This window comes from Cibotium barometz, chromosome 55 (genome assembly GCF_041138505.1).
Source record: "Cibotium barometz isolate CiBa-2024 chromosome 55, ASM4113850v1, whole genome shotgun sequence".
Classification (NCBI taxonomy): Eukaryota; Viridiplantae; Streptophyta; class Polypodiopsida; order Cyatheales; family Cibotiaceae; genus Cibotium; species Cibotium barometz.
In genome coordinates, this window is record NC_141100.1 from 34,842,547 (window position 1) to 34,914,635 (window position 72,089).

Below are 72,089 nucleotides of genomic sequence, written 5' to 3' on the forward strand. Positions count from 1 at the left end.
TGTCACTATCGTATGAAACAAGGGCACTATATAAATGAGTGCAAAAAAAGGCTAGAGAAGGAGAAAAAGAAAGATTGAGCATGGTTGTTGGCTGATGCATCTACACCAAGTGCAGAGAAGAAGGAATCTACAAGTTTTTCTCAAGATGTAGCTTGGGCATGAACTGTACATTTTTGTAGTTATGACCCTTCTTTTCATGATGTATGCACTTGGGGGATTCTCTAGATGTAAATCCTCTATATCACGTGCGTTTAAGGCCTAATTGAAAAACCCCTTATCTGTAAGTTTTGCATGAATAAAACACACCCTTTATCTATTCAATCTATAAATACCCTCTTTAAATATTACCCTTCTATATGTAAAAAAAGTGTAAAAACGGATATTTAAAAACTCCTTATGTTGAACCCACGGGCTATGCTTACATATTTATGAGTGACCCCGTAGAGTATATGCATGTGAGGTGGCAGAATCAGATGCTTGGTACTTTGACATTGGTGCTAGTATAAGCACATTACTTCACAAAAAAAAGTGTTCTCATCTATGGAATCTATCCAAGTGCAGGAACTGTCACATGTGCAAATGGTGCCTCAGATCCTCTCAAAGGAGTTGGTAGATTTGTGCTCGCTGCTACAAATGGGGGCGCATTTACTCTTTCTAAAGTTTTATATGTGCCAGGTATTAAGATGGTGAAATTTGTGGATGATAGATGTACAGTTCAGGATAAAAATGATGTTTTTTCTATCATTTTCTTAGGTACCTTGTTTCATGGCCTATACAAGATGGATGTATTTGAGAAGTTGCAGTATGATGCTTGCTTAGTCTCTACAACTTGTGCTATGAGTCATGCAGAATTATGGCATGCATGATTTGGCCATCTGAATTATGGCAGTTTGTTATGCCTTCAAAGGCATGATATCGTGTCATCTGAGTTGCCAACTCTTGAGACTCCTACTAGACATGTATGTGAGGAGTGTATTCTTGGTTATATACATCGGGCATCATTTCCAAAGGATGGATCTTTGAGAGCTATTAAGAAATTACAGCTTATACATAGTGATGTATGTGGTCCTATGAGGACAGTATCTATTGGGGGAAATTTCTATTTCGTCACTTTTATTGATGATTACTCGAGAGATAGCTGGGTGTATCTATTAAAGCAGAAGTCAGAGGTTTTTATGTGCTTTAGGCACTTTGTACACATGGCTAAAAATGCATGTGAATGTAAGGTTGGCACCCTTCGTTCAGATCGAGGGGGGAGTATATGTCCAAGGAATTTCATGCATATATGGTTGAAAAAGGCATAAGGCATTAATGTACAATGCCATACACACCTCAGCAAAATGGTGTGGCTGAGAGGTTGGCACCCTTCGTTCAGATCGAGGGGGGAGTATATGTCCAAGGAATTTCATGCATATATGGTTGAAAAAGGCATAAGGCATTAATGTACAATGCATGTGAATGTAAGGTTGGCACCCTTCGTTCAGATCGAGGGGGGAGTATATGTCCAAGGAATTTCATGCATATATGGTTGAAAAAGACATAAGGCATTAATGTACAATGCCATACACACCTCAGCAAAATGGTGTGGCTGAGAGGAAGTATAGGTCCCTCACAGAGATGGCACGATGTATGGTGAAATCCCAAGATTTACCTCATGGTTTTTGGTTAGAGGCAACTATGTGCATAAACTGTGTTAACAAATGCCCTACCAAGGCCTTGCAGTCTAAAACTCTTTATGAAGCTTGGCATGGCAGGAAGCCTTATGTGGCTCATTTGCATATTTTTGGTTGTCTTGCTTATGCTCTTGTGCCTGAGCAACAACATAGTAAGCTTGATAAGGCCGTTGTTATGGGCTACCACACCTCCAAGAGGGAACTCAACACATTCACCTAAAGGATGAGCAATAGATCACAAATGTCATAGGGCACTTACCAATGCTTCAAACTTGAGTCCCTTGAGGCCTCCAAGCTTTCTTGTTAAGCTCCAACCTCCAACCTCCACCTCCACGCTATCACCGTAGAGTTGCACGCTTTCCTCTACTAATGCATGTAAGGATTGTTTTGGATGCTTTAAGAGCCAATGTTAGGATCTTTTGATGATTGGTGGTTTCAAAGACACGTCTACAACAATTATTAGTGAAAATTAAAGGAGAGCATTTAGTGAGTATTTGTGAAATTGAATGACAATTTAAAGACTCTAAATCATAGTAAACATGTTACACATCCCAATCATAATCCAAATTAATGATTCAAAATACCAAGCCTCTAATTCATATGGCATAAATAATATAGCTTTAATGGGCCAAATAGCTTTCTCTCTCTCTCTCTCTCTCTCATTCTATTTCATTATCTCGAAAACCTCTCGAGAAATTACAAAACATGATAAATCCTCAAACTTTGACATGATAAAGCAAGGGGGTGTGAGCAAAAGAGCGGGTGGGGTGAGTAGAGAGTGAGAGAGCGGGTGGGGTGAGTAGAGAGTGAGAGAGATGAGTGATGAGTGAGGGGACAAGGGAGTGGCATTGCATGCAAAACTAGGTGGTTTTGTGTATAATACCACCCCCCCAAGCCTAGTTTTGCATGGAATAGCACTCCACAAAACCCCAAAAAACTTGGAAAAACTTCAAAAAAACCTGCTTCTGACATGTGGGAGTCACATTCCTTCTCCTTCAGTATAGATATAGATATAGCAAGACTAACACATTTAAAGTAAGGATCTTTTGATGATTGGTGGTTTTAACGATGCATCTTAAACAATTATTGGTAAAAATTAAAGAAGATGGAGCATTTGTAAAATTAAATGACAATTTAAAGACTCGAAATCATAGTAAACATGTTACACATCTCAATCATAATCTGGTTAATAGAGAGGGTTAAATTTCCATTGATGACCCTCCTCTAAAGCACATATAATTGCTTAGGGTAATGGTGAGATGTGCTATTTATAAATTAGGAAAACATATTTTGAAGGAAAAAACCTCACTTTTAGAAGCAAAATGTAGCTAAGGATTTATTAGAAAGCTGTGACACCATATGAGAAGACTTCTTTATTAATCACTATGGCTCCTAACGGCTCCCCAACATGGAAAAAAATAATAGCTTGTGATCCACAAAGGCTCTTGAAAATTCGTCTCATGATAGGAATTTTTTTCTCGATGCATAGAAAATTTCTATGGTGTCAGAATCTCAATATCTGGCAGCACTGATCGAGAGATGAAAATATCTCCATCTCCATCTTCACAAAAGAGAGAGAGAGAGAGAGAGAGAGAGAGAGAGAGAGAGAGAGAGAGAGAGAATTGCATTTAACGACATCTAAGTGCTGGCGACGTCCGTCAAGTTCTTTGCCACCGGTCGAACTTTTTGGAATCATGTGTGAGATACCACTCCGTCTAGTGTGGTCCGATCGATCACTCTTTTGATGGTCAGAGACATGTGCGTAGGCGAGAGCGCGAGAGAGAGAGAGAGAGAGAGAGAGAGAGAGAGAGAGAGAGCTTTCGGTCATAGAGAGGAGAAATTCTCTCGATCCCAGTCAACTGCGAGAGAGAGAGAGAGAGAGAGAGAGAGAGAGAGAGAGAGCTTTGTGCATCTTCTGTAAACAATTTTATTTTAAAATGCTAATAAGCTTAGCTTTTGTGATGTTGGCCATTTTTCATTTTTTTGCGCCCCTATTACTATGAGTTTTACAAAGGACCTCCACATTATTTAGTAAAGGGCATGCATGCATAACACAAGTGGCATGGAGCTCATGAGGCGCACATGTAGACGTCGTAGTCGGTGCCCGTGGCGCAGGCCTTGGTCTCGTCGGGGCCTCCGGTGTAGTAGCAGGCGCCGGAGTTGGCGTCAGTGCACTCGACGGTGGGGCAGTTGCCGTTGGTGGGAACTGCACTCATGGCGCCGTTATAGCCGGCGATTTTGGAAATGTCGTAGTAGTCGTTGCCGCCGCTGCTGTCGACCGTAATCTCGAATTGCGTGACGCCGGAGGGAGGCCCTGTGTTGCAAGCCTGCCCGCCGCACCCCGTGTTTGTAATCGCCCACATGGTGGCCCCCACCCAGCTCCCCGAGGCGTCCACCGACCATGTGCCGCCTGAGCCTTGCTCCGAGCATGCTCCGCCCACGTTGGGCACCCAATACTTGAAGCACACCGTGGAGCTGCACTGGTTGTGCATGCGTATTGTCGTTGCTTCCGCTCTCATCATCTCTGCAATATGCAAGTAACGACAGCAGACGACGTCATTCACGTCAAACCAAGCGCGCATAGTACACACACACACACACAGATCAATATAGGTGCCTTACCGAAGCTAATGAAGCAGCAAGTCACCATTACACACAGTATCGCCTGCACTCTAGCCATGGCTGCTGCTGCTGCTGCCTCCGCCAAATTCAGCTAAAATTGGTGTGTTTTGTGGAATCACCTTGTCGCGCAGCTCTGTTTATATAGGCAATCTATGCGTGCATTTTAGGCTTCTATTTTCTTGCAGGGGCGGGTCATTTGCCTGGTTTCATGAAGTGCGCCTCCTTTTTCAACACGTTCTCAACTTTCCGTTTCACGATTGAAGAGAGAGGAGTTACGACACAGCTGCTATTGACAATATGTCCCCCAATTTTGGTTTTCTCCATGAAGACAACCAGATCAAATGGGACTCTGCAGACCCAATCGCTACCACGCCGCGCACACACAGCATACCTACCCAAGTATATGATGATAGCCTCAGTCAAGAATGGAACTCTCTAGGAGGCTACCATGTTTTATTAAAAACTTTCCTTTCTTTTGAAGCGCAACTTCTTTTTCCCATTCTTCTTCTTGTGGTGGAGATGTTGACCCCCTGGGAAGGAAACTCCAATCTTCAAATTCTAGCCATGCCTCTAAATTCAAAAGGAACTTGTGACACAAGGCTAGATTCAAGAAAAAAAAAAAAAGAAGACTTTGCTAGTCTTTGCTACAAAAATGTATATATCAAACTTCCTAGTTGTTAATGTATATATCAAACTTCCTAGTTGTTAATGTAGCAAAAAATTCTTATATAGACGTCAAAGTCAACGGTTTGAATAGCTATATAGATTAAGTACACCTTTGGTAGATAAGAAGAAACACGATCAATTGACTTGGAACCCCGTAGGAATGAATGTAGAAAAATTATACTAGATAAGAGATAGGATTGCTTTTTATAAAATGCTCTCAAGCAAAATACAATATATACAAATCTACCTAGCTAGCATTTCATCAATTTATATTAATTAGATAAAATAGCATAAAAAGTTACTGTTGAATATGTCAACATTGAACTAATTCTTGGATAGCCACTACCTTCAACTAATTCTTGAATAATAGTTATAGTTCGTTTTTCTAATAATAAAAGATCATTGATATCTTTCTGAGGAGTAATTTGTTTATGCGTAGTCTCTAAAAATCTTTCTTTTAACACTAGTCTCTAAAAATCTTTCTTTTAACACTAGTCTTTTAGCAAGAAACCTTAATGTCCCTTTACTACTAGCATTGTTTGAAGAATTTGATAATTCAAAGCATAACTTATTTTATTATACTATTTTCAAAGACTTGAAACTTCATGGAGAGATTCAAGTTTAGCCATTATGAATCCCCAAATAGAGAAAATAAGTATTTTTTATCACCATTTTTACAGCCACAGTTGAGTGTATGCGGCTCAGACGTCTTGTGGCTGATTTGGGTGTTGGACAGTCATCTAGCACTATGATTTTCACTGGACATCCAGAGTGCATTAGCAGCAAGGAACCCAGTGTTTCATGCTCGCACGAACCCAATGTTTCATGCTCACACTAAGCACATTGAGGTACATTACCACTATGTCAGGGAAAGACTCTCTATAGCAGAGATCAGCTTGGTCTATGTGCCTACACATGACGACATGGCATATTTATTCACGAAGGCTCTTCCTCATGAAAAGTTTGAAGCTTTTTGTAAATCTTTGGGCTTACTGCCTTTTCAGGATTGATCGCCCATACTTTGTACATGTTCACATCATCATTCGAGGGGAGGTTTGTAGCATTATATGGTAGTGATCAGGGATTTCACTGACGTAAATGAGAACATGTGAACAAGTTAATAACATATGTTAATAACACAAAAAACCTTGTGATCACATGTTATATTCACAAAGCTTTCACAAGGGCCTAAAAAAATTATCTTTGTCGGGCATTAAAAATCTTCTTAGGTGGCCACTGACTTGCTATTATGTGAAGATGGTAACATGAAAACATGTGAATAGCTTATTCCCATGTGTAGCCAAGCTTTTAAGGGGTTCCCAAATGGCAAGTGACCTGTTATTTTGTGAACGGTAACATGAGAACATGTGAATAACTTGTTCACATGTGTTATTATCACAAAAAATCTTGTGATCACGTGAATATTAAATCCCTGGTAGTGATGTGTGTGAACACACTTAGCACTTCCGAAATACTTTTTTCCTCAGTAGGAGGTTTTTTCTCCTGTGCGTATGTAAACCCTCTTATCTACTCATTTTGGGGTGTATACTTATCTTTTGTATCTGGACTGAGTACAAGACCCTCTGATGGTGCCACCTAGAGCATGCAACTAGGCCTCAGCTCTAGATTTAGTGATATCATGAGTAGTGAGTGGTGGTTCGGTGCATCATGGTAAACTACCTCGTGAGGAAACTAGGGTAGGAGATCGCCCCTTGGTGTAATTTTGGAACACTTTGATTCCTATGCCCATGCTACTATATGTAGGGTTTGATAATGCTAGCTGGGTAGTGTAGACATGTGCTTCTCCACCAATCTAGCCTAACCCCAATCGACCATGGTTAGCCAACCGCCCAACCACTGTATTGGTGGGATTCCTTTATATAAAAATTTGGTTGAGTTTTGTCCCGGGTACCAGGGAAAAGAGTTCCCAGGCCCCCTAGATAGTGCTCATGCAAAATACAATTTAGACACACCACTTACACACCCAATATGAAATTGCCTTTTACAGATTCAGCAGTCTTTAAAGAAGACTTGAAATGAAACCATAGTATTTCGAATCATAATCCTCCAAAATATCCAGTCCATTGTTTTACCCATATCTTCCTTGACATACGCATGCATGGGTATCCTAGCCACCCGCGAGCCCGTGCATCGCCTGGTGAGACCCTCTAGGATCCTCCTTGGGTGTCCTAGCACTTCACTCAGGGATCACTTCGTCGGTACTACTCGCCCATCGTACTGAAAGCACACCATTTTAACCATATGGAGGCTGGTCAAGACCTTGGCAGGCTTTGCCATTGCGAGTGACATCATTTGATAACTCCCTGCCAAAACTGTTACAAACGAAACTCTCCTTAGTTTCAACCATAGGCCAAATGCTTCCTCCAGCATTCTGGTGTAAGAGAGTTCTTTTCAAAAAACAGAGTTTCGATGCAAGTGATAATTTCCCGTTGAATTTGATTCCACAAGACCCTTTTTCTCGAGTACAGACTTTCTTAGTAAAAATCATGAATCTCTTAACAGGGTAATCCACCCATCAATTTCAATGAATTTCTGACAATGATTTTGGATCTAAGGAGAATTTTGTAAATCGGCTGGTAGTCCATTCTTCTTTACTGAAGAAATGGGAATGGTCACAAGGTTTTACTTAATTTTTGGTTCGAGAGATGGGCAAGTATCTTACTGGCCCACCATTCTCACGTGGTCATGGTCTTACTATAAATTACTCGGATTTGATTCTTAAGGATTTTTCTTCTATTTATCTGATAAATTAACGACGATGATTTCCAATTGTAAGAGAAAAATCCAAAATTATGAAAATTTATTCTTTCCTGGTCACAATAGAATTATAAATAGTTCTATTCAAGAATAATGGAATTTTATAAAGATAACTCTCCTTCCAATAATCCATTTATGAATATGCATACATCATTTTATTGATTTATTCACATAAAAATATCTTAAAATACTCTTTTCTTCATTTTGATCCTTACTATTAATATACCATAATTTTCTACATGAAATTATGGTGAAAACTTCTTTTTTTATACCGAATTTAATTCATGCATTTTTCTACTTACAGTACGATGAAAAATCCTCTTTTAAATAAATAAAAATATCCATATTTTAAAATATGCCAGAATTTCTTATTTTAATCTTTAAAATATTTATATCTTGAATATCATGGGAATTCCTCTTTTTGCATCTAAATTTATGCATGAAAAAATAAATATAACAAAAATTCATCTTTCTCTATTTAAATAATTATGCATAAATATCATAAAAAAATATTTTTTCATAAATGTGATAAAAATCATTCTTTTTGCATAAAAATATATAGGCCTAGAATATGATGGGAATTTCTCTTTTGTATTATTAATTTTATGCATAAAAATAAAAATTTTCTTTTTTTTCATGAAAAGTTTGCCATAGCCTCGCTCTGCAATTACTGAGAATGTTCAATTTTCTAACTTAAATGAATACACATAATTGTAGGAACTCCTCTTTTAAGCTAAAATTTTATTTATGCATTCATAACATAATTATAAACATAATTATAATCATAATTATGATTAATTCTCTTGATTTAAAACATCCATTCATCATTTCTATAGGAGAATTCATATAAAATGTTAGCATAACACTCTTTCAACTTTAAAATGAGTTTATAGAATTTTTCTAAATCATAAACAAGCTCAAAGAATTAATCATCATTTTTACTAGATTAAAATCATAAAAATACCTAATCTTTTTCTCTAGCTTATCAAGCTTAGAGTTTTAATTAAGATACTGAGTTTATCATTAAGAACCATCCTTCTAACAAGGATCTAATCATAAAGATGATTAATCTTTCCAAGAAAAAGAGGTTTACTAAAAAATCTATAATTAATGTAAGATTCCTCCCTCCAGCTTTTGAGGTGTATAGGTGTAAGAACCTTCCCTTATAATCTTATAATTATTTTCCTCTTTGAAATACAAGAAAGATCCTGTTTTGCCCTATTTTGGCTTGGAGAGAAAATATCTAGAGAGAGGTAATCCAAAATTGAGATATTTTTGGATATAAAAATCCTCCTAGTGTCTAAAATGGTTTCCCTTGAAACATAAATTCAAAAAGAACTTTCCAATGTGCAATTGGAATTAATTAAAAATATGTATAAAGGACATTAGCCTAAGGGTTTAGATTTTCAAAATTTTTTGGATTATGGTCCAATTAAGGTTCCTATGGGAGCCAATAGGATCAATCCAAATGTGGAGAGGAGATAAATCCACTTTAAAAAAGAAAAATACCCAAAAATGAGTAAATGCCCACATAAGATGAAGAGTTGACTAAGTACAAGGTTTATTAGTAAAAAACTATGAATATTACTAAAAAATGATATATTTTGGGTATAATGACACATTTTTGACACCTTGGTAAGGAGAAGGGGGCTCTTCAAGGAGGCACCTATTTGATATGTGTGGAGGAAATTTAAACTCAAAAATATCGTGATATTTTTATCTCTCCTCTCTCCTGGATCAAACCAAATCCAAAGGGAGCCAAACTAGGTCCAAAGTCCAAATTCAGCCAAACTGAACTTGGAAAATCTAGAAACTAGTTGGACTTGGTTAGAGGCCTCTCTCACCTATAAATAGATCTTTAGCCCTTTGTTAAAAAATATGAGAACTATACCATGCCAGTATTATACTGAAATAATGATATTTTTTATTATCCTCTATAATTTGGAGAGAATGGAGTTTCTCTCTCTCTTCAACCTTCTTTGGAGCCTTCCTCAACATACTAACCAATTGATTGGGTGGGGGCCTCTCTAATGACTAAAGAATCAAGCAAAACAAGAGGTAAATTGTGAGTTTATGGTCTTTTTCTTAATCTCAAAATGTTTCTCACTTCTCAACCCCTCTCAATCTTGAGAAGTATTCAATTGAATGGCTCTTTAATGCAATTGAAACTCTGTAAAGAATTTTAGTGATAAATTTTATAAAGTTTCCATTTATGCCTAAATTAAATGTTTTTTTTAAAGCATATCTCTCTCTCCTCCAAAGAATGGCCATTCCTATGACCTATTCTATATTCAAATGATGCTTCTCATGAAGCAATTCTCAAATCTAAAAGTAAATTCTATGCTTGTCAGATTTGAGGCGACCAAAAAGAAGTGGCTTTTTAATACTTTTATGCTATTTAATTTATGGAAAACTTGAAAATCAAACCCATAATTGGGTATTGATCCAAATAATAGTTATTCTATTATATGGTATTACTAAACTTTATGCTTTCAAAAATATTAAAAATTATCAGTAATAGCAGCGGAGCTATGGCCAAATTTTTGAAAAATTAACACATAAATCATTTTCATTCATAATATGAAAAGAGGACTTCCTACCATATTCTAGGATTAATCATCCTAGGTCAATTGAATAATTCTCATCATAATCATGAAAAAATGATTTTAATGTTTATGCATAAATAGGTAATTAGCAAAAAGAGGAATTTCTAGTACCTCATTTTTATGATGAAAGAGGAATTCCCACCATATTTAGAATTACATCATTTAGATGGAAAAAGAGAAATTCCTAGCATATTGAAATTAATGGATATTTTATTTAAATTGAAAGATAAAATTTAGATTAATTTATTTTATCTATGAAAAATATTTTAATGGTAAAAGAGAAATTCCTATGACATTTGGAATTCCATCATTTAGATGGGAAAAGAGAAATTCCTAGCATATTGAAATTAATGGATATTTTATTTAAATTCAAAGATGAATTTTAGATAAATTTATTTTATTTATGAGAAATATTTAAATGGTAAAAGAGGAATTCCTATGATATTTTGAATTCCATCATTTAGATGGGAAAAGAGAAATTCCTAGCATATTGGAATTAATGGATATTTTATTTAAATTCAAAGATGAATTTTAGATAAATTTATTTGATCTATGAGAAATATTTAAATGGTAAAAGAGGAATTCCTATAACATTTGGAATTCCATCATTTAGATGGGAAAAGAGAAATTCCTAGCATATTGAAATAAGGGATATTTTATTTTAGATGAATTTATTTTATGAGAAATATTTGATGATAAAAGAGGAATTTCGATGACATTGGAATGCAAATAATCAAATGCAAAAAGAGGAATTCCCATGGTAATTGAGATCCAAGAAATTAAATGGGAAGAAGAGAAATTTTTAGTATAATTCAATTTAATTTTATGATTATTTATCAAAAGTTGAAATATGGGTAGAGTTGATTTCTATAAATCCCATGAATTCTTTTATTCAAAAGAGGAATATTGAATATAATTCAATTGACAAATTCAGAAGGAATATGGAAATAGTCGTCGAGAAAAAGAACCTTTAATTAGGCTAAGCAATTGGTAAAAATTTAGAGAAAGTTCCATTATCGGTATCAAACTAGAAAAAGCTTTTAAATGGGAATAGCATGTGAATGGATGTGATAAGATAAAAATAGGATGCGATAAGATGTAAATGAAATGCGATAGGATGTGAATAGATGTGATAAGATGTAAATGGGATGCGATAAGATGTGTATCGGATGTGATAGGATGTCAATGGATGTAATAAGATGTAAATGGGATGCGATAGGATGTGAATGGATGTGATAAGATGAAAATAGGATGTGATAAGATGTGATGTAATGGAAATGGATGTGGATGTGGATGATGAGATGAGAATGAGGTGAGAGGATATGTGAAAGGGTGAGATGGGGAGTACATGGATGTGGATGTGGATGTGTATGTGAAAGAAGGGATATGTATGTGTATGTGAAAGAATGGATGTGGATGTGTATGTGAAAGAATGTGATGTGATGTAAATGGATGTGTATGTGAAAGAATGTGATGTGATGTAAATGAATGTGGATGTGTATGTGGAAGAATGTGATGTGATGTAAATGAATGTGGATGTGGATGTGAAAGAATGGATGTGGATGTGTATGTGAAAGAATGGATGTGGATGTGTTGTGAAAGAATGGATGTGGATGAGAATGAGATGTGATGTGATGTAAGGGGATGTGGATTTGTTTGTGAAAGAATGCATGTGGATGAATGGATGTGGATCAGAATGAGATGTGATGTGATGTAAGGGGATGTGGATGTGAATGTGATGTAGATGCGGATAAGATGTGGTGTGATGTAAAGGAGATGTGGATATAAATGTGATGTAGATGCGGATAAGATGTGGTGTGATGTAAAGAGATGTGATGTAATGTGAAATATATGTGGATGTGAAGTGATAGATGTGAATGTATGGATAGATGTGGGTAGTCGTACATGTGAATGGTTGGATGGATGTGGATGAATGAGATGAGATGTGTATGAATGAGATATGATGTGGATGTGATGTAATGTGGATAGAATGAATGAAATATGATGTGGATAGATGTGATGTGATGTAATGGGATAGAATGTATGTGATGGGATGGTAATGAGAATGAATGTGATGGATATGAATGAATGTGATGTAAATAAATATGATGGACGTGAATGGATGTGATGTGATGTAATGGATGTGAATGGATGGATGGGATGTGATGTAATGAGATGTGATAAGATGTGATGTGAATCAGATAGATGTGAATGAATGGATGAGATGTAATGTGATGTGAATCGAGATGTGATGCCATGTGAATCAGATAGATGTGAGTGAATGGATGAGATGTGAATGAATGAGATGTGATGCCATGTGAGATAGATGTGAGTGAATGAATTAAGTAATGTGGACGGATGTGGAACAATGTGAAAGACGAGAGTTCATTATAGAAACTGTATTTATGACCTCTTTTTAAACGACTGTTTTATGTCAATAATGCTGGGGAAGCATTATTGACCATCTTGTGATTGAGGTCGTGGAGACCTAATTGATAAAGTTGCAACAGCCGACGGAGAGTCAACGGAGGACGTCTCGTGTTAGCAAGGTCGGTCGAGGTCTTGACCAACCTTGGTTCGATTTAAATGGTGAGCTTCCAGTACACTGGATGAGGGACCAAGGAAGCGGCCTATGAGTGAAGCGCTAGGTGACCTACGAAGGATCCTAGAGGGTGCTCACCATATGGTGCTCGGGCTTTAGGTCATCGAAGATACCCACACGTTTATCGTGGAAGATATTAGAGATCTGTTGGTTGATCTTGTGATCTTCAACAACGGAGATTCCATCTTGATTTTTATAAGTGAATATATTGCCGAGTACTATGAGCATCATTTTTATAAGCGAATATATTGCCGAGTACTATGAGCTAGGAACTATCGAGAAGGCCCCTAAGTGGACAGGTGGTGTTCTGGTTGCCAATGATGCCATAGGTACTCCCATGAAGGAATGATTGGAAATTAGGATTCAACCAGATATTTTTGGAGGATTATGATCATTGATACTATGGTTTCATTAAAAGACTGTTTTAAAGACATCTGAATCTGCGAAAAAAGGCAATTTCATATTGGCTGTGTAATTGGTGTGACTAGCTTTAAGTTTGCATGAATATCTGGCTAGGGGGCCTGGGAACCATTTTCCATGGTACCCAGGACAAAACCTAACCAAATTTCTAACTGGATCCCATCACTACAGTGGTTGGATGGTTGGCTAAGCCATGGGACTGATGGGGTTAGGCTGGACTAATGGATCCATAAAATGAGACTCAATTCTGTTATAGTACAATAGATGAAGGAAATCCCGGCGGATAGTAATTGTTCTATGGAAAAGAATCAACGGTTGTGCCTCTCGATGGGAAAAAAAGCGTTGGTCTCGATGATCCAAGTGCAAGTTTCTTCCTTGATCTGACCAAGTGACTTACGAGTTCAGTCGGATCAGTTTGGTCAGTAATGACCTTGACTACGTTAGAGTAAAAATATCCTGGAGGAATCGCCTGTGCTTTCCGGGTGAGGGAGGTTTTTCCGGGTTTGGTTTTTGGAAGAACCGAGGGATTAGTCTCTCCGCAGATCCTCGGTGGGCAAGCCCCCGAGTGAGGGACCCTGCCCCGCGCAAGGAGTGCAACTTTCGCTGCTGCTAGCATCCCCGAATCCGTTGTGCAGAGGGGGCAGGGATCTTTCAACTAATCATAAAGATTAGTATTAAACCATTTAAGCATTATGAATCATTAAGAAAACTTGATTTCAAGAAAAAACCATTTAATTGAAAGCTTCCCAAGCATTAGAGGGGTTGGAAAGAAGAAAATCATTGAGAAAGATAGAAAAACCATTGAATTAAGGCTTACCTTTGATTTTGGCTTGATTCTTTTGGAGAGAAGTGAAGCCCACAAAGCAAGGTTTGGCCACCAAGAATTAAGAAGCTCCAAAGCTCCCAAAAGTAGAGGCAAAATAGAGGGATAATAGAATTACACTAAAATGAAGATAATACTAGCATGTAATTTCTCAAAGATGAAAATACAAAGGAATGAGGGTCTATTTACAGGTGAGGGAGGCCACTAACCAAGTCAAATTGAGGTCTAGAGGCTTCCAGCTCCAGTTTGATCTAGTTTGAATAAAATTTATTCAGTTTGGCTCCCTTTTTTTATCTAGTTTGCATAAGGAGAGAGGAGAGATAAAAATGTCTCATTTTTTGAATTAAAAATTCCAAGTAATGATGAGAAAAAGGTGCCTACTTCATGGGGCGTCTTTTTCCTTACTGAGGTGTCAAATTTTGATTTGTTTGGTAATAAACCTTCATTTTTAATAATAAACCCAGTACTCAGTCAACTCTTCATCGTATGTGAGCATTTACTCATTTTTGGGATATATTTCTTATATTCTTTGCATTTTTGTTATCCCCACACTTGGATTAATCCTGTTGGCCCTTTAGAACCTTATTTGGACCTTAATCAAAAATTTCTGAAAAGGTGGACCCTTAGGCTAAGGCCTTTAATACACATATTCAACTAATTTCTAATGCACATTGGAAAATTCTTTTTGAACTTCTATTTTAGGGGAGTTCATCTTAGATATTAGGAGAAACTTTGTAACCAAAAATATCTCAGTTTTGAATTACCTCTCTCTCTAGGCTAAAACAAGGGAAAACAATATTTTCTTGCATTCTGAAATAGGGGATGATTACAGGGGACTGAGATGAGGGCTTATAAATCTTTTAGGCTGAGGAGGAACCTTACAGATCATCATACATCAGTAACACTCTATTCTCTACTCTATGCTATTTTTCATACACTTTACAGGTGATTCAGTCTAGTTGGCAGCCATCCGGGGTTGCATTTAGTGAATACAACAGTACTTGCAGTGTGTTGAAAGCTTTTGCATTTGGTAGATAGTCATGGCTGGCAGTACTGATGTATTCAACATGTTGTCTACTGAGGACAAACTTGACAGGACTAACGACCCATTATGGTCCTATATGATGAGGCATGTACTGGTTGCTAAAGGCCTTTGGAATGTGGTCAGTGGTAGTGAAACTCGTCCTATTTCACAACTACCAGTGCAACTAGGTGCTGCAGGCACATGTAAAGTAGAATCTGATACAAATGTGGATTCTCCACATGCACCACCAGCACCTCCCACTGCTACTCAAATGAGATGGGATTGAAGAGATGCACAAGCACATGCATTGCTTACACTTTCTGTGAAGCGAAGCATTATTCCTCATATTCAGTCATGTAAGACTTCAAAATAGGCATGGGATGCACTTGTTGCATTATACTAGGTGCACAATGAAGCACGTGTTACATATCTACGCAAACAATTGGATTCTGATCACATGAATGAGGGAGACTCAATGGACAGCTTCTTGACCAAGATTAAAGATTCTAAGGAGTACCTCGCTAGTGTGGATGAGATATATCCTAATAGTACATTGGTGCCCAAAGTTCTCAATGCATTGCTGGATTCTTATTAGAGTTTTGCCTCTACCCCTAGACTCATGATGAAGGGAAATCCAAATTCCCTTACATTTGATGAGCTGGTTTCAATACTCTTGCAAGAAGAGCAGTCTAGGCAAAACAAATTTGTTATGCGAGTTGGTGACCAAGCTTTTGTTGCTAGTCTTAGAAAGGCAAAAGTAAAGCTTCTTCGCATGGTGGCTATAAGCCAAAATTAGAATCCTCAGGTAAGGATGTAGAGAAAGAAGGTTTTAAGCCTAAAAAGAAGGCCAAGTGTCACTATCGTATGAAACAAGGACACTATATAAATGAGTGCAAAAAAAGGCTAGAGAAGGAGAAAAAGAAAGCATTGAGCATGGTTGTTGGCTGATGCATCTACACCAAGTGCAGAGAAGAAGGAATCTACAAGTTTTTCTCAAGATGTAGATTGGGCATGAACTGTACATTTTTTGTAGTTATGACCCTTCTGTTCATGATGTATGCACTTGGGGGATTCACTAAATGTAAATCCTCTATATCACGTGCGTTTAAGGCCTAATTGAAAAACCCCTTATCTGTAAGTTTTGCATGAATAAAACACACCCTTTATCTATTCAATCTATAAATACCCTCTTTAAATGTTACCCTTCTATATGTAAAAAATGTGTAAAAACGGATATTTAAAAACTCCTTATGTTGAACCCACGGGCTATGCTTACATATTTATGAGTGACCCCGTAGAGTATATGCATGTGAGGTGGCCGAATCAGATGCTTGGTACTTTGACATTGGTGCTAGTATAAGCAGATTACTTCACAAAAAAAAGTGTTCTCATCTATGGAATCTATCCCAAGTGCAGGAACTGTCACATGTGCAAATGGTGCCTCTCAGATCCTCTCAAAGGAGTTAGTAGAGTTGTGCTCACTGCTACAAATGGGGGCGCATTTACTCTTTCTAAAGTTTTATATGTGCCAAGTATTAAGATGGTGAAATTTGTGGATGATAGATGTACAGTTCAGGATAAAAATGATGTTTATTCTTTCATTTTCTTAGGTACCTTGTTTCATGGCCTATACAAGATGGATGTATTTGAGAAGTTGCAGTATGATGCTTGCTTAGTCTCTACAACTCGTGCTATGAGTCATGCAGAATTATGGCATACATGATTTGGCCATCTGAATTATGGCAGTTTGTTATGCCTTCAAAGGCATGATATCGTGTCATCTGAGTTGCCAACTCTTGAGACTCCTGCTAGACATGTATGTGAGGAGTGTATTCTTGGTTATATACATCGGACATCATTTCCAAAGGATGGATCTTTGAGAGCTATTAAGAAATTATAGCTTATACATAGTGATGTATGTGGTCCTATGAGGACACTATCTATTGGGGGAAATTTCTATTTCGTCACTTTTATTGATGATTACTCGAGAGATAGCTGGGTGTATCCATTAAAGCAGAAGTCAGAGGTTTTTATGTGCTTTAGGCACTTTGTACACATGGCTAAAAATGCATGTGAATGTAAGGTTGGCACCTTTCATTCAGATCGAGGGGGGGAGTATATGTCCAAGGAATTTCATGCATATATGGTTGAAAAAGACATAAGGCATTAATGTACAATGCAGGGATTTTATATTCCCGTGATCACAAAAAATTTTTTGTTAATAACATGTGTGAACATGTTATTAACATGTTCACATGTTAACATGTTCACAAAAAAGCCGGTGGCAAGCGACCTGGTAACCGGGAAAAATCCCGCCGGGCTTTTGCTGTAGCCCGGCGGGCCTGGCGGGCTTTTCTGTTCCCCGACGGGTCCCGGAGGGGTCGTCACATATCCCAGCGGGGTACATTTTTCTATATATATGGGCCCGGGGGGCCCTTTGGGATTTCATTGCTGACAGCATACACAGGTAATAAAAACTTGTGTGTGTGTGTGTGTGTGTGTGTATGTGGGTGTGTTCGTGCGGGCAACCGCCCACTGTCGCAATGCGCGGCAGGATGTGGGTGGTCCGCCACACGAGGGATGTGTGTGTGGGTGAGTTTGTGCGGGCAGCCGCCCATTGTCGCAATGCGCGGCAGGATTTGGGTGGCCCGCCACACGACTGGTGTGTGTGTGTAAGGCCATTCTTCGGAATGGTGCTTACCCTGGGGCACTTAGTCGGTAACGCGGCTAGTGTGTGTCCTATGGTAAGTATGGCACGCAGTAGCGGTACTAGTCGGTAACGCGGCAAGCATAGTATCGTTATGGCGATGTCACCTTCCCTTCCCTTCCCTTTGTCAAATGCGGACATATGGTCGGTAACGTGGCCAGTGTATGTTCGTATCTTATTGAAATTCCCATAGAATCGAGCGGCATTTTGTCGTTAACACGGCAAGTTGGTGTCGTCCGCTAGTGCATAAAATGTTTTTTGCATATTGCGGCATTTGATCGTTAACGCGGTCGAAAAAGTGTCATAAATTTGCTTGCGTGTTTTGGCATATGATCGTTAACGCGGTCGAATAAATGTCGTAAATTTGTTTGATTTGACTTGTATTGTTTTTATTGTGTTTGATCCATGCGATACTTGGTTGCTAACGCGGCATTAGTATTTCAAGGATCAAAGTTTACATCATATTGTCTAAACGTTTTATTTTGTAATATCGTGATTCGTAACTCGAAAAATATGAATCTGTCTCTTCTTACCCCCCTCTCTCTCTCATGATACACTTCACAACTCTTTCTCTATCTCTCTCATGATTCACTTCACAACACGATAGATGTGTAGATAATGATTTTTTTTTATTTTTCTTAAAATACACATAATTTTTAATAATTTCTTTTTTCTCCCTCTATTTACTTAAAAATTAAAACAATACATTATTTTTCTCTTTAGGAACTCACAAAAACATTAAAAATGACATTTAATGTTACTTTTCTCTATCTGTCACAACTCTCTCTTCCTCTCCTCTCTCTCTCTCTCTCTCATGATACACTTCACAATTCTCTCTCTCTCTCTCTCTCGCAATGATACACTTCACAACTCTTTCTCTCTCTCTCTCTCATGATACACTTCACATCTCTCTCTATCACGATAGGTATTTAGATGAGGAGTGCTTTAGGATTACAAAACATTATTTTTCTCTCTTTAGGAACTCACAAAACTATAAAAAATGTCATTTAATTTTTCCTCTCTCTATCTGTCACACCTCTCTCTTCCTTCCCCCCTCTCTCTCTCTCTCATTCGATAATGTATACACTTCGTAAGTAATAATGCGCTTGTTGCGGTTGTCCCACGTTCGATAATGTATTGCATGATGTTGAGTTCAGTAATATTGTTTGATATATTCTGTTTTTGATTGATCATTGATAAGTAATGATACACTTATTGCTGTTTTCTCATGTTTGATGATGTATTGGATGATGTTGAGTTCATTAAAATTATTTGATATTCCGTTTTTGTATGAACATTGACGATATTGATATACTTGTTGCTGTTCTCTCACGTTTGCTTGATGTTTATTTCAGTAATGTTTGATATTCTTTTTTTTGTGTTTAGTGACATTTGCTAGATTTACGAAGACGATCAACATGCTTTCTCCCGAAGAGCGCAAAATTGTTCTGCAAGCAATTCGCGTTGAAGCGGTCATCACGGTATCACAATGTACTGATGATGTCGTCAAAAAGATCAACGAGTCTGAGATACTCATGCGAGATCTCATAGACCAAATATGGGAAAATGCACAGCGTCGGCTTCGAAGCGGAGGCAACGCTGAGCTGCTAGATAGACAGAAGATAGCAGATTTCAACCATCAGCACATAACACGAACCATTTTGGGGAGCATGCGAGTAGCGTGCAGTGATCTTAGAGATGCTGCCCCGCCTGAAGCCAACATGCAACGTCTACAGTTATGGGACGTTGTATGGAGCGAGCAAAGGGCCAAGAGCAAGCGCATGAAGGCGTTGGATGCAGAGTCCCTCCCCAAAAGAGTGCGAATTGCCCAGGACGTTGCTGCAACGTCCAGTCAGGCAGATGCAAGTGGTACATGTGTCATTAATCGTACCATCTACAATTCTATATGCACACATCTTATTGGCATCCCGCACGAAGCTCTTCACGAAGGACGAACAATTGGCTCCGGTGTGTTTGGAATAGTAAAAGAGTATGCAATTAAAGGTATATCATTTTTACCGGAGCACATCACTTTTTGCGGAAAGCACTACAAAGGAGAAGGCAGCGCGAAGTTCGAGAGCTTCCAAGCAGAGCAGGGTATGCAAGTGCTACATCCATCGATTGTCCGATGCATTGCCTTTACAAAAGAGGCTCCTTGGATCACAATTTTCCCGTACTATAATGGCAGCGCTCTTGGTGATACTCTTCTGAAGGTTCCCTTCAGATTCAGTGAGTTCACCAGAGCCATTTTTTGTTTGGATCGAGGATGGAGACAACCCCCGCCTGATAATATCCCTTTAGGTCATCTAGAACTTTCAAAAATAAAAGAGGTAGTAATAAATATGCCACATATTATGCATGCCCTGGTGGAAGGGATAGCGGCAGCACATATGGCAGGTATTGTACATACCGACCTACATCCTTTTAATGTAGTGTTGGATTATACAAAAAAGCTAAAGCCACGCATAGGTATTATCGATTGGGGGTTGCTGCTAAGAGCGCCCAAAAAATGGGTGTCTCTCAATTTTGTTTTTGAAGCAGACAAGAACCCGGAGAAGGTGGCACAGGCAGTCTCCTACGCAGACAGAGAGCGAAATAAACGGCCGTGGATAGCCCCACAGCTTTATGACCTATTTTTGGCAGATGCATACACTCCTGCATCTGACGTTTTTGCCTTGGGATATTTATTACAAACTTTATATGACTTCTGGAAGAAAGTGCAAGAGTTGTGGATGGATAATAGTTCCCATGACAAAGTTACCATGGATACTATTATTCATAGAGTCAAAAATTGGATGTTCCTGCCTAATCGCGATGAGCGAAAATCAATTTTGCAAGTAGTTGAATTTTTTAGATCACTAAATACTGACCCTACGAGGGCACAACGTCCTCTTGTAGAGCTATCGGTGGCATTCACCCCAACTTTGTAATAATACAGTACCAAGGGATTAAGTTTCAGGAATGGCATTTTGTTTCTCTCTTCAAAATTTGATGTGTCCAATGTTTCAAAATTTTGTTTCTCTCTTCATTGAGTCTTTGCAACATCTCTCTCCTCCTGTGGTGTTTAAGTTTATGTTTCCTCTTCAAAATTCGATGTGCGAGCATTGTTTGAAGTGTTTTTGGAGTCAAGTGGATACACTTCATCGAGTCTTTGCAATACATATCTCCTCTCGTAGTGTTTGACTTTAAGATTTTGAGATTATGGTCAATTTATCTTACGTTGATCTTTACAGTTCATTAAAATCCTAAAGTCATTTACGTTCATGCAGATATGGAGCAGGCGCAAGCGAACGAGCATCAGGAGTTAGCCAAGAAGGCTTACGAGCGAATGAAGGCCCTATCACATGGCCTGACAGCCCGCGAAGCGACATGAACAGCATGCAGGTTATCGAAATGGACAAATCCAACTTATGCCCAGTGGAAAGACATAAACAAACGCGTGACTACAGAGATGATAAAGGAAATATGGCCATGTCCAGATGGCGAAATTAAGAAGGGAAGATGGAAGATTTCTCGGTGCACCCACAACGATATCAAAACTAATGCCGAGCGCATTTTCTTGGAGGTGTACGGACGTCCTCTCCATAACGCCGACGCTCCACTGTATTTTGCTAAAATGTTATATGCTCAATTTATCTTACAAACTCCAGTGGACTTCGCCTCCAGAGAGGCCACTGTCAACACCCACGACATTCGTGAAGAGACAGTGACATTTACACGAGAAGAACTTGCACTCATGGTGGAGGGCGCTGGATTGGAGTTAAACCAGGTTAAAGAAAGCTTAGGGGCCCAGTTAGCAGAGAAGGAGAAAGAAGCTGACCGATTAACTCAAGCGTCAACTCCTCCCCCGGCCAATAGAGGGATTCAAGAGCAGCTAACAAAGATCAGCCAAGATGTACAGAGCATCTCTTCACGTATTGCTCCTGTGCGCCAAGGAAACCACATCTCTCATTTTTTGATACATCCTGATCTTGTGGGAGTTTCTGCTGAGGCTACAAGTTCCTGCACCCTCCAATGTCCTGTATGTTACAAAGTATTCGATGGGTGGAGCGGCCAGTATATACTACCATGTGGACACTACTACCACTTAATATGTTTAGTGAGACAAATGCAAAATACTTCTACATGTGCATTGTGCAGTGTCCCAATAAATCAAGGTATTTATACAGTGTTCGGCATGGCTAGCGAATATAAACCACCAGGACCTTTAGATGCAACTCCGAGTGCAATTCGTAATTTATTTCAAGATGAGAGTTAAGAAAAACAAATCCTACTTTTGTATTGATAATTTCTTCAAATATGATCATTTGTACAAGTACTTTTTATTAAATTAATGAAGTGACTTCTTCCTCTATGTCAATATCTTGCTCCAAAATTCTTTCACCGTTTACTCTCTCGTCTGCTAAATTAAGCTCATCTAAGTCAATGTCTAAATTGTCTTCTATCTCAAGGGTGGTGCACAACGTACGTCCAACATCAAAGTTCTCGTCTACTACATCATCACAATTGTACATCCATCTGGGCATATCTTCTTCATACTCTTCGCTTTCAATGTCTCGCAAGATCTTTTCATTGCAGTACATGTAAACAAGTTTATCTGCTCGATCTGCAAGAAGTCGATTGCGAATAGTACTATGAATATATTTATACATGCTCCAGTTCCTTTCTGAGCCTGAGTTTGAAGAGCACTGACTTAGAACCTTCATCGCAAGGTTGCGCAATAAAGCATAATGCTCACCACCATTCATCATCCACCACTTCCATGCAGGTTGCTCTTTGGCCATTTGTTGAACAAGGGAGTTGGAAAATAAACCTTCTTTCAACTGAAATGAGGTCATCTCCTTTATGCACTGTACACGATCATCATCATTATTATAGAAAGTGTTTACCACTTTATAAAAATCTTGCACCACCTCAACGTTGGACATCAAATCCATATTCCAATATTCAGGATCTAGCATGTAAGCAGCACTGTGCAGTGGCGAGTGCGCTCCAATCCATCTAGCATGAAAGTACTTCAACAGAACTTTTCTTTGTCTACTAGAGAATGGTACACGCCATTGCTTTTCCACCACTGAATGCTCTAATTTCTCAGGACACTCCAAACTCCGCTGGACAGTCCACCATTGCATCCATGCTTTTTTGAGATTAGGCGCTCTTTGATCAAGACTTCGTACAGCATACATAACAGGCATCATTACATGGTATGCATCCATCACACTGTTCCACCAACTTCTTCTCGTAAGCGCTCCCTTCAAGACTTTGATTTTCTCTTTCACTTTTTCAAGTTGAGTGTTCTCCCAGTCATGAAATGCCATGCATGTAAATGTTTCACAAACTGCATCTTTATTTCTAAGAAGAGACTGAAAAGTGTAAAAGTGAGTGCAAAACCTAGTCTCCGCTGGAAGCTTTAACATAACTGACATGCGAGGTCGAAACATATCTAAAACTCTCTGTCTCTTGAGCATGAATTTCACAAGCTGGCGAGCAGTGTCGACGATCGAGGCAAACCATTTGGTATCATCAGATTTATACCAATCTTTTAATACAAGATTCAAACTATGAGTATTACATCCTACCGGAAAAATATGTGGATATTGTCGCTGTAGGATTCTGGATGCATTTTTACAATTTTTTGCATTGTCCATGACGACTTGGACTACATTCTTGGCACCCACTTCCTCTATCACAGAGCTAATGACTTGAGCAATGTAAGCCCCAGTTTTGATTGAACCAGCTGAATCCACGGCACGGATGAAAGTCTCACCTCTAGGTGAAATAACCATTACATTAATTAATGGTTTTCTTTGCACATTAGACCATCCATCACTTACTATACTACATCCAGAAAGCTCTATATTGCTAAGAATTATTCTTTGTACACGTTCTTTTACTGACGCATAACATTTCTCTAATAGATCATTTCGCATAGCATGGTACGTAGGTGGTGAAAACCCTGGTCCAAACTCACCAATTTTCTTCCATGCTCTCTTCCAATGGTCACTGTCCACCATCATCATAGCACTCCCAGAAAAGTAAATCGCTTCAGCGAGGACGAGTTGTGCATCATCGAGTCGACCTTGACGTAGGCTTTCTTGCAATGAAGTTTGACGCATGGGTATATTTCCTACGTCAAAGTGTCGCTTGCAAGAAGATGCACTGGGTAGATTACTTTCTGGTTGCACATTGCCGTTCGGGGTACAAGTAGGCGATGTAGCGGGAGTTTGATGATTAGAACAACAGTGTTCTTGCTGCCTTGATACATTAACGGTAGGAGTGTCATGTTTTCTTGAATCTTTCTTTTGCATTTCTTCTCTTATGCGTTTGGCCACTATAGGTGCAGAGGGGTGGGTACATGACTTTTTCTTCGGTCCACCTAAAAAGTGTTCTCTTAGTCGAGGAGCCCCACTTGATTTTACTGCATGGCATAGCTTGCACTCCCAATCTATGAATCGATCACCAACGTTAATTGCATATTGCCACTCTATCCCAGGTGTCTTTTTTTTCCTGCTATTTGAAATTTGGACTCTATTGGAGGTACCACTGGATCCAACATTGTCCTCCATCTCAACAGATAACCTATTCAACCAAGCGTATAACAATGAATACACAAATGAAAAAACAACAAATCACTCACGTATAACAAAACATACATTAGAAAACAAATTACTTCGAAACTATCTTGACAAATACAAAAGATCATCACATAACACAAAACTACTTCAAACTATCTTGCAAGGTCTTACTACAAAACTACTTCGAAACTATCATGCACATTGCACTCCCAATGAAGGATGCCTTTTGTACCCAATTAAGGATACTTTACACAATCAAAGATCTATACTTGCCCAATACTCTAGTATAGGACAATAGACCTTCTTTAACATTCACAAAAAAAATCAAAGATCTATGCTTGCCCAATACTCTAGTATAGGACAATAGACCCTTGTCTACTCTAAACTATATCAAGTATCAAGAACCAATACAAGCCCCTAAGCAGGACTCTTGGCTCCATCAAACCATTCATAAAGCAGAATGAGGTAGATTACGTACGTGGCTCAAATGCAAAGCTGGATGACTCCAAATTTGTCCCTAAATCTCCGCAAGTATTAGCTACGAACCACACCCTGCCCCCAGTTCAAAGAACTAAGGACGAGTGGCTCAATAGCCTTAGGAGTGCCTACAAGGAAAGACGACAGCCCCTAAAATAAGGACGTTCTTCCCAAGAGGACACTTCTAGCAACTCGAGAGCTCTACAAGTACTTTGAGGAGAGATATCACGCCCCAAAACAAGGACTATCTTCCCAAAAGTTGTACGATGGGTGTCGGGCAGTGTTTATATACAGAATAGTACCCCGCCGGCATTTCCTCTTTTTCCCGGCGGGCCCGCCGGTCTTTTATTTTTCCCGGCGGGCCCGCCGGGAAAGGTGAAAGCCCGGAGGTGTTACTGGAGTAGTGGGTTCCGGCAGGTCATTTCTCAGGTCATGTGAATATACATTGTGATCACAAGTTTTAATATGTTAACACTAGGTTTTGTTAACGTGATCACGAAATTGTGAAGACGTTAATGAAATCCCTGGTACAATGCCATACACACCTCAGCAAAATGGTGTGGCTGAGAGGAAGTATAGGTCCCTCACAGAGATGGCACGATGTATGGTGAAATCCCAAGATTTATCTCATGGTTTTTGGTTAGAGGCAACTATGTGCGTAAACTGTGTTAAAACAAATGCCCTACCAAGGCCTTGCAGTCTAAAACTCCTTATGAAGCTTGGCATGGCAGGAAGCCTTATGTGGCTCATTTGCATATTTTTGGTTGTCTTGCTTATGCTCTTGTGCTTGAGCAATAACATAGTAAGCTTGATAAGGCCGTTGTTATGGGCTACCACACCTCCAAGAGGAAACTCAACACATTCACCTAAAGGATGAGCAATAGATCACAAATGTCATAGGGCACTTACCAATGCTTCAAACTTGAGTCCCTTGAGGCCTCCAAGCTTTCTTGTTAAGCTCCAACCTCCAACCTCCACCTCCACGCTATCACCGTAGAGTTGCACGCTTTCCTCTACAAATGGGTGCTTGTATTCTTTGATGATATTTTGATATATAGCAAATGGGAGAAGGAGCACTTGATGCATGTAAGGATTGTTTTGGATGCTTTAAGAGCCAATGTTAGGATCTTTTGACGATTGGTGGTTTCAAAGACACGTCTACAACAATTATTAGTGAAAATTAAAGGAGAGCATTTGTAAAATTGAATGACAATTTAAAGACTCTAAATCATAGTAAACATGTTACACATCCCAATCATAATCCAAATTAATGATTCAAAATACCAAGCCTCTAATTCAAAATACCAAGCCTCTAATTCATATGGCATAAATAATATAGCTTTAATGTGCCAAACAGCTTTCTCTCTCTCTCTCTCTCTCTCTCTCTCTCTCTTTCTCATTCTATTTCATTATCTCGAAAACCTCTCGAGAAATTACAAAACATGATAAATCCTCAAACTTTGACATGATAATGCAAGGGGGTGTGAGCAAGAGAGCGGGTGGGGTGCGTAGAGAGTGAGAGAGATGAGTGATGAGTGAGGGGACAAGGGAGTGGCATTGCATGCAAAACTAGGTGGTTTTGTGTATAATACGACCCCCCCCCCCAAGCCTAGTTTTGCATGGAATAGCACTCCACAAAACCCCAAAAAACTTGGAAAAACCTCAAAAAAACCTGCTTCTGACATGTGGGAGTCACATTCCTTCTCCTTCAGTATAGATATAGATATAGCAAGACTAACACATTTAAAGTAAGGATCTTTTGATGATTGGTGGTTTTAACGATGCATCTTAAACAATTATTGGTAAAAATTAAAGAAGATGGAGCATTTGTAAAATTAAATGACAATTTAAAGACTCGAAATCATAGTAAACATGTTACACATCCCAATCATAATCTGGTTAATAGAGAGGGTTAAATTTCCATTGATGACCCTCCTCTAAAGCACATATAATTGCTTAGGGTAATGGACAGATGTGCTATTTATAAATTAGGAAAACATATTTTGAAGGAAAAAACCTCGCTTTTAGAAGCAAAATGTAGCTAAGGATTTATTAGAAAGGTGTGACACCATATGAGAAGACTTCTTTATTAATCACTATGGCTCCTAACGGCTCCCCAACATGGAAAAAAATAATAGCTTGTGATCCACAAAGGCTCTTGAAAATTCGTCTCATGATAGGAATTTTTTTCTTGATGCATAGAAAATTTCTATGGTGTTAGAATCTCAATATCTGGCAGCACTGATCGAGAGATGAAAATATCTCCATCTCCATCTTCACAAAAGAGAGAGAGAGAGAGAGAGAGAGAGAGAGAGAGAGAGAGAGAGAGAGAGAGAGAGAGAATTGCATTTAACGACATCTAAGTGCTGGCGACGTCCGTCAAGTTCTTTGCCACCGGTCGAACTTTTTGGAATCATGTGTGAGATACCACTCCGTCTAGTGTGGTCCGATCGATCACTCTTTTGATGGTCAGAGACATGTGCGTAGGCGAGAGCGCGAGAGAGAGAGAGAGAGAGAGAGAGAGAGAGAGAGAGAGAGAGAGAGAGAGAGAGAGCTTTCGGTCATAGAGAGGAGAAATTCTCTCGATCCCAGTCAACTGCGAGAGAGAGAGAGAGAGAGAGAGAGAGAGAGAGAGCTTTGTGCATCTTCTGTAAACAATTTTATTTTAAAATGCTAATAAGCTTAGCTTTTGTGATGTTGGCCATTTTTCATTTTTTTGCGCCCCTATTACTATGAGTTTTACAAAGGACCTCCACATTATTTAGTAAAGGGCATGCATGCATAACACAAGTGGCATGGAGCTCATGAGGCGCACATGTAGACGTCGTAGTCGGTGCCCGTGGCGCAGGCCTTGGTCTCGTCGGGGCCTCCGGTGTAGTAGCAGGCGCCGGAGTTGGCGTCAGTGCACTCGACGGTGGGGCAGTTGCCGTTGGTGGGAACTGCACTCATGGCGCCGTTATAGCCGGCGATTTTGGAAATGTCGTAGTAGTCGTTGCCGCCGCTGCTGTCGACCGTAATCTCGAATTGCGTGACGCCGGAGGGAGGCCCTGTGTTGCAAGCCTGCCCGCCGCACCCCGTGTTTGTAATCGCCCACATGGTGGCCCCCACCCAGCTCCCCGAGGCGTCCACCGACCATGTGCCGCCTGAGCCTTGCTCCGAGCATGCTCCGCCCACGTTGGGCACCCAATACTTGAAGCACACCGTGGAGCTGCACTGGTTGTGCATGCGTATTGTCGTTGCCTCCGCTCTCATCATCTCTGCAATATGCAAGTAACGACAGCAGACGACGTCATTCACGTCAAACCAAGCGCGCATAGTACACACACACACACACAGATCAATATAGGTGCCTTACCGAAGCTAATGAAGCAGCAAGTCACCATTACACACAGTATCGCCTGCACTCTAGCCATGGCTGCTGCTGCTGCTGCCTCCGCCAAATTCAGCTAAAATTGGTGTGTTTTGTGGAATCACCTTGTCGCGCAGCTCTGTTTATATAGGCAATCTATGCGTGCATTTTAGGCTTCTATTTTCTTGCAGGGGCGGGTCATTTGCCTGGTTTCATGAAGTGCGCCTCCTTTTTCAACACGTTCTCAACTTTCCGTTTCACGATTGAAGAGAGAGGAGTTACGACACAGCTGCTATTGACAATATGTCCCCCAATTTTGGTTTTCTCCATGAAGACAACCAGATCAAATGGGACTCTGCAGACCCAATCGCTACCACGCCGCGCACACACAGCATACCTACCCAAGTATATGATGATAGCCTCAGTCAAGAATGGAACTCTCTAGGAGGCTACCATGTTTTATTAAAAACTTTCCTTTCTTTTGAAGCGCAACTTCTTTTTCCCATTCTTCTTCTTGTGGTGGAGATGTTGACCCCCTGGGAAGGAAACTCCAATCTTCAAATTCTAGCCATGCCTCTAAATTCAAAAGGAACTTGTGACACAAGGCTAGATTCAAGAAAAAAAAAAAAGAAGACTTTGCTAGTCTTTGCTACAAAAATGTATATATCAAACTTCCTAGTTGTTAATGTATATATCAAACTTCCTAGTTGTTAATGTAGCAAAAAATTCTTATATAGACGTCAAAGTCAACGGTTTGAATAGCTATATAGATTAAGTACACCTTTGGTAGATAAGAAGAAACACGATCAATTGACTTGGAACCCCGTAGGAATGAATGTAGAAAAATTATACTAGATAAGAGATAGGATTGCTTTTTATAAAATGCTCTCAAGCAAAATACAATATATACAAATCTACCTAGCTAGCATTTCATCAATTTATATTAATTAGATAAAATAGCATAAAAAGTTACTGTTGAATATGTCAACATTGAACTAATTCTTGGATAGCCACTACCTTCAACTAATTCTTGAATAATAGTTATAGTTCGTTTTTCTAATAATAAAAGATCATTGATATCTTTTTGAGGAGTAATTTGTTTATGCGTAGTCTCTAAAAATCTTTCTTTTAACACTAGTCTCTAAAAATCTTTCTTTTAACACTAGTCTTTTAGCAAGAAACCTTAATGTCCCTTTACTACTAGCATTGTTTGAAGAATTTGATAATTCAAAGCATAACTTATTTTCTTATACTATTTTCAAAGACTTGAAACTTCATGGAGAGATTCAAGTTTAGCCATTATGAATCCCCAAATAGAGAAAATAAGTATTTTTTATCACCTTTTTTACAGCCACAGTTGAGTGTATGTGGCTCAGACGTCTTGTGGCTGATTTGGGTGTTGGACAGTCATCTAGCACTATGATTTTCACTGGACATCCAGAGTGCATTAGCAGCAAGGAACCCAGTGTTTCATGCTCGCACGAACCCAATGTTTCATGCTCACACTAAGCACATTGAGGTACATTACCATTATGTCAGGGAAAGACTCTCTATAGCAGAGATCAGCTTGGTCTATGTGCCTACACATGACGACATGGCATATTTATTCACGAAGGCTCTTCCTCATGAAAAGTTTGAAGCTTTTCGTAAATCTTTGGGCTTACTGCCTTTTCAGGATTGATCGCCCATACTTTGTACATGTTCACATCATCACTCGAGGGGAGGTTTGTAGCATTATATGGTAGTGATCAGGGATTTCACTGACGTAAATGAGAACATGTGAATAAGTTAATAACATATGTTAATAACACAAAAAACCTTGTGATCACATGTTATATTCACAAAGCTTTCACAAGGGCCTAAAAAAATTATCTTTGTCGGGCATTAAAAATCTTCTTAGGTGGCGACTGACTTGCTATTATGTGAAGATGGTAACATGAAAACATGTGAATAGCTTATTCCCATGTGTAGCCAAGCTTTTAAGGGGTTCCCAAATGGCAAGTGACCTGTCATTTTGTGAACGGTAACATGAGAACATGTGAATAACTTGTTCACATGTGTTATTATCACAAAAAATCTTGTGATCACGTGAATATTAAATCCCTGGTAGTGATGTGTGTGAACACACTTAGCACTTTCGAAATACTTTTTTCCTCACTAGGAGGTTTTTTCTCCTGTGCGTATGTACACCCTCTTATCTACTCATTTTGGGGTGTATACTTATCTTTTGTATCTGGACTGAGTACGAGACCCTCTGATGGTGCCACCTAGAGCATGCAACTAGGCCTCAGCTCTAGATTTAGTGATATCGTGAGTAGTGAGTGGTGGTTCGGTGCATCATGGTAAACTACCTCGTGAGGAAACTAGGGTAGGAGATCGCCCCTTGGTGTAATTTTGGAACACTTTGATTCCTATGCCCATGCTACTATATGTAGGGTTTGATAATGCTAGCTGGGTAGTGTAGACATGTGCTTCTCCACCAATCTAGCCTAACCCCAATCGACCATGGTTAGCCAACCGCCCAACCACTGTATTGGTGGGATTCCTTTATATAAAAATTTGGTTGAGTTCTGTCCCGGGTACCAGGGAAAAGAGTTCCCAGGCCCCCTAGATAGTGCTCATGCAAAATACAATTTAGACACACCACTTACACACCCAATATGAAATTGCCTTTTACAGATTCAGCAGTCTTTAAAGAAGACTTGAAATGAAACCATAGTATTTCGAATCATAATCCTCCAAAATATCCAGTCCATTGTTTTACCCATATCTTCCTTGACATACGCATGCATGGGTATCCTAGCCACCCGCGAGCCCGTGCATCGCCTGGTGAGACCCTCTAGGATCCTCCTTGGGTGTCCTAGCACTTCACTCAGGGATCACTTCGTCGGTACTGCTCGCCCATCGTACTGAAAGCACACCATTTTAACCATATGGAGGCTGGTCAAGACCTTGGCAGGCTTTGCCATTGCGAGTGACATCATTTGATAACTCCCTGCCAAAACTGTTGCAAACGAAACTCTCCTTAGTTTCAACCATAGGCCAAATGCTTCCTCCAGCATTCTGGTGTAAGAGAGTCCTTTTCAAAAAACAGAGTTTCGATGCAAGTGATAATTTCCCGTTGAATTTGATTCCACAAGACCCTTTTTCTCGAGTACAGACTTTCTTAGTAAAAATCATGAATCTCTTAACAGGGTAATCCACCCATCAATTTCAATGAATTTCTGACAATCATTTTGGATCTAAGGAGAATTTTGTAAATCGGCCGGTAGTCCATTCTTCTTACTGAAGAAATGGGAATGGTCACAAGGTTTTACTTAATTTTTGGTTCGAGAGATGGGCAAGCATCTTACTGGCCCACCATTCTCACGTGGTCGTGGTCTTACTATAAATTACTCGGATTTGATTCTTAAGGATTTTTCTTCTATTTATCTAAATTAACGACGATGATTTCCAATTGTAAGAGAAAAATCCAAAATTATGAAAATTTATTCTTTCCTGGTCACAATAGAATTATAAATAGTTCTATTCAAGAATAATGGAATTTTATAAAGATAACTCTCCTTCCAATAATCCATTTATGAATATGCATACATCATTTTATTGATTTATTCACATAAAAATATCTTAAAATATTCTTTTCTTCATTTTGATCCTTACTATTAATATACCATAATTTTCTACATGAAATTATGGTGAAAACTTCTTTTTTCATACCGAATTTAATTCATGCATTTTTCTACTTAAAGTACGATGAAAAATCCTCTTTTAAATAAATAAAAATATCCATATTTTAAAATATGCCAGAATTTCTTATTTTAATCTTTAAAATATTTATATCTTGAATATCATGGGAATTCCTCTTTTTGCATCTAAATTTATGCATGAAAAAATAAATATAACAAAAATTCATCTTTCTCTATTTAAATAATTATGCATAAATATCATAAAAAAATATTTTTCATAAATGTGATAAAAATCATTCTTTTTGCATAAAAATATATAGGCCTAGAATATGATGGGAATTTCTCTTTTGTATTATTAATTTTATGCATAAAAATAAAAATTTTCTTTTTTTTCATGAAAAGTTTGCCATAGCCTCGCTCTGCAATTACTGAGAATGTTCAATTTTCTAACTTAAATGAATACACATAATTGTAGGAACTCCTCTTTTAAGCTAAAATTTTATTTATGCATTCATAACATAATTATAATCATAATTATGATTAATTCTCTTGATTTAAAACATCCATTCATCATTTCTATAGGAGAATTCATATAAAATGTTAGCATAACACTCTTTCAACTTTAAAATGAGTTTATAGAATTTTTCTAAATCATAAACAAGCTTAAAGAATTAATCATCATTTTTACTAGATTAAAATCATAAAAATACCTAATCTTTTTCTCTAGCTTATCAAGCTTAGAGTTTTAATTAAGATACTGAGTTTATCATTAAGAACCATCCTTCTAACAAGGATCTAATCATAAAGATGATTAATCTTTCCAAGAAAAAGAGGTTTACTAAAAAATCTATAATTAATGTAAGATTCCTCCCTCCAGCTTTTGAGGTGTATAGGTGTAAGAACCTTCCCTTATAATCTTATAATTATTTCCCTCTTTGAAATACAACAAAGATCCTGTTTTGCCCTATTTTGGCTTGGAGAGAAAATATCTAGAGAGAGGTAATCCAAAATTGAGATATTTTTGGATATAAAAATCCTCCTAGTGTCTAAAATGGTTTCCCTTGAAACATAAATTCAAAAATAACTTTCCAATGTGCAATTGGAATTAATTAAAAATATGTATAAAGGACATTAGCCTAAGGGTCTAGATTTTTAGAAATTTTTGGATTATGGTCCAATTAAGGTTCCTATGGGGGCCAATAGGATCAATCCAAGTGTGGAGAGGAGATAAATCCACTTTAAAAAAGAAAAATACCCAAAAATGTTTAAATGCCCACATAAGATGAAGAGTTGACTAAGTACAAGGTTTATTAGTAAAAAACTATGAATATTACTAAAAAATGATATATTTTGGGTATAATGACACATTTTTGACACCTTGGTAAGGAGAAGGGGGCTCTTCAAGGAGGCACCTATTTGATATGTGTGGAGGAAATTTAAACTCAAAAATATCATGATATTTTTATCTCTCCTCTCTCCTGGATCAAAAGGGAGCCAAACTAGGTCCAAAGTCCAAATTCAGCCAAACTGAACTTGGAAAATCTAGAAACTAGTTGGACTTGGTTAGAGGCCTCTCTCACCTATAAATAGATCTTTAGTCCTTTGTTAAAAAATATGAGAACTATACCATGCCAGTATTATACTGAAATAATGATATTTTTTATTATCCTCTACAATTTGGAGAGAATGGAGTTTCTCTCTCTCTTCAACCTTCTTTGGAGCCTTCCTCAACATACTAACCAATTGATTGGGTGGGGGCCTCTCTAATGACTAAAGAATCAAGCAAAACAAGAGGTAAATTGTGAGTTTATGGTCTTTTTCTTAATCTCAAAATGTTTCTCACTTAACCCCTCTCAATCTTGAGAAGTATTCAATTGAATGGCTCTTTAATGCAATTGAAACTCTGTAAAGAATTTTAGTGATAAATTTTATAAAGTTTCCATTTATGCCTAAATTAAATGTTTTTTTTAAAGCATATCTCTCTCTCCTCCAAAGAATGGCCATTCCTATGACCTATTCTATATTCAAATGATGCTTCTCATGAAGCAATTCTCAAATCTAAAAGTAAATTCTATGCTTGTCAAATTTGAGGCGGCCAAAAAGAAGTGGCTTTTTAATACTTTTATGCTATTTAATTTATGGAAAACTTGGAAATCAAACCCATAATTAGGTATTGATCCAAATAATAGTTATTCTATTATATGGTATTACTAAACTTTATGCTTTCAAAAATATTAAAAATTATCAGTAATAGCAGCGGAGCTATGGCAAAATTTCTGAAAAATTAACACATAAATCATTTTCATTTATAATATGAAAAGAGGACTTCCTACCATATTCTAGGATTAATCATCCTAGGTCAATTGAATAATTCTCATCATAATCATGAAAAAAATGATTTTAATGTTTATGCATAAATAGGTAATTAGCAAAAAGAGGAATTTCTAGTACCTCATTTTTATGATGAAAGAGGAATTCCCACCATATTTGGAATTCCATCATTTAGATGGAAAAAGAGAAATTCCTAGCATATTGGAATTAATGGATATTTTATTTAAATTGAAAGATAAAATTTAGATTAATTTATTTTATCTATGAAAAATATTTTAATGGTAAAAGAGAAATTCCTATGACATTTGGAATTCCATCATTTAGATGGGAAAAGAGAAATTCCTAGCATATTGAAATTAATGGATATTTTATTTAAATTCAAAGATGAATTTTAGATAAATTTATTTTATTTATGAGAAATATTTAAATGGTAAAAGAGGAATTCCTATGACATTTTGAATTCCATCATTTAGATGGGAAAAGAGAAATTCCTAGCATATTGGAATTAATGGATATTTTATTTAAATTCAAAGATGAATTTTAGATAAATTTATTTGATCTATGAGAAATATTTAAATGGTAAAAGAGGAATTCCTATAACATTTGGAATTCCATCATTTAGATGGGAAAAGAGAAATTCCTAGCATATTGAAATAAGGGATATTTTATTTTAGATGAATTTATTTTATGAGAAATATTTGATGATAAAAGAGGAATTTCGATGACATTGGAATGCAAATAATCAAATGCAGAAAGAGGAATTCCCATGGTAATTGAGATCCAAGAAATTAAATGGGAAGAAGAGAAATTTTTAGTATAATTCAATTTAATTTTATGATTATTTATCAAAAGTTGAAATATGGGTAGAGTTGATTTCTATAAATCCCATAAATTCTTTTATTCAAAAGAGGAATATTGAATATAATTCAATTGACAAATTGAGAAGGAATATGGAAATAGTCGTCGAGAAAAAGAACCTTTAATTAGGCTAAGCAATTGGTAAAAATTTAGAGAAAGTTCCATTATCGGTATCAAACTAGAAAAAGCTTTTAAATGGGAATAGCATGTGAATGGATGTGATAAGATAAAAATAGGATGCGATAAGATGTAAATGAAATGCGATAGGATGTGAATAGATGTGATAAGATGTAAATGGGATGCGATACGATGTGTATGGGAATAGCATGTGAATGGATGCGATAAGATGTAAATGAAATGCGATAGGATGTGAATAGATGTGATAAGATGTAAATGGGATGCGATAAGATGTGTATGGGATGTGATAGGATGTCAATGGATGTAATAAGATGTAAATGGGATGCGATAGGATGTGAATGGATGTGATAAGATGAAAATAGGATGTGATAAGATGTGATGTAATGGAAATGGATGTGGATGTGGATGATGAGATGAGAATGAGGTGAGAGGATATGTGAAAGGGTGAGATGGGGAGTACATGGATGTGGATGTGGATGTGTATGTGAAAGAAGGGATATGTATGTGTATGTGAAAGAATGGATGTGGATGTGTATGTGAAAGAATGTGATGTGATGTAAATGGATGTGTATGTGAAAGAATGTGATGTGATGTAAATGAATGTGGATGTGTATGTGGAAGAATGTGATGTGATGTAAATGAATGTGGATGTGGATGTGAAAGAATGGATGTGGATGTGTATGTGAAAGAATGGATGTGGATGTGTTGTGAAAGAATGGAGGTGGATGAGAATGAGATGTGATGTGATGTAAGGGGATGTGGATTTTTTTGTGAAAGAATGCATGTGGATGAATGGATGTGGATCAGAATGAGATGTGATGTGATGTAAGGGGATGTGGATGTGAATGTGATGTAGATGCGGATAAGATGTGGTGTGATGTAAAGGAGATGTGGATATAAATGTGATGTAGATGCGGATAAGATGTGGTGTGATGTAAAGAGATGTGATGTAATGTGAAATATATGTGGATGTGAAGTGATAGATGTGAATGTATGGATAGATGTGGGTAGTCGTACATGTGAATGGTTGGATGGATGTGGATGAATGAGATGAGATGTGTATGAATGAGATATGATGTGGATGTGATGTAATGTGGATAGAATGAATGAAATATGATGTGGATAGATGTGATGTGATGTAATGGGATAGAATGTATGTGATGGGATGGTAATGAGAATGAATGTGATGGATATGAATGAATATGATGTAAATAAATATGATGGACATGAATGGATGTGATGTGATGTAATGGATGTGAATGGATGGATGGGATGTGATGTAATGAGATGTGATGAGATGTGATGTGAATCAGATAGATGTGAATGAATGGATGAGATGTAATGTGATGTGAATCGAGATGTGATGCCATGTGAATCAGATAAATGTGAGTGAATGGATGAGATGTGAATGAATGAGATGTGATGCCATGTGAGATAGATGTGAGTGAATGAATTAAGTAATGTGGACGGATGTGGAACAATGTGAAAGACGAGAGTTCATTATAGAAACTGTATTTATGACCTCTTTTTAAACGACTGTTTTATGTCAATAATGCTGGGGAAGCATTATTGACCATCTTGTGATTGAGGTCGTGGAGACCTAATTGATAAAGTTGCAACAGCCGATGGAGAGTCAACGGAGGACGTCTCGTGTTAGCAAGGTCGGTCGAGGTCTTGACCAACCTCGGTTCGATTTAAATGGTGAGCTTCCAGTACACTGGACCAAGCGGCCTATGAGTGAAGCGCTAGGTGACCTACGAAGGATCCTAGAGGGTGCTCACCATATGGTGCTCGGGCTTTAGGTCATCGAAGATACCCACACGTTTATCGTGGAAGATATTAGAGATCTGTTGGTTGATCTTGCGATCTTCAACAATGGAGATTCCATCTTGATTTTTATAAGTGAATATATTGCCGAGTACTATGAGCATCATTTTTATAAGCGAATATATTGCCGAGTACTATGAGCTAGGAACTATCGAGAAGGCCCCTAAGTGGACAGGTGGTGTTCTGGTTGCCAATGATGCCATAGGTACTCCCATGAAGGAATGATTGGAAATTAGGATTCAATCAGATATTTTTGGAGGATTATGATCATTGATACTATGGTTTCATTAAAAGACTGTTTTAAAGACATCTGAATTTGCGAAAAAAGGCAATTTCATATTGGCTGTGTAATTGGTGTGACTAGCTTTAAGTTTGCATGAATATCTGGCTAGGGGGCCTGGGAACCATTTTCCATGGTACCCAGGACAAAACCTAACCAAATTTCTAATTGGATCCCATCACTACAGTGGTTGGATGGTTGGCTAAGCCATGGGACTGATGGGGTTCGGCTGGACTAAAGGATCCATAAAATGAGACTCAATTCTGTTATAGTACAATAGATGAAGGAAATCCCGGCGGATAGTAATTGTTCTATGGAAAAGAATCAACGGTTGTGCCTCTCGATGGGAAAAAAAGCGTTGGTCTCGATGATCCAAGTGCAAGTTTCTTCCTTGATCTGACCAAGTGACTTACGAGTTCAGTCGGATCAGTTTTGTCAGTAATGACCTTGACTACGTTAGAGTAAAAATATCCTGGAGGAATCGCCTGTGCTTTCCGGGTGAGGGAGGTTTTTTCGGGTTTGGTTTTTGGAAGAACCGAGGGATTAGTCTCTCCGCAGATCCTCGGTGGGCAAGCCCCCGAGTGAGGGACCCTGCCCCGCGCAAGGAGTGCAACTTTCGCTGCTGCTAGCATCCCCGAATCCATTGTGCAGAGGGGGCAGGGATCTTTCAACTAATCATAAAGATTAGTATTAAACCATTTAAGCATTATGAATCATTAAGAAAACTTGATTTCAAGAAAAAACCATTTAATTGAAAGCTTCCCAAGCATTAGAGGGGTTGGAAAGAAGAAAATCATTGAGAAAGATAGAAAAACCATTGAATTAAGGCTTACCTTTGATTTTGGCTTGATTCTTTTGGAGAGAAGTGAAGCCCACAAAGCAAGGTTTGGCCACCAAGAATTAAGAAGCTCCAAAGCTCCCAAAAGTAGAGGCAAAATAGAGGGATAATAGAATTACACTAAAATGAAGATAATACTAGCATGTAATTTCTCAAAGATGAAAATACAAAGGAATGAGGGTCTATTTACAGGTGAGGGAGGCCACTAACCAAGTCAAACTGAGGTCTAGAGGCTTCCAGCTCCAGTTTGATCTAGTTTGAATAAAATTTATCCAGTTTGGCTCCCTTTTTTTATCTAGTTTGCATAAGGAGAGAGGAGAGATAAAAATATCTCATTTTTTGAATTAAAAATTCCAAGTAATGATGAGAAAAAGGTGCCTACTTCATGGGGCGTCTTTTTCCTTACTGAGGTGTCAAATTTTGATTTTTTTGGTAATAAACCTTCATTTTTAATAATAAACCCAGTACTCAGTCAACTCTTCATCGTAAGTGAGCATTTACTCATTTTTGTGATATATTTCTTATATTCTTTGCATTTTTGTTATCCCCACACTTGGATTAATCCTGTTGGCTCTTTAGAACCTTATTTGTACCTTAATCAAAATTTTTTGAAAAGGTGGACCCTTAGGCTAAGGCCTTTAATACACATATTCAACTAATTTCTAATGCACATTGGAAAATTCTTTTTGAACTTCTATTTTAGGGGAGTTCATCTTAGATATTAGGAGAAACTTTGTAACCAAAAATATCTCAGTTTTGAATTACCTCTCTCTCTAGGCTAAAACAAGGGAAAACAATATTTTCTTGCATTCTGAAATAGGGGATGATTACAGGGGACTGAGATGAGGGCTTATAAATCTTTTAGGCTGAGGAGGAACCTTACAGATCATCATACATCAGTAACACTCTATTCTCTACTCTATGCTATTTTTCATACACTTTACAGGTGATTCAGTCTAGTTGGCAGCCATCCGGGGTTGCATTTAGTGAATACGACAGTACTTGCAGTGTGCTGAAAGCTTTTGCATTTAGTAGATAGTCATGGCTGGCAGTACTGATGTATTCAACATGTTGTCTACTGAGGACAAACTTGACAGGACTAACGACCCATTATGGTCCTATATGATGAGGCATGTACTGGTTGCTAAAGGCCTTTGGAATGTGGTCAGTGGTAGTGAAACTCGTCCTATTTCACAACTACCAGTGCAACTAGGTGCTGCAGGCACATGTAAAGTAGAATCTGATACAAATGTGGATTCTCCACATGCACCACCAGCACCTCCCACTGCTACTCAAATGAGATGGGATTGAAGAGATGCACAAGCACATGCATTGCTTACACTTTTCGTGAAGCGAAGCATTATTCCTCATATTCAGTCATGTAAGACTTCAAAATAGGCATGGGATGCACTTGTTGCATTATACTAGGTGCACAATGAAGCACGTGTTACATATCTACGCAAACAATTGGATTCTGATCACATGAATGAGGGAGACTCAATGGACAGCTTCTTGACCAAGATTAAAGATTCTAAGGAGTACCTCGCTAGTGTGGATGAGATATATCCTAATAGTACATTGGTGCCCAAAGTTCTCAATGCATTGCTGGATTCTTATTAGAGTTTTGCCTCTACCCCTAGACTCATGATGAAGGGAAATCCAAATTCCCTTACATTTGATGAGCTGGTTTCAATACTCTTGCAAGAAGAGCAGTCTAGGCAAAACAAATTTGTTATGCGAGTTGGTGACCAAGCTTTTGTTGCTAGTCTTAGAAAGGCAAAAGTAAAGCTTCTTCGCATGGTGGCTATAAGCCAAAATTAGAATCCTCAGGTAAGGATGTAGAGAAAGAAGGTTTTAAGCCTAAAAAGAAGGCCAAGTGTCACTATCGTATGAAACAAGGACACTATATAAATGAGTGCAAAAAAAGGCTAGAGAAGGAGAAAAAGAAAGCATTGAGCATGGTTGTTGGCTGATGCATCTACACCAAGTGCAGAGAAGAAGAAATCTACAAGTTTTTCTCAAGATGTAGATTGGGCATGAACTGTACATTTTTTGTAGTTATGACCCTTCTGTTCATGATGTATGCACTTGGGGGATTCACTAAATGTAAATCCTCTATATCACGTGCGTTTAAGGCCTAATTGAAAAACCCCTTATCTGTAAGTTTTGCATGAATAAAACACACCCTTTATCTATTCAATCTATAAATACCCTCTTTAAATGTTACCCTTCTATATGTAAAAAATGTGTAAAAACGGATATTTAAAAACTCCTTATGTTGAACCCACGGGCTATGCTTACATATTTATGAGTGACCCCGTAGAGTATATGCATGTGAGGTGGCCGAATCAGATGCTTGGTACTTTGACATTGGTGCTAGTATAAGCACATTACTTCACAAAAAAAAGTGCTCATCTATGGAATCTATCCCAAGTGCAGGAACTGTCACATGTGCAAATGGTGCCTCTCAGATCCTCTCAAAGGAGTTAGTAGAGTTGTGCTCACTGCTACAAATGGGGGCGCATTTACTCTTTCTAAAGTTTTATATGTGCCAGGTATTAAGATGGTGAAATTTGTGGATGATAGATGTACAGTTCAGGATAAAAATGATGTTTATTCTTTCATTTTCTTAGGTACCTTGTTTCATGGCCTATACAAGATGGATGTATTTGAGAAGTTGCAGTATGATGCTTGCTTAGTCTCTACAACTCGTGCTATGAGTCATGCAGAATTATGGCATACATGATTTGGCCATCTGAATTATGGCAGTTTGTTATGCCTTCAAAGGCATGATATCGTGTCATCTGAGTTGCCAACTCTTGAGACTCCTACTAGACATGTATGTGAGGAGTGTATTCTTGGTTATATACATCGGGCATCATTTCCAAAGGATGGATCTTTGAGAGCTATTAAGAAATTATAGCTTATACATAGTGATGTATGTGGTCCTATGAGGACACTATCTATTGGGAAAAATTTCTATTTCGTCACTTTTATTGATGATTACTCGAGAGATAGCTGGGTGTATCCATTAAAGCAGAAGTCAGAGGTTTTTATGTGCTTTAGGCACTTTGTACACATGGCTAAAAATGCATGTGAATGTAAGGTTGGCACCTTTCATTCAGATCGAGGGGGGGAGTATATGTCCAAGGAATTTCATGCATATATGGTTGAAAAAGACATAAGGCATTAATGTACAATGCCATACACACCTCAGCAAAATGGTGTGGCTGAGAGGAAGTATAGGTCCCTCACAGAGATGGCATGATGTATGGTGAAATCCCAAGATTTATCTCATGGTTTTTGGTTAGAGGCAACTATGTGCGTAAACTGTGTTAAAACAAATGCCCTACCAAGGCCTTGCAGTCTAAAACTCCTTATGAAGCTTGGCATGGCAGGAAGCCTTATGTGGCTCATTTGCATATTTTTGGTTGTCTTGCTTATGCTCTTGTGCTTGAGCAACAACATAGTAAGCTTGATAAGGCCGTTGTTATGGGCTACCACACCTCCAAGAGGAAACTCAACACATTCACCTAAAGGATGAGCAATAGATCACAAATGTCATAGGGCACTTACCAATGCTTCAAACTTGAGTCCCTTGAGGCCTCCAAGCTTTCTTGTTAAGCTCCAACCTCCAACCTCCACCTCCACGCTATCACCGTAGAGTTGCACGCTTTCCTCTACAAATGGGTGCTTGTATTCTTTGATGATATTTTGATATATAGCAAATGGGAGAAGGAGCACTTGATGCATGTAAGGATTGTTTTGGATGCTTTAAGAGCCAATGTTAGGATCTTTTGACGATTGGTGGTTTCAAAGACACGTCTACAACAATTATTAGTGAAAATTAAAGGAGAGCATTTGTAAAATTGAATGACAATTTAAAGACTCTAAATCATAGTAAACATGTTACACATCCCAATCATAATCCAAATTAATGATTCAAAATACCAAGCCTCTAATTCAAAATACCAAGCCTCTAGTTCATATGGCATAAATAATATAGCTTTAATGTGCCAAACAGCTTTCTCTCTCTCTCTCTCTCTCTCTCTCTCTCTCTCTCTCTCTCTCTCTCTCTCTCTCTCTCTCTCTCTCTCTCTCTCTCTCGTTCTATTTCATTATCTCGAAAGCCTCTCGAGAAATTACAAAACATGATAAATCCTCAAACTTTGACATGATAATGCAAGGGGGTGTGAGCAAGAGAGCGGGTGGGGTGAGTAGAGAGTGAGAGAGATGAGTGATGAGTGAGGGGACAAGGGAGTGGCATTGCATGCAAAACTAGGTGGTTTTGTGTATAATACGACCCCCCCCCCCCAAGCCTAGTTTTGCATGGAATAGCACTCCACAAAACCCCAAAAAACTTGGAAAAACCTCAAAAAACCTGCTTCTGACATGTGGGAGTCACATTCCTTCTCCTTCAGTATAGATATAGATATAGCAAGACTAACGCATTTAAAGTAAGGATCTTTTGATGATTGGTGGTTTTAACGATGCATCTTAAACAATTATTGGTAAAAATTAAAGAAGATGGAGCATTTGTAAAATTAAATGACAATTTAAAGACTCGAAATCATAGTAAACATGTTACACATCCCAATCATAATCTGGTTAATAGAGAGGGTTAAATTTCCATTGATGACCCTCCTCTAAAGCACATATAATTGCTTAGGGTAATGGAGAGATGTGCTATTTATAAATTAGGAAAACATATTTTGAAGGAAAAAACCTCACTTTTAGAAGCAAAATGTAGCTAAGGATTTATTAGAAAGGTGTGACACCATATGAGAAGACTTCTTTATTAATCACTATGGCTCCTAACGGCTCCCCAACATGGAAAAAAATAATAGCTTGTGATCCACAAAGGCTCTTGAAAATTCGTCTCATGATAGGAATTTTTTTCTTGATGCATAGAAAATTTCTATGGTGTTAGAATCTCAATATCTGGCAGCACTGATCGAGAGATGAAAATATCTCCATCTCCATCTTCACAAAAGAGAGAGAGAGAGAGAGAGAGAGAGAGAGAGAGAGAGAGAGAGAGAATTGCATTTATCGACATCTAAGTGCTGGCGACGTCCGTCAAGTTCTTTGCCACCGGTCGAACTTTTTGGAATCATGTGTGAGATACCACTCCGTCTAGTGTGGTCCGATCGATCACTCTTTTGATGGTCAGAGACATGTGCGTAGGCGAGAGAGAGAGAGAGAGAGAGAGAGAGAGAGAGAGAGAGAGCTTTCGATCATAGAGAGGAGAAATTCTCTCGATCCCAGTCGACTGCGAGAGAGAGAGAGAGAGAGCTTTGTGCATCTTCTGTAAACAATTTTATTTTAAAATGCTAATAAGCTTAGCTTTTGTGATGTTGGCCATTTTTCATTTTTTTGCGCCCCTATTACTATGAGTTTTACAAAGGACCTCCACATTATTTAGTAAAGGGCATGCATGCATAACACAAGTGGCATGGAGCTCATGAGGCGCACATGTAGACGTCGTAGTCGGTGCCCGTGGCGCAGGCCTTGGTCTCGTCGGGGCCTCCGGTGTAGTAGCAGGCGCCGGAGTTGGCGTCAGTGCACTCGACGGTGGGGCAGTTGCCGTTGGTGGGAACTGCACTCATGGCGCCGTTATAGCCGGCGATTTTGGAAATGTCGTAGTAGTCGTTGCCGCCGCTGCTGTCGACCGTAATCTCGAATTGCGTGACGCCGGAGGGAGGCCCTGTGTTGCAAGCCTGCCCGCCGCACCCCGTGTTTGTAATCGCCCACATGGTGGCCCCCACCCAGCTCCCCGAGGCGTCCACCGACCATGTGCCGCCTGAGCCTTGCTCCGAGCATGCTCCGCCCACGTTGGGCACCCAATACTTGAAGCACACCGTGGAGCTGCACTGGTTGTGCATGCGTATTGTCGTTGCCTCCGCTCTCATCATCTCTGCAATATGCAAGTAACGACAGCAGACGACGTCATTCACGTCAAACCAAGCGCGCATAGTACACACACACACACACAGATCAATATAGGTGCCTTACCGAAGCTAATGAAGCAGCAAGTCACCATTACACACAGTATCGCCTGCACTCTAGCCATGGCTGCTGCTGCTGCTGCCTCCGCCAAATTCAGCTAAAATTGGTGTGTTTTGTGGAATCACCTTGTCGCGCAGCTCTGTTTATATAGGCAATCTATGCGTGCATTTTAGGCTTCTATTTTCTTGCAGGGGCGGGTCATTTGCCTGGTTTCATGAAGTGCGCCTCCTTTTTCAACACGTTCTCAACTTTCCGTTTCACGATTGAAGAGAGAGGAGTTACGACACAGCTGCTATTGACAATATGTCCCCCAATTTTGGTTTTCTCCATGAAGACAACCAGATCAAATGGGACTCTGCAGACCCAATCGCTACCACGCCGCGCACACACAGCATACCTACCCAAGTATATGATGATAGCCTCAGTCAAGAATGGAACTCTCTAGGAGGCTACCATGTTTTATTAAAAACTTTCCTTTCTTTTGAAGCGCAACTTCTTTTTCCCATTCTTCTTCTTGTGGTGGAGATGTTGACCCCCTGGGAAGGAAACTCCAATCTTCAAATTCTAGCCATGCCTCTAAATTCAAAAGGAACTTGTGACACAAGGCTAGATTCAAGAAAAAAAAAAAAGAAGACTTTGCTAGTCTTTGCTACAAAAATGTATATATCAAACTTCCTAGTTGTTAATGTATATATCAAACTTCCTAGTTGTTAATGTAGCAAAAAATTCTTATATAGACGTCAAAGTCAACGGTTTGAATAGCTATATAGATTAAGTACACCTTTGGTAGATAAGAAGAAACACGATCAATTGACTTGGAACCCCGTAGGAATGAATGTAGAAAAATTATACTAGATAAGAGATAGGATTGCTTTTTATAAAATGCTCTCAAGCAAAATACAATATATACAAATCTACCTAGCTAGCATTTCATCAATTTATATTAATTAGATAAAATAGCATAAAAAGTTACTGTTGAATATGTCAACATTGAACTAATTCTTGGATAGCCACTACCTTCAACTAATTCTTGAATAATAGTTATAGTTCATTTTTCTAATAATAAAAGATCATTGATATCTTTCTGAGGAGTAATTTGTTTATGCGTAGTCTCTAAAAATCTTTCTTTTAACACTAGTCTCTAAAAATCTTTCTTTTAACACTAGTCTTTTAGCAAGAAACCTTAATGTCCCTTTACTACTAGCATTGTTTGAAGAATTTGATAATTCAAAGCATAACTTATTTTCTTATACTATTTTCAAAGACTTGAAACTTCATGGAGAGATTCAAGTTTAGCCATTATGAATCCCCAAATAGAGAAAATAAGTATTTTTTATCACCTTTTTTACAGCCACAGTTGAGTGTATGCGGCTCAGACGTCTTGTGGCTGATTTGGGTGTTGGACAGTCATCTAGCACTATGATTTTCACTGGACATCCAGAGTGCATTAGCAGCAAGGAACCCAGTGTTTCATGCTCGCACGAACCCAATGTTTCATGCTCACACTAAGCACATTGAGGTACATTACCACTATGTCAGGGAAAGACTCTCTATAGCAGAGATCAGCTTGGTCTATGTGCCTACACATGACGACATGGCATATTTATTCACGAAGGCTCTTCCTCATGAAAAGTTTGAAGCTTTTTGTAAATCTTTGGGCTTACTACCTTTTCAGGATTGATCGCCCATACTTTGTACATGTTCACATCATCACTCGAGGGGAGGTTTGTAGCATTATATGGTAGTGATCAGGGATTTCACTGACGTAAATGAGAACATGTGAACAAGTTAATAACATATGTTAATAACACAAAAAACCTTGTGATCACATGTTATATTCACAAAGCTTTCACAAGGGCCTAAAAAAATTATCTTTGTCGGGCATTAAAAATCTTCTTAGGTGGCCACTGACTTGCTATTATGTGAAGATGGTAACATGAAAACATGTGAATAGCTTATTCCCATGTGTAGCCAAGCTTTTAAGGGGTTCCCAAATGGCAAGTGACATGTTATTTTGTGAACGGTAACATGAGAACATGTGAATAACTTGTTCACATGTGTTATTATCACAAAAAATCTTGTGATCACGTGAATATTAAATCCCTGGTAGTGATGTGTGTGAACACACTTAGCACTTCCGAAATACTTTTTTCCTCACTAGGAGGTTTTTTCTCCTGTGCGTATGTAAACCCTCTTATCTACTCATTTTGGGGTGTATACTTATCTTTTGTATCTGGACTGAGTACAAGACCCTCTGATGGTGCCACCTAGAGCATGCAACTAGGCCTCAGCTCTAGATTTAGTGATATCGTGAGTAGTGAGTGGTGGTTCGGTGCATCATGGTAAACTACCTCGTGAGGAAACTAGGGTAGGAGATCGCCCCTTGGTGTAATTTTGGAACACTTTGATTCCTATGCCCATGCTACTATATGTAGGGTTTGATAATGCTAGCTGGGTAGTGTAGACATGTGCTTCTCCACCAATCTAGCCTAACCCCAATCGACCATGGTTAGCCAACCGCCCAACCACTGTATTGGTGGGATTCCTTTATATAAAAATTTGGTTGAGTTTTGTCCCGGGTACCAGGGAAAAGAGTTCCCAGGCCCCCTAGATAGTGCTCATGCAAAATACAATTTAGACACACCACTTACACACCCAATATAAAATTGCCTTTTACAGATTCAGCAGTCTTTAAAGAAGACTTGAAATGAAACCATAGTATTTCGAATCATAATCCTCCAAAATATCCAGTCCATTGTTTTACCCATATCTTCCTTGACATGCATGGGTATCCTAGCCACCCGCGAGCCCGTGCATCGCCTGGTGAGACCCTCTAGGATCTTCCTTGGGTGTCCTAGCACTTCACTCAGGGATCACTTCGTCGGTACTACTCGCCCATCGTACTGAAAGCACACCATTTTAACCATATGGAGGCTGGTCAAGACCTTGGCAGGCTTTGCCATTGCGAGTGACATCATTTGATAACTCCCTGCCAAAACTGTTACAAACGAAACTCTCCTTAGTTTCAACCATAGGCCAAATGCTTCCTCTAGCATTCTGGTGTAAGAGAGTCCTTTTCAAAAAACAGAGTTTCGATGCAAGTGATAATTTCCCGTTGAATTTGATTCCACAAGACCCTTTTTCTCGAGTACAGACTTTCTTAGTAAAAATCATGAATCTCTTAACAGGGTAATCCACCCATCAATTTCAATGAATTTCTGACAATGATTTTGGATCTAAGGAGAATTTTGTAAATCGGCTGGTAGTCCATTCTTCTTTACTGAAGAAATGGGAATGGTCACAAGGTTTTACTTAATTTTTGGTTCGAGAGATGGGCAAGTATCTTACTGGCCCACCATTCTCACGTGGTCATGGTCTTACTATAAATTACTCGGATTTGATTCTTAAGGATTTTTCTTCTATTTATCTGATAAATTAACGACGATGATTTCCAATTGTAAGAGAAAAATCCAAAATTATGAAAATTTATTCTTTCCTGGTCACAATAGAATTATAAATAGTTCTATTCAAGAATAATGGAATTTTATAAAGATAACTCTCCTTCCAATAATCCATTTATGAATATGCATACATCATTTTATTGATTTATTCACATAAAAATATCTTAAAATACTCTTTTCTTCATTTTGATCCTTACTATTAATATACCATAATTTTCTACATGAAATTATGGTGAAAACTTCTTTTTTTATACCGAATTTAATTCATGCATTTTTCTACTTACAGTACGATGAAAAATCCTCTTTTAAATAAATAAAAATATCCATATTTTAAAATATGCCAGAATTTCTTATTTTAATCTTTAAAATATTTATATCTTGAATATCATGGGAATTCCTCTTTTTGCATCTAAATTTATGCATGAAAAAATAAATATAACAAAAATTCATCTTTCTCTATTTAAATAATTATGCATAAATATCATAAAAAAATATTTTTTCATAAATGTGATAAAAATCATTCTTTTTGCATAAAAATATATAAGCCTAGAATATGATGGGAATTTCTCTTTTGTATTATTAATTTTATGCATAAAAATAAAAATTTTCTTTTTTTCATGAAAAGTTTGCCATAGCCTCGCTCTGCAATTACTGAGAATGTTCAATTTTCTAACTTAAATGAATACACATAATTGTAGGAACTCCTCTTTTAAGCTAAAATTTTATTTATGCATTCATAACATAATTATAAACATAATTATAATCATAATTATGATTAATTCTCTTGATTTAAAACATCCATTCATCATTTCTATAGGAGAATTCATATAAAATGTTAGCATAACACTCTTTCAACTTTAAAATGAGTTTATAGAATTTTTCTAAATCATAAACAAGCTCAAAGAATTAATCATCATTTTTACTAGATTAAAATCATAAAAATACCTAATCTTTTTCTCTAGCTTATCAAGCTTAGAGTTTTAATTAAGATACTGAGTTTATCATTAAGAACCATCCTTCTAACAAGGATCTAATCATAAAGATGATTAATCTTTCCAAGAAAAAGAGGTTTACTAAAAAATCTATAATTAATGTAAGATTCCTCCCTCCAGCTTTTGAGGTGTATAGGTGTAAGAACCTTCCCTTATAATCTTATAATTATTTTCCTCTTTGAAATACAAGAAAGATCCTGTTTTGCCCTATTTTGGCTTGGAGAGAAAATATCTAGAGAGAGGTAATCCAAAATTGAGATATTTTTGGATATAAAAATCCTCCTAGTGTCTAAAATGGTTTCCCTTGAACATAAATTCAAAAAGAACATTCCAATGTGCAATTGGAATTAATTAAAAATATGTATAAAGGACATTAGCCTAAGGGTTTAGATTTTCAAAATTTTTTGGATTATGGTCCAATTAAGGTTCCTATGGGAGCCAATAGGATCAATCCAAATGTGGAGAGGAGATAAATCCACTTTAAAAAAGAAAAATACCCAAAAATGAGTAAATGCCCACATAAGATGAAGAGTTGACTAAGTACAAGGTTTATTAGTAAAAAACTATGAATATTACTAAAAAATGATATATTTTGGGTATAATGACACATTTTTGACACCTTGGTAAGGAGAAGGGGGCTCTTCAAGGAGGCACCTATTTGATATGTGTGGAGGAAATTTAAACTCAAAAATATCGTGATATTTTTATCTCTCCTCTCTCCTGGATCAAACCAAATCCAAAGGGAGCCAAACTAGGTCCAAAGTCCAAATTCAGCCAAACTGAACTTGGAAAATCTAGAAACTAGTTGGACTTGGTTAGAGGCCTCTCTCACCTATAAATAGATCTTTAGCCCTTTGTTAAAAAATATGAGAACTATACCATGCCAGTATTATACTGAAATAATGATATTTTTTATTATCCTCTACAATTTGGAGAGAATGGAGTTTCTCTCTCTCTTCAACCTTCTTTGGAGCCTTCCTCAACATACTAACCAATCGATTGGGTGGGGGCCTCTCTAATGACTAAAGAATCAAGCAAAACAAGAGGTAAATTGTGAGTTTATGGTCTTTTTCTTAATCTCAAAATGTTTCTCACTTCTCAACCCCTCTCAATCTTGAGAAGTATTCAATTGAATGGCTCTTTAATGCAATTGAAACTCTGTAAAGAATTTTAGTGATAAATTTTATAAAGTTTCCATTTATGCCTAAATTAAATGTTTTTTTTAAAGCATATCTCTCTCTCCTCCAAAGAATGGCCATTCCTATGACCTATTCTATATTCAAATGATGCTTCTCATGAAGCAATTCTCAAATCTAAAAGTAAATTCTATGCTTGTCAGATTTGAGGCGACCAAAAAGAAGTGGCTTTTTAATACTTTTATGCTATTTAATTTATGGAAAACTTGAAAATCAAACCCATAATTGGGTATTGATCCAAATAATAGTTATTCTATTATATGGTATTACTAAACTTTATGCTTTCAAAAATATTAAAAATTATCAGTAATAGCAGCGGAGCTATGGCCAAATTTCTGAAAAATTAACACATAAATCATTTTCATTCATAATATGAAAAGAGGACTTCCTACCATATTCTAGGATTAATCATCCTAGGTCAATTGAATAATTCTCATCATAATCATGAAAAAATGATTTTAATGTTTATGCATAAATAGGTAATTAGCAAAAAGAGGAATTTCTAGTACCTCATTTTTATGATGAAAGAGGAATTCCCACCATATTTAGAATTACATCATTTAGATGGAAAAAGAGAAATTCCTAGCATATTGAAATTAATGGATATTTTATTTAAATTGAAAGATAAAATTTAGATTAATTTATTTTATCTATGAAAAATATTTTAATGGTAAAAGAGAAATTCCTATGACATTTGGAATTCCATCATTTAGATGGGAAAAGAGAAATTCCTAGCATATTGAAATTAATGGATATTTTATTTAAATTCAAAGATGAATTTTAGATAAATTTATTTTATTTATGAGAAATATTTAAATGGTAAAAGAGGAATTCCTATGATATTTTGAATTCCATCATTTAGATGGGAAAAGAGAAATTCCTAGCATATTGGAATTAATGGATATTTTATTTAAATTCAAAGATGAATTTTAGATAAATTTATTTGATCTATGAGAAATATTTAAATGGTAAAAGAGGAATTCCTATAACATTTGGAATTCCATCATTTAGATGGGAAAAGAGAAATTCCTAGCATATTGAAATAAGGGATATTTTATTTTAGATGAATTTATTTTATGAGAAATATTTGATGATAAAAGAGGAATTTCGATGACATTGGAATCCAAATAATCAAATGCAAAAAGAGGAATTCCCATGGTAATTGAGATCCAAGAAATTAAATGGGAAGAAGAGAAATTTTTAGTATAATTCAATTTAATTTTATGATTATTTATCAAAAGTTGAAATATGGGTAGAGTTGATTTCTATAAATCCCATGAATTCTTTTATTCAAAAGAGGAATATTGAATATAATTCAATTGACAAATTGAGAAGGAATATGGAAATAGTCGTCGAGAAAAAGAACCTTTAATTAGGCTAAGCAATTGGTAAAAATTTAGAGAAAGTTCCATTATCGGTATCAAACTAGAAAAAGCTTTTAAATGGGAATAGCATGTGAATGGATGTGATAAGATAAAAATAGGATGCGATAAGATGTAAATGAAATGCGATAGGATGTGAATAGATGTGATAAGATGTAAATGGGATGCGATAAGATGTGTATGGGATGTGATAGGATGTCAATGGATGTAATAAGATGTAAATGGGATGCGATAGGATGTGAATGGATGTGATAAGATGAAAATAGGATGTGATAAGATGTGATGTAATGGAAATGGATGTGGATGTGGATGATGAGATGAGAATGAGGTGAGAGGATATGTGAAAGGGTGAGATGGGGAGTACATGGATGTGGATGTGGATGTGTATGTGAAAGAAGGGATATGTATGTGTATGTGAAAGAATGGATGTGGATGTGTATGTGAAAGAATGTGATGTGATGTAAATGGATGTGTATGTGAAAGAATGTGATGTGATGTAAATGAATGTGGATGTGTATGTGGAAGAATGTGATGTGATGTAAATGAATGTGGATGTGGATGTGAAAGAATGGATGTGGATGTGTTGTGAAAGAATGGATGTGGATGAGAATGAGATGTGATGTGATGTAAGGGGATGTGGATTTGTTTGTGAAAGAATGCATGTGGATGAATGGATGTGGATCAGAATGAGATGTGATGTGATGTAAGGGGATGTGGATGTGAATGTGATGTAGATGCGGATAAGATGTGGTGTGATGTAAAGGAGATGTGGATATAAATGTGATGTAGATGCGGATAAGATGTGGTGTGATGTAAAGAGATGTGATGTAATGTGAAATATATGTGGATGTGAAGTGATAGATGTGAATGTATGGATAGATGTGGGTAGTCGTACATGTGAATGGTTGGATGGATGTGGATGAATGAGATGAGATGTGTATGAATGAGATATGATGTGGATGTGATGTAATGTGGATAGAATGAATGAAATATGATGTGGATAGATGTGATGTGATGTAATGGGATAGAATGTATGTGATGGGATGGTAATGAGAATGAATGTGATGGATATGAATGAATGTGATGTAAATAAATATGATGGACGTGAATGGATGTGATGTGATGTAATGGATGTGAATGGATGGATGGGATGTGATGTAATGAGATGTGATGAGATGTGATGTGAATCAAATAGATGTGAATGAATGGATGAGATGTAATGTGATGTGAATCGAGATGTGATGCCATGTGAATCAGATAGATGTGAGTGAATGGATGAGATGTGAATGAATGAGATGTGATGCCATGTGAGATAGATGTGAGTGAATGAATTAAGTAATGTGGACGGATGTGGAACAATGTGAAAGACGAGAGTTCATTATAGAAACTGTATTTATGACCTCTTTTTAAACGACTGTTTTATGTCAATAATGCTGGGGAAGCATTATTGACCATCTTGTGATTGAGGTCGTGGAGACCTAATTGATAAAGTTGCAACAGCCGACGGAGAGTCAACGGAGGACGTCTCGTGTTAGCAAGGTCGGTCGAGGTCTTGACCAACCTTGGTTCGATTTAAATGGTGAGCTTCCAGTACACTGGATGAGGGACCAAGGAAGCGGCCTATGAGTGAAGCGCTAGGTGACCTACGAAGGATCCTAGAGGGTGCTCACCATATGGTGCTCGGGCTTTAGGTCATCGAAGATACCCACACGTTTATCGTGGAAGATATTAGAGATCTGTTGGTTGATCTTGTGATCTTCAACAACGGAGATTCCATCTTGATTTTTATAAGTGAATATATTGCCGAGTACTATGAGCATCATTTTTATAAGCGAATATATTGCCGAGTACTATGAGCTAGGAACTATCGAGAAGGCCCCTAAGTGGACAGGTGGTGTTCTGGTTGCCAATGATGCCATAGGTACTCCCATGAAGGAATGATTGGAAATTAGGATTCAACCAGATATTTTTGGAGGATTATGATCATTGATACTATGGTTTCATTAAAAGACTGTTTTAAAGACATCTGAATCTGCGAAAAAAGGCAATTTCATATTGGCTGTGTAATTGGTGTGACTAGCTTTAAGTTTGCATGAATATCTGGCTAGGGGGCCTGGGAACCATTTTCCATGGTACCCAGGACAAAACCTAACCAAATTTCTAACTGGATCCCATCACTACAGTGGTTGGATGGTTGGCTAAGCCATGGGACTGATGGGGTTAGGCTGGACTAATGGATCCATAAAATGAGACTCAATTCTGTTATAGTACAATAGATGAAGGAAATCCCGGCGGATAGTAATTGTTCTATGGAAAAGAATCAACGGTTGTGCCTCTCGATGGGAAAAAAAGCGTTGGTCTCGATGATCCAAGTGCAAGTTTCTTCCTTGATCTGACCAAGTGACTTATGAGTTTTTCAGTCGGATCAGTTTGGTCAGTAATGACCTTGACTACGTTAAAGTAAAAATATCCTGGAGGAATCGCCTGTGCTTTCCGGGTGAGGGAGGTTTTTCCGGGTTTGGTTTTTGGAAGAACCGAGGGATTAGTCTCTCCGCAGATCCTCGGTGGGCAAGCCCCCGAGTGAGGGACCCTGCCCCGCGCAAGGAGTGCAACTTTCGCTGCTGCTAGCATCCCCGAATCCGTTGTGCAGAGGGGACAGGGATCTTTCAACTAATCATAAAGATTAGTATTAAACCATTTAAGCATTATGAATCATTAAGAGAACTTGATTTCAAGAAAAAACCATTTAATTGAAAGCTTCCCAAGCATTAGAGGGGTTGGAAAGAAGAAAATCATTGAGAAAGATAGAAAAACCATTGAATTAAGGCTTACCTTTGATTTTGGCTTGATTCTTTTGGAGAGAAGTGAAGCCCACAAAGCAAGGTTTGGCCACCAAGAATTAAGAAGCTCCAAAGCTCCCAAAAGTAGAGGCAAAATAGAGGGATAATAGAATTACACTAAAATGAAGATAATACTAGCATGTAATTTCTCAAAGATGAAAATACAAAGGAATGAGGGTCTATTTACAGGTGAGGGAGGCCACTAACCAAGTCAAACTGAGGTCTAGAGGCTTCCAGCTCCAGTTTGATCTAGTTTGAATAAAATTTATTCAGTTTGGCTCCCTTTTTTTATCTAGTTTGCATAAGGAGAGAGGAGAGATAAAAATATCTCATTTTTTGAATTAAAAATTCCAAGTAATGATGAGAAAAAGGTGCCTACTTCATGGGGCGTCTTTTTCCTTACTGAGGTGTCAAATTTTGATTTGTTTGGTAATAAACCTTCATTTTTAATAATAAACCCAGTACTCAGTCAACTCTTCATCGTATGTGAGCATTTACTCATTTTTGGGATATATTTCTTATATTCTTTGCATTTTTGTTATCCCCACACTTGGATTAATCCTGTTGGCCCTTTAGAACCTTATTTGGACCTTAATCAAAAATTTCTGAAAAGGTGGACCCTTAGGCTAAGGCCTTTAATACACATATTCAACTAATTTCTAATGCACATTGGAAAATTCTTTTTGAACTTCTATTTTAGGGGAGTTCATCTTAGATATTAGGAGAAACTTTGTAACCAAAAATATCTCAGTTTTGAATTACCTCTCTCTCTAGGCTAAAACAAGGGAAAACAATATTTTCTTGCATTCTGAAATAGGGGATGATTACAGGGGACTGAGATGAGGGCTTATAAATCTTTTAGGCTGAGGAGGAACCTTACAGATCATCATACATCAGTAACACTCTATTCTCTACTCTATGCTATTTTTCATACACTTTACAGGTGATTCAGTCTAGTTGGCAGCCATCCGGGGTTGCATTTAGTGAATACAACAGTACTTGCAGTGTGTTGAAAGCTTTTGCATTTGGTAGATAGTCATGGCTGGCAGTACTGATGTATTCAACATGTTGTCTACTGAGGACAAACTTGACAGGACTAACGACCCATTATGGTCCTATATGATGAGGCATGTACTGGTTGCTAAAGGCCTTTGGAATGTGGTCAGTGGTAGTGAAACTCGTCCTATTTCACAACTACCAGTGCAACTAGGTGCTGCAGGCACATGTAAAGTAGAATCTGATACAAATGTGGATTCTCCACATGCACCACCAGCACCTCCCACTGCTACTCAAATGAGATGGGATTGAAGAGATGCACAAGCACATGCATTGCTTACACTTTCTGTGAAGCGAAGCATTATTCCTCATATTCAATCATGTAAGACTTCAAAATAGGCATGGGATGCACTTGTTGCATTATACTAGGTGCACAATGAAGCACGTGTTACATATCTACGCAAACAATTGGATTCTGATCACATGAATGAGGGAGACTCAATGGACAGCTTCTTGACCAAGATTAAAGATTCTAAGGAGTACCTCGCTAGTGTGGATGAGATATATCCTAATAGTACATTGGTGCCCAAAGTTCTCAATGCATTGCTGGATTCTTATTAGAGTTTTGCCTCTACCCCTAGACTCATGATGAAGGGAAATCCAAATTCCCTTACATTTGATGAGCTGGTTTCAATACTCTTGCAAGAAGAGCAGTCTAGGCAAAACAAATTTGTTATGCGAGTTGGTGACCAAGCTTTTGTTGCTAGTCTTAGAAAGGCAAAAGTAAAGCTTCTTCGCATGGTGGCTATAAGCCAAAATTAGAATCCTCAGGTAAGGATGTAGAGAAAGAAGGTTTTAAGCCTAAAAAGAAGGCCAAGTGTCACTATCGTATGAAACAAGGACACTATATAAATGAGTGCAAAAAAAGGCTAGAGAAGGAGAAAAAGAAAGCATTGAGCATGGTTGTTGGCTGATGCATCTACACCAAGTGCAGAGAAGAAGGAATCTACAAGTTTTTCTCAAGATGTAGATTGGGCATGAACTGTACATTTTTTGTAGTTATGACCCTTCTGTTCATGATGTATGCACTTGGGGGATTCACTAAATGTAAATCCTCTATATCACGTGCGTTTAAGGCCTAATTGAAAAACCCCTTATCTGTAAGTTTTGCATGAATAAAACACACCCTTTATCTATTCAATCTATAAATACCCTCTTTAAATGTTACCCTTCTATATGTAAAAAATGTGTAAAAACGGATATTTAAAAACTCCTTATGTTGAACCCACGGGCTATGCTTACATATTTATGAGTGACCCCGTAGAGTATATGCATGTGAGGTGGCCGAATCAGATGCTTGGTACTTTGACATTGGTGCTAGTATAAGCACATTACTTCACAAAAAAAAGTGTTCTCATCTATGGAATCTATCCCAAGTGCAGGAACTGTCACATGTGCAAATGGTGCCTCTCAGATCCTCTCAAAGGAGTTAGTAGAGTTGTGCTCACTGCTACAAATGGGGGCGCATTTACTCTTTCTAAAGTTTTATATGTGCCAAGTATTAAGATGGTGAAATTTGTGGATGATAGATGTACAGTTCAGGATAAAAATGATGTTTATTCTTTCATTTTCTTAGGTACCTTGTTTCATGGCCTATACAAGATGGATGTATTTGAGAAGTTGCAGTATGATGCTTGCTTAGTCTCTACAACTCGTGCTATGAGTCATGCAGAATTATGGCATACATGATTTGGCCATCTGAATTATGGCAGTTTGTTATGCCTTCAAAGGCATGATATCGTGTCATCTGAGTTGCCAACTCTTGAGACTCCTGCTAGACATGTATGTGAGGAGTGTATTCTTGGTTATATACATCGGACATCATTTCCAAAGGATGGATCTTTGAGAGCTATTAAGAAATTATAGCTTATACATAGTGATGTATGTGGTCCTATGAGGACACTATCTATTGGGGGAAATTTCTATTTCGTCACTTTTATTGATGATTACTCGAGAGATAGCTGGGTGTATCCATTAAAGCAGAAGTCAGAGGTTTTTATGTGCTTTAGGCACTTTGTACACATGGCTAAAAATGCATGTGAATGTAAGGTTGGCACCTTTCATTCAGATCGAGGGGGGGAGTATATGTCCAAGGAATTTCATGCATATATGGTTGAAAAAGACATAAGGCATTAATGTACAATGCAGGGATTTTATATTCCCGTGATCACAAAAATTTTTTTGTTAATAACATGTGTGAACATGTTATTAACATGTTCACATGTTAACATGTTCACAAAAAAGCCGATGGCAAGCGACCTGGTAACCGGGAAAAATCCCGCCGGGCTTTTGCTGTAGCCCGGCGGGCCTGGCGGGCTTTTCTGTTCCCCGGCGGGTCCCGGAGGGGTCGTCACATATCCCGGCGGGGTACATTTTTCTATATATATGGGCCCGGGGGGCCCTTTGGGATTTCATTGCTGACAGCATACACAGGTAATAAAAACTTGTGTGTGTGTGTGTGTGTGTGTGTATGTGGGTGTGTTCGTGCGGGCAGCCGCCCACTGTCGCAATGCGCGGCAGGATGTGGGTGGTCCGCCACACGAGGGATGTGTGTGTGGGTGAGTTTGTGCGGGCAGCCGCCCATTGTCGCAATGCGCGGCAGGATTTGGGTGGCCCGCCACACGACTGGTGTGTGTGTGTAAGGCCATTCTTCGGAATGGTGCTTACCCGGGGGCACTTAGTCGGTAACGCGGCTAGTGTGTGTCCTATGGTAAGTATGGCACGCAGTAGCGGTACTAGTCGGTAACGCGGCAAGCATAGTATCGTTATGGAGATGTCACCTTCCCTTCCCTTCCCTTTGTCAAATGCGGACATATGGTCGGTAACGTGGCCAGTGTATGTTCGTATCTTATTGAAATTCCCATAGAATCGAGCGGCATTTTGTCGTTAACACGGCAAGTTGGTGTCGTCCGCTAGTGCATAAAATGTTTTTTGCATATTGCGGCATTTGATCGTTAACGCGGTCGAAAAAGTGTCATAAATTTGCTTGCGTGTTCCGGCATATGATCGTTAACGCGGTCGAATAAATGTCGTAAATTTGTTTGATTTGACTTGTATTGTTTTTATTGTGTTTGATCCATGCGATACTTGGTTGCTAACGCGGCATTAGTATTTCAAGGATCAAAGTTTACATCATATTGTCTAAACGTTTTATTTTGTAATATCGTGATTCGTAACTCGAAAAATATGAATCTGTCTCTTCTTACCCCCCTCTCTCTCTCATGATACACTTCACAACTCTTTCTCTATCTCTCTCATGATTCACTTCACAACACGATAGATGTGTAGATAATGATTTTTTTTTATTTTTCTTAAAATACACATAATTTTTAATAATTTCTTTTTTCTCCCTCTATTTACTTAAAAATTAAAACAATACATTATTTTTCTCTTTAGGAACTCACAAAAACATTAAAAATGACATTTAATGTTACTTTTCTCTATCTGTCACAACTCTCTCTTCCTCTCCTCTCTCTCTCTCTCTCATGATACACTTCACAATTCTCTCTCTCTCTCTCTCTCTCGCAATGATACACTTCACAACTCTTTCTCTCTCTCTCTCTCATGATACACTTCACATCTCTCTCTATCACGATAGGTATGTAGATGAGGAGTGCTTTAGGATTACAAAACATTATTTTTCTCTCTTTAGGAACTCACAAAACTATAAAAAATGTCATTTAATTTTTCCTCTCTCTATCTGTCACACCTCTCTCTTCCTTCCCCTCTCTCTCTCTCTCTCATTCGATAATGTATACACTTCGTAAGTAATAATGCGCTTGTTGCGGTTGTCCCACGTTCGATAATGTATTGCATGATGTTGAGTTCAGTAATATTGTTTGATATATTCTGTTTTTGATTGATCATTGATAAGTAATGATACACTTATTGCTGTTTTCTCATGTTTGATGATGTATTGGATGATGTTGAGTTCATTAAAATTATTTGATATTCCGTTTTTGTATGAACATTGACGATATTGATATACTTGTTGCTGTTCTCTCACGTTTGCTTGATGTTTATTTCAGTAATGTTTGATATTCTGTTTTTTTGTGTTTAGTGACATTTGCTAGATTTACGAAGACGATCAACATGCTTTCTCCCGAAGAGCGCAAAATTGTTCTGCGAGCAATTCGCGTTGAAGCGGTCATCACGGTATCACAATGTACTGATGATGTCGTCAAAAAGATCAACGAGTCTGAGATACTCATGCGAGATCTCATAGACCAAATATGGGAAAATGCACAGCGTCGGCTTCGAAGCGGAGGCAACGCTGAGCTGCTAGATAGACAGAAGATAGCAGATTTCAACCATCAGCACATAACACGAACCATTTTGGGGAGCATGCGAGTAGCGTGCAGTGATCTTAGAGATGCTGCCCCGCCTGAAGCCAACATGCAACGTCTACAGTTATGGGACGTTGTATGGAGCGAGCAAAGGGCCAAGAGCAAGCGCATGAAGGCGTTGGATGCAGAGTCCCTCCCCAAAAGAGTGCGAGTTGCCCAGGACGTTGCTGCAACGTCCAGTCAGGCAGATGCAAGTGGTACATGTGTCATTAATCGTACCATCTACAATTCTATATGCACACATCTTATTGGCATCCCGCACGAAGCTCTTCACGAAGGACGAACAATTGGCTCCGGTGTGTTTGGAATAGTAAAAGAGTATGCAATTAAAGGTATATCATTTTTACCGGAGCACATCACTTTTTGCGGAAAGCACTACAAAGGAGAAGGCAGCGCGAAGTTCGAGAGCTTCCAAGCAGAGCAGGGTATGCAAGTGCTACATCCATCGATTGTCCGATGCATTGCCTTTACAAAAGAGGCTCCTTGGATCACAATTTTCCCGTACTATAATGGCGGCGCTCTTGGTGATACTCTTCTGAAGGTTCCCTTCAGATTCAGTGAGTTCACCAGAGCCATTTTTCGTTTGGATCGAGGATGGAGACAACCCCCGCCTGATAATATCCCTTTAGGTCATCTAGAACTTTCAAAAATAAAAGAGGTAGTAATAAATATGCCACATATTATGCATGCCCTGGTGGAAGGGATAGCGGCAGCACATATGGCAGGTATTGTACATACCGACCTACATCCTTTTAATGTAGTGTTGGATTATACAAAAAAGCTAAAGCTTATTACAAACTTTATATGACTTCTGGAAGAAAGTGCAAGAGTTGTGGATGGATAATAGTTCCCATGACAAAGTTACCATGGATACTATTATTCATAGAGTCAAAAATTGGATGTTCCTGCCTAATCGCGATGAGCGAAAATCAATTTTGCAAGTAGTTGAATTTTTTAGATCACTAAATACTGACCCTACGAGGGCACAACGTCCTCTTGTAGAGCTATCGGTGGCATTCACCCCAACTTTGTAATAATACAGTACCAAGGGATTAAGTTTCAGGAATGGCATTTTGTTTCTCTCTTCAAAATTTGATGTGTCCAATGTTTCAAAATTTTGTTTCTCTCTTCATTGAGTCTTTGCAACATCTCTCTCCTCCTGTGGTGTTTAAGTTTATGTTTCCTCTTCAAAATTCGATGTGCGAGCATTGTTTGAAGTGTTTTTGGAGTCAAGTGGATACACTTCATCGAGTCTTTGCAATACATATCTCCTCTCGTAGTGTTTGACTTTAAGATTTTGAGATTATGGTCAATTTATCTTACGTTGATCTTTACAGTTCATTAAAATCCTAAAGTCATTTACGTTCATGCAGATATGGAGCAGGCACAAGCGAACGAGCATCTTGAGTTAGCCAAGAAGGCTTACGAGCGAATGAAGGCCCTATCACATGGCCTGACAGCCCGCGAAGCGACACGAACAGCATGCAGGTTATCGAAATGGACAAATCCACAGTGGAAAGACATAAACAAACGCGTGACTACAGAGATGATAAAGGAAATATGGCCATGTCCAGATGGCGAAATTAAGAAGGAAAGATGGAAGATTTCTCGGTGCACCCACAACGATATCAAAACTAATGCCGAGCGCATTTTCTTGGAGGTGTACGGACGTCCTCTCCATAACGCCGACGCTCCACTGTATTTTGCTAAAATGTTATATGCTCAATTTATCTTACAAACTCCAGTGGACTTCGCCTCCAGAGAGGCCACTGTCAACACCCACGACATTCATGAAGAGACAGTGACATTTACACGAGAAGAACTTGCACTCATGGTGGAGGGCGCTGGACTGGAGTTAAACCAGGTTAAAGAAAGCTTAGGGGCCCAGTTAGCAGAGAAGGAGAAAGAAGCTGACCGATTAACTCAAGCGTCAACTCCTCCCCCGGCCAATAGAGGGATTCAAGAGCAGCTAACAAAGATCAGCCAAGATGTATAGAGCATCTCTTCACGTATTGCTCCTGTGCGCCAAGGAAACCACATCTCTCATTTTTTGATACATCCTGATCTTGTGGGAGTTTCTGCTGAGGCTACAAGTTCCTCCACCCTCCAATGTCCTGTATGTTACAAAGTATTCGATGGGTGGAGCGGCCAGTATATACTACCATGTGGACACTACTACCACTTAATATGTTTAGTGAGACAAATGCAAAATACTTCTACATGTGCATTGTGCAGTGTCCCAATAAATCAAGGTATTTATACAGTGTTCGGCATGGCTAGCGAATATAAACCACCAGGACCTTTAGATGCAACTCCGAGTGCAATTCGTAATTTATTTCAAGATGAGAGTTAAGAAAAACAAATCCTACTTTTGTATTGATAATTTCTTCAAATATGATCATTTGTACAAGTACTTTTTATTAAATTAATGAAGTGACTTCTTCCTCTATGTCAATATCTTGCTCCAAAATTCTTTCACCGTTTACTCTCTCGTCTGCTAAATTAAGCTCATCTAAGTCAATGTCTAAATTGTCTTCTATCTCAAGGGTGGTGCACAACGTACGTCCAACATCAAAGTTCTCGTCTACTACATCATCACAATTGTACATCCATCTGGGCATATCTTCTTCATACTCTTCGCTTTCAATGTCTCGCAAGATCTTTTCATTGCAGTACATGTAAACAAGTTTATCTGCTCGATCTGCAAGAAGTCGATTGCGAATAGTACTATGAATATATTTATACATGCTCCAGTTCCTTTCTGAGCCTGAGTTTGAAGAGCACTGACTTAGAACCTTCATCGCAAGGTTGCGCAATAAAGCATAATGTTCACCACCATTCATCATCCACCACTTCCATGCAGGTTGCTCTTTGGCCATTTGTTGAACAAGGGAGTTGGAAAATAAACCTTCTTTCAACCGAAATGAGGTCATCTCCTTTATGCACTGTACACGATCATCATCATTATTATAGAAAGTGTTTACCACTTTATAAAAATCTTGCACCACCTCAACGTTGGACATCAAATCCATATTCCAATATTCAGGATCTAGCATGTAAGCAGCACTGTGCAGTGGCGAGTGCGCTCCAATCCATCTAGCATGAAAGTACTTCAACAGAACTTTTCTTTGTCTACTAGAGAATGGTACACGCCATTGCTTTTCCACCACTGAATGCTCTAATTTCTCAGGACACTCCAAACTCCGCTGGACAGTCCACCATTGCATCCATGCTTTTTCGAGATTAGGCGCTCTTTGATCAAGACTTCGTACAGCATACATAACAGGCATCATTACATGGTATGCATCCATCACACTGTTCCACCAACTTCTTCTCGTAAGCGCTCCCTTCAAGACTTTGATTTTCTCTTTCACTTTTTCAAGTTGAGTGTTCTCCCAGTCATGAAATGCCATGCATGTAAATGTTTCACAAACTGCATCTTTATTTCTAAGAAGAGACTCAAAAGTGTAAAAGTGAGTGCAAAACCTAGTCTCCGCTGGAAGCTTTAACATAACTGACATGCGAGGTCGAAACATATCTAAAACTCTCTGTCTCTTGAGCATGAATTTCACAAGCTGGCGAGCAGTGTCGACGATCGAGGCAAACCATTTGGTATCATCAGATTTATACCAATCTTTTAATACAAGATTCAAACTATGAGTATTACATCCTACCGGAAAAATATGTGGATATTGTCGCTGTAGGATTCTGGATGCATTTTTACAATTTTTTGCATTGTCCATGACGACTTGGACTACATTCTTGGCACCCACTTCCTCTATCACAGAGCTAATGACTTGAGCAATGTAAGCCCCAGTTTTGATTGAACCAGCTGAATCCACGGCACGGATGAAAGTCTCACCTCTAGGTGAAATAACCATTACATTAATTAATGGTTTTCTTTGCACATTAGACCATCCATCACTTACTATACTACATCCAGAAAGCTCTATATTGCTAAGAATTATTCTTTGTACACGTTCTTTTACTGACGCATAACATTTCTCTAATAGATCATTTCGCATAGCATGGTACGTAGGCGGTGAAAACCCTGGTCCAAACTCACCAATTTTCTTCCATGCTCTCTTCCAATGGTCACTGTCCACCATCATCATAGCACTCCCAGAAAAGTAAATCGCTTCAGCGAGGACGAGTTGTGCATCATCGAGTCGACCTTGACGTAGGCTTTCTTGCAATGAAGTTTGACGCATGGGTATATTTCCTACGTCAAAGTTTCGCTTGCAAGAAGATGCACTGGGTAGATTACTTTCTGGTTGCACATTGCCGTTCGGGGTACAAGTAGGCGATGTAGCGGGAGTTTGATGATTAGAACAACAGTGTTCTTGCTGCCTTGATACATTAACGGTAGGAGTGTCATGTTTTCTTGAATCTTTCTTTTGCATTTCTTCTCTTATGCGTTTGGCCACTATAGGTGCAGAGGGGTGGGTACATGACTTTTTCTTCGGTCCGCCTAAAAAGTGTTCTCTTAGTCGAGGAGCCCCACCTGATTTTACTGCATGGCATAGCTTGCACTCCCAATCTATGAATCGATCACCAACGTTAATTGCATATTGCCACTCTATCCCAGGTGTCTTTTTTTTCCTGCTATTTGAAATTTGGACTCTATTGGAGGTACCACTGGATCCAACATTGTCCTCCATCTCAACAGATAACCTATTCAACCAAGCGTATAACAATGAATACACAAATGAAAAAACAACAAATCACTCACGTATAACAAAACATACATTAGAAAACAAATTACTTCGAAACTATCTTGACAAATACAAAAGATCATCACATAACACAAAACTACTTCAAACTATCTTGCAAGGTCTTACTACAAAACTACTTCGAAACTATCATGCACATTGCACTCCCAATGAAGGATGCCTTTTGTACCCAATTAAGGATACTTTACACAATCAAAGATCTATACTTGCCCAATACTCTAGTATAGGACAATAGACCTTCTTTAACATTCACAAAAAAAATCAAAGATCTATGCTTGCCCAATACTCTAGTATAGGACAATAGACCCTTGTCTACTCTAAACTATATCAAGTATCAAGAACCAATACAAGCCCCTAAGCAGGACTCTTGGCTCCATCAAACCATTCATAAAGCAGAATGAGGTAGATTACGTACGTGGCTCAAATGCAAAGCTGGATGACTCCAAATTTGTCCCTAAATCTCCGCAAGTATTAGCTACGAACCACACCCTGCCCCCAGTTCAAAGAACTAAGGACGAGTGGCTCAATAGCCTTAGGAGTGCCTACAAGGAAAGACGACAGCCCCTAAAATAAGGACGTTCTTCCCAAGAGGACACTTCTAGCAACTCGAGAGCTCTACAAGTACTTTGAGGAGAGATATCACGCCCCAAAACAAGGACTATCTTCCCAAAAGTTGTACGATGGGTGTCGGGCAGTGTTTATATACAGAATAGTACCCCGCCGGCATTTCCTCTTTTTCCCGGCGGGCCCGCCGGTCTTTTATTTTTCCCGGCGGGCCCGCCGGGAAAGGTGAAAGCCCGGAGGTGTTACTGGAGTAGTGGGTTCCGGCAGGTCATTTCTCAGGTCATGTGAATATACATTGTGATCACAAGTTTTAATATGTTAACACTAGGTTTTGTTAACGTGATCACAAAATTGTGAAGACGTTAATGAAATCCCTGGTACAATGCCATACACACCTCAGCAAAATGGTGTGGCTGAGAGGAAGTATAGGTCCCTCACAGAGATGGCACGATGTATGGTGAAATCCCAAGATTTATCTCATGGTTTTTGGTTAGAGGCAACTATGTGCGTAAACTGTGTTAAAACAAATGCCCTACCAAGGCCTTGCAGTCTAAAACTCCTTATGAAGCTTGGCATGGCAGGAAGCCTTATGTGGCTCATTTGCATATTTTTGGTTGTCTTGCTTATGCTCTTGTGCTTGAGCAACAACATAGTAAGCTTGATAAGGCCGTTGTTATGGGCTACCACACCTCCAAGAGGAAACTCAACACATTCACCTAAAGGATGAGCAATAGATCACAAATGTCATAGGGCACTTACCAATGCTTCAAACTTGAGTCCCTTGAGGCCTCCAAGCTTTCTTGTTAAGCTCCAACCTCCAACCTCCACCTCCACGCTATCACCGTAGAGTTGCACGCTTTCCTCTACAAATGGGTGCTTGTATTCTTTGATGATATTTTGATATATAGCAAATGGGAGAAGGAGCACTTGATGCATGTAAGGATTGTTTTGGATGCTTTAAGAGCCAATGTTAGGATCTTTTGACGATTGGTGGTTTCAAAGACACGTCTACAACAATTATTAGTGAAAATTAAAGGAGAGCATTTGTAAAATTGAATGACAATTTAAAGACTCTAAATCATAGTAAACATGTTACACATCCCAATCATAATCCAAATTAATGATTCAAAATACCAAGCCTCTAATTCAAAATACCAAGCCTCTAATTCATATGGCATAAATAATATAGCTTTAATGTGCCAAACAGCTTTCTCTCTCTCTCTCTCTCTCTCTCTCTCTCTCTCTCTCTTTCTCATTCTATTTCATTATCTCGAAAACCTCTCGAGAAATTACAAAACATGATAAATCCTCAAACTTTGACATGATAATGCAAGGGGGTGTGAGCAAGAGAGCGGGTGGGGTGAGTAGAGAGTGAGAGAGATGAGTGATGAGTGAGGGGACAAGGGAGTGGCATTGCATGCAAAACTAGGTGGTTTTGTGTATAATACGACCCCCCCCCCCCAAGCCTAGTTTTGCATGGAATAGCACTCCACAAAACCCCAAAAAACTTGGAAAAACCTCAAAAAAACCTGCTTTTGACATGTGGGAGTCACATTCCTTCTCCTTCAGTATAGATATAGATATAGCAAGACTAACACATTTCAAGTAAGGATCTTTTGATGATTGGTGGTTTTAACGATGCATCTTAAACAATTATTGGTAAAAATTAAAGAAGATGGAGCATTTGTAAAATTAAATGACAATTTAAAGACTCGAAATCATAGTAAACATGTTACACATCCCAATCATAATCTGGTTAATAGAGAGGGTTAAATTTCCATTGATGACCCTCCTCTAAAGCACATATAATTGCTTAGGGTAATGGACAGATGTGCTATTTATAAATTAGGAAAACATATTTTGAAGGAAAAAACCTCACTTTTAGAAGCAAAATGTAGCTAAGGATTTATTAGAAAGGTGTGACACCATATGAGAAGACTTCTTTATTAATCACTATGGCTCCTAACGGCTCCCCAACATGGAAAAAAATAATAGCTTGTGATCCACAAAGGCTCTTGAAAATTCGTCTCATGATAGGAATTTTTTTCTTGATGCATAGAAAATTTCTATGGTGTTAGAATCTCAATATCTGGCAGCACTGATCGAGAGATGAAAATATCTCCATCTCCATCTTCACAAAAGAGAGAGAGAGAGAGAGAGAGAGAGAGAGAGAGAGAGAGAGAATGACATTTAACGACATCTAAGTGCTGGCGACGTCCGTCAAGTTCTTTGCCACCGGTCGAACTTTTTGGAATCATGTGTGAGATACCACTCCGTCTAGTGTGGTCCGATCGATCACTCTTTTGATGGTCAGAGACATGTGCGTAGGCGAGAGAGAGAGAGAGAGAGAGAGAGAGAGAGAGAGAGAGAGAGAGAGAGAGAGCTTTCGGTCATAGAGAGGAGAAATTCTCTCGATCCCAGTCAACTGCGAGAGAGAGAGAGAGAGAGAGAGAGAGAGAGCTTTGTGCATCTTCTGTAAACAATTTTATTTTAAAATGCTAATAAGCTTAGCTTTTGTGATGTTGGCCATTTTTTATTTTTTTGCGCCCCTATTACTATGAGTTTTACAAAGGACCTCCACATTATTTAGTAAAGGGCATGCATGCATAACACAAGTGGCATGGAGCTCATGAGGCGCACATGTAGACGTCGTAGTCGGTGCCCGTGGCGCAGGCCTTGGTCTCGTCGGGGCCTCCGGTGTAGTAGCAGGCGCCGGAGTTGGCGTCAGTGCACTCGACGGTGGGGCAGTTGCCGTTGGTGGGAACTGCACTCATGGCGCCGTTATAGCCGGCGATTTTGGAAATGTCGTAGTAGTCGTTGCCGCCGCTGCTGTCGACCGTAATCTCGAATTGCGTGACGCCGGAGGGAGGCCCTGTGTTGCAAGCCTGCCCGCCGCACCCCGTGTTTGTAATCGCCCACATGGTGGCCCCCACCCAGCTCCCCGAGGCGTCCACCGACCATGTGCCGCCTGAGCCTTGCTCCGAGCATGCTCCGCCCACGTTGGGCACCCAATACTTGAAGCACACCGTGGAGCTGCACTGGTTGTGCATGCGTATTGTCGTTGCCTCCGCTCTCATCATCTCTGCAATATGCAAGTAACGACAGCAGACGACGTCATTCACGTCAAACCAAGCGCGCATAGTACACACACACACACACAGATCAATATAGGTGCCTTACCGAAGCTAATGAAGCAGCAAGTCACCATTACACACAGTATCGCCTGCACTCTAGCCATGGCTGCTGCTGCTGCTGCCTCCGCCAAATTCAGCTAAAATTGGTGTGTTTTGTGGAATCACCTTGTCGCGCAGCTCTGTTTATATAGGCAATCTATGCGTGCATTTTAGGCTTCTATTTTCTTGCAGGGGCGGGTCATTTGCCTGGTTTCATGAAGTGCGCCTCCTTTTTCAACACGTTCTCAACTTTCCGTTTCACGATTGAAGAGAGAGGAGTTACGACACAGCTGCTATTGACAATATGTCCCCCAATTTTGGTTTTCTCCATGAAGACAACCAGATCAAATGGGACTCTGCAGACCCAATCGCTACCACGCCGCGCACACACAGCATACCTACCCAAGTATATGATGATAGCCTCAGTCAAGAATGGAACTCTCTAGGAGGCTACCATGTTTTATTAAAAACTTTCCTTTCTTTTGAAGCGCAACTTCTTTTTCCCATTCTTCTTCTTGTGGTGGAGATGTTGACCCCCTGGGAAGGAAACTCCAATCTTCAAATTCTAGCCATGCCTCTAAATTCAAAAGGAACTTGTGACACAAGGCTAGATTCAAGAAAAAAAAAAATGAAGACTTTGCTAGTCTTTGCTACAAAAATGTATATATCAAACTTCCTAGTTGTTAATGTATATATCAAACTTCCTAGTTGTTAATGTAGCAAAAAATTCTTATATAGACGTCAAAGTCAACGGTTTGAATAGCTATATAGATTAAGTACACCTTTGGTAGATAAGAAGAAACACGATCAATTGACTTGGAACCCCGTAGGAATGAATGTAGAAAAATTATACTAGATAAGAGATAGGATTGCTTTTTATAAAATGCTCTCAAGCAAAATACAATATATACAAATCTACCTAGCTAGCATTTCATCAATTTATATTAATTAGATAAAATAGTATAAAAAGTTACTGTTGAATATGTCAACATTGAACTAATTCTTGGATAGCCACTACCTTCAACTAATTCTTGAATAATAGTTATAGTTCGTTTTTCTAATAATAAAAGATCATTGATATCTTTCTGAGGAGTAATTTGTTTATGCGTAGTCTCTAAAAATCTTTCTTTTAACACTAGTCTCTAAAAATCTTTCTTTTAACACTAGTCTTTTAGCAAGAAACCTTAATGTCCCTTTACTACTAGCATTGTTTGAAGAATTTGATAATTCAAAGCATAACTTATTTTCTTATACTATTTTCAAAGACTTGAAACTTCATGGAGAGATTCAAGTTTAGCCATTATGAATCCCCAAATAGAGAAAATAAGTATTTTTTATCACCTTTTTTACAGCCACAGTTGAGTGTATGTGGCTCAGACGTCTTGTGGCTGATTTGGGTGTTGGACAGTCATCTAGCACTATGATTTTCACTGGACATCCAGAGTGCATTAGCAGCAAGGAACCCAGTGTTTCATGCTCGCACGAACCCAATGTTTCATGCTCACACTAAGCACATTGAGGTACATTACCATTATGTCAGGGAAAGACTCTCTATAGCAGAGATCAGCTTGGTCTATGTGCCTACACATGACGACATGGCATATTTATTCACGAAGGCTCTTCCTCATGAAAAGTTTGAAGCTTTTCGTAAATCTTTGGGCTTACTGCCTTTTCAGGATTGATCGCCCATACTTTGTACATGTTCACATCATCACTCGAGGGGAGGTTTGTAGCATTATATGGTAGTGATCAGGGATTTCACTGACGTAAATGAGAACATGTGAATAAGTTAATAACATATGTTAATAACACAAAAAACCTTGTGATCACATGTTATATTCACAAAGCTTTCACAAGGGCCTAAAAAAATTATCTTTGTCGGGCATTAAAAATCTTCTTAGGTGGCGACTGACTTGCTATTATGTGAAGATGGTAACATGAAAACATGTGAATAGCTTATTCCCATGTGTAGCCAAGCTTTTAAGGGGTTCCCAAATGGCAAGTGACCTGTTATTTTGTGAACGGTAACATGAGAACATGTGAATAACTTGTTCACATGTGTTATTATCACAAAAAATCTTGTGATCACGTGAATATTAAATCCCTGGTAGTGATGTGTGTGAACACACTTAGCACTTTCGAAATACTTTTTTCCTCACTAGGAGGTTTTTTCTCCTGTGCGTATGTACACCCTCTTATCTACTCATTTTGGGGTGTATACTTATCTTTTGTATCTGGACTGAGTACGAGACCCTCTGATGGTGCCACCTAGAGCATGCAACTAGGCCTCAGCTCTAGATTTAGTGATATCGTGAGTAGTGAGTGGTGGTTCGGTGCATCATGGTAAACTACCTCGTGAGGAAACTAGGGTAGGAGATCGCCCCTTGGTGTAATTTTGGAACACTTTGATTCCTATGCCCATGCTACTATATGTAGGGTTTGATAATGCTAGCTGGGTAGTGTAGACATGTGCTTCTCCACCAATCTAGCCTAACCCCAATCGACCATGGTTAGCCAACCGCCCAACCACTGTATTGGTGGGATTCCTTTATATAAAAATTTGGTTGAGTTCTGTCCCGGGTACCAGGGAAAAGAGTTCCCAGGCCCCCTAGATAGTGCTCATGCAAAATACAATTTAGACACACCACTTACACACCCAATATGAAATTGCCTTTTACAGATTCAGCAGTCTTTAAAGAAGACTTGAAATGAAACCATAGTATTTCGAATCATAATCCTCCAAAATATCCAGTCCATTGTTTTACCCATATCTTCCTTGACATACGCATGCATGGGTATCCTAGCCACCCGCGAGCCCGTGCATCGCCTGGTGAGACCCTCTAGGATCCTCCTTGGGTGTCCTAGCACTTCACTCAGGGATCACTTCGTCGGTACTGCTCGCCCATCGTACTGAAAGCACACCATTTTAACCATATGGAGGCTGGTCAAGACCTTGGCAGGCTTTGCCATTGCGAGTGACATCATTTGATAACTCCCTGCCAAAACTGTTGCAAACGAAACTCTCCTTAGTTTCAACCATAGGCCAAATGCTTCCTCCAGCATTCTGGTGTAAGAGAGTCCTTTTCAAAAAACAGAGTTTCGATGCAAGTGATAATTTCCCGTTGAATTTGATTCCACAAGACCCTTTTTCTCGAGTACAGACTTTCTTAGTAAAAATCATGAATCTCTTAACAGGGTAATCCACCCATCAATTTCAATGAATTTCTGACAATGATTTTGGATCTAAGGAGAATTTTGTAAATCGGCTGGTAGTCCATTCTTCTTTACTGTAGAAATGGGAATGGTCACAAGGTTTTACTTAATTTTTGGTTCGAGAGATGGGCAAGCATCTTACTGACCCACCATTCTCACGTGGTCGTGGTCTTACTATAAATTACTCGGATTTGATTCTTAAGGATTTTTCTTCTATTTATCTAAATTAACGACGATGATTTCCAATTGTAAGAGAAAAATCCAAAATTATGAAAATTTATTCTTTCCTGGTCACAATAGAATTATAAATAGTTCTATTCAAGAATAATGGAATTTTATAAAGATAACTCTCCTTCCAATAATCCATTTATGAATATGCATACATCATTTTATTGATTTATTCACATAAAAATATCTTAAAATATTCTTTTCTTCATTTTGATCCTTACTATTAATATACCATAATTTTCTACATGAAATTATGGTGAAAACTTCTTTTTTCATACCGAATTTAATTCATGCATTTTTCTACTTAAAGTACGATGAAAAATCCTCTTTTAAATAAATAAAAATATCCATATTTTAAAATATGCCAGAATTTCTTATTTTAATCTTTAAAATATTTATATCTTGAATATCATGGGAATTCCTCTTTTTGCATCTAAATTTATGCATGAAAAAATAAATATAACAAAAATTCATCTTTCTCTATTTAAATAATTATGCATAAATATCATAAAAAAATATTTTTCATAAATGTGATAAAAATCATTCTTTTTGCATAAAAATATATAGGCCTAGAATATGATGGGAATTTCTCTTTTGTATTATTAATTTTATGCATAAA

General features: G+C 38.4%; 4 protein-coding genes across 4 annotated transcripts; all 4 read right to left on the minus strand.

Moving 5' to 3' along the window:
- Nucleotides 1-3,742: 3,742 nt before the first annotated feature.
- LOC147607665 (pathogenesis-related thaumatin-like protein 3.7) lies at nt 3,743-4,353 on the minus strand. Its single transcript, XM_086790794.1, has 2 exons — nt 4,296-4,353; nt 3,743-4,197 (listed from the first exon to the last, which is right to left on the minus strand). The coding sequence occupies exons 1-2, from the start codon at nt 4,351-4,353 to the stop codon at nt 3,743-3,745; spliced, it is 513 nt and encodes a 170-aa protein (XP_086646920.1).
- Nucleotides 4,354-27,629: 23,276 nt separating this feature from the next.
- LOC147607666 (pathogenesis-related thaumatin-like protein 3.7) lies at nt 27,630-28,671 on the minus strand. Its single transcript, XM_086790606.1, has 2 exons — nt 28,329-28,671; nt 27,630-28,230 (listed from the first exon to the last, which is right to left on the minus strand). The coding sequence occupies exons 1-2, from the start codon at nt 28,384-28,386 to the stop codon at nt 27,776-27,778; spliced, it is 513 nt and encodes a 170-aa protein (XP_086646732.1). The 5' UTR covers nt 28,387-28,671; the 3' UTR covers nt 27,630-27,775.
- A 14,922-nt stretch (nt 28,672-43,593) lies between these two features.
- Nucleotides 43,594-44,635, minus strand: LOC147607667 (pathogenesis-related thaumatin-like protein 3.7). Its single transcript, XM_086790607.1, has 2 exons — nt 44,293-44,635; nt 43,594-44,194 (listed from the first exon to the last, which is right to left on the minus strand). The coding sequence occupies exons 1-2, from the start codon at nt 44,348-44,350 to the stop codon at nt 43,740-43,742; spliced, it is 513 nt and encodes a 170-aa protein (XP_086646733.1). The 5' UTR covers nt 44,351-44,635; the 3' UTR covers nt 43,594-43,739.
- Nucleotides 44,636-67,373: 22,738 nt separating this feature from the next.
- On the minus strand, nt 67,374-68,376 carry LOC147607668 (pathogenesis-related thaumatin-like protein 3.7). The gene is made up of 2 exons (XM_086790610.1): nt 68,037-68,376; nt 67,374-67,938 (listed from the first exon to the last, which is right to left on the minus strand). The coding sequence occupies exons 1-2, from the start codon at nt 68,092-68,094 to the stop codon at nt 67,484-67,486; spliced, it is 513 nt and encodes a 170-aa protein (XP_086646736.1). The 5' UTR covers nt 68,095-68,376; the 3' UTR covers nt 67,374-67,483.
- Between the last annotated feature and the right edge of the window lie 3,713 nt (nt 68,377-72,089).

Bases quoted from the DNA above. Each gene is read 5' to 3' on its own strand.
- LOC147607665 (XM_086790794.1), bottom strand. From the start codon at position 4,353: ATGGCTAGAGTGCAGGCGATACTGTGTGTAATGGTGACTTGCTGCTTC. The intron at 4,198-4,295 runs GTAAGGCACCTA...TGCATATTGCAG, and splicing joins TTGCTGCTTCATTAGCTTCG to AGATGATGAGAGCGGAAGCA.
- LOC147607666 (XM_086790606.1), bottom strand. From the start codon at position 28,386: ATGGCTAGAGTGCAGGCGATACTGTGTGTAATGGTGACTTGCTGCTTC. The intron at 28,231-28,328 runs GTAAGGCACCTA...TGCATATTGCAG, and splicing joins TTGCTGCTTCATTAGCTTCG to AGATGATGAGAGCGGAGGCA.
- LOC147607667 (XM_086790607.1), bottom strand. From the start codon at position 44,350: ATGGCTAGAGTGCAGGCGATACTGTGTGTAATGGTGACTTGCTGCTTC. The intron at 44,195-44,292 runs GTAAGGCACCTA...TGCATATTGCAG, and splicing joins TTGCTGCTTCATTAGCTTCG to AGATGATGAGAGCGGAGGCA.
- LOC147607668 (XM_086790610.1), bottom strand. From the start codon at position 68,094: ATGGCTAGAGTGCAGGCGATACTGTGTGTAATGGTGACTTGCTGCTTC. The intron at 67,939-68,036 runs GTAAGGCACCTA...TGCATATTGCAG, and splicing joins TTGCTGCTTCATTAGCTTCG to AGATGATGAGAGCGGAGGCA.